A 72,089-nucleotide genomic window follows, 5' to 3' on the forward strand; every position below is an offset into this window, starting at 1 on the left:
GGTTTGGAATAATTTCTGAAACATCATCAACTTTGGGTTTGGCTGGTTGCCCAAAGTCTTCAAAGGTCTGGCCTTCTTGAAACACCACATCTCGGCGTCGAATGACCTTTTTGTGTTTCGGATCCCACAATCTGTATCCAAATTCTTCATCTCCATAGCCAATAAAGATGCATGGAGTGGCTTTGTCATCCAGCTTCTGTCTGTGCTCTTTGGATACATGTGCAAATGCTTTGCACCCAAACACTCTCAAGTGAGAGTAAGAAATCTCCCTTCCAGACCATACTTCTTCTGGAATCTGAAAATTCAGTGGAACTGATGGCGATCTATTGATCAAATAGCAAGCAACACGAACAGCTTCTCCCCAAAATGGCTTTGGTAGCTTTGCCATTTTGAGCATACATCTGACCTTCTCCACAATGGTTCGGTTCATTCTCTCGGCTATACCATTGTGTTGTGGGGTTCCAGGAACAGTCTTCTCATGCCGGATGCCGTGAGTAGCACAGTAGGCTTTAAATTCCTTTGATGTGTACTCGCCTCCATTGTCTGTTCGGAAACATTTCAGCTTCTTTTCAGTCTCCCTTTCCACCATAGCATGGAATGTCTGAAAATGCTGGAACACCTCAGCTTTGGTCTTTAAGACATAAACCCATACCTTCCGTGATGCATCATCAATGAATGTCAGAAAGTATTTTCTACCACCCAAAGATTCCACTTCAATGGGACCGCAAACATCAGAGTATACTCTGCTCAACAACTCTGATTGTCTTCTGGATGATGAATGGAAAGCTACTCTATGATGCTTCCCAAACAAGCAGTTGTCACAAGGATTTAATTTTGCATCTTTGGCAAAGGGAATAAGTGACTTCTTTGCCAAAATCTGTAACCCTTTCTCACTCATGTGGCCCAGCCTTTTGTGCCACAAATTTGGTGACGTCTCATCTTCTGCTGCATTGAGACTATTTGAATTCACCTCCACATGAGTCTTGTATAGTGTGCCAATTGCCTGTCCTTTGGCTACCACGAGAGATCCCTTTTTCAACTTCCATATGCCTTTGCCAAAGTAGTTCTCATAGCCTTGTCGATCTAAGGCTATCCCTGAAATAAGATTCAGGCGTAAATCGGGAACATGCCTAACATCTTTCAACACCATCGTGCACCCAACTTTGGTTTGGATATGAACATCACCAATTCCCACAATTTTTGAAAAACTGGAGTTACCCATTTTCACTGTACCAAAATCTCCAGCTTGGTACGTACTGAAGAACTCCTTCTGGGATGTAGCGTGGTAGGAAGCTGCTGTATCTACCACCCACTCGGTGTCGTTGTCTGACATATGGAGGCATTCTTCTTCTTCAACAGAGAATAATGCAATATCCTCTGAGACAGAAACTGCAGTGGTCCCATCTTTGGTCTTTGGCTGTCTATTGCCTTGTTGTTGTTCTCCCTTCAAGGCATAGCAATACTTCTTTATGTGACCCTCCTGGCCACAATGGTAACATTTGAACCTTGGCCGGCTCGTTCCTTCTTTGAATTTCCCTCTGTCTTGAGATCTTCCTCTGCTGCGTCCTCTACTTTTGCTTCTTCCCCTGCCCCTGCCTCTGCTTTTATTTTCTGTGACGAGGGCATGGGATTGATCTCCACCCATTTCTTTCTTTCTTGCCTCTTCACTAAATAAGGCATCTGTAACCATGCTCATGGTCAGTTTCCCTTCTGGGGCAGAGTTGCTGAGAGACACCACCAATGTCTCCCAACTGTCTGGCAAAGAACTGAGCAGCAATAGGGCCTGCATCTCATCATCTAACTCCATTTTGACAGTTGTTAGTTGGTTCACCAAATTTTGAAACTCACTGGTATGTTCAGCAACAGAGATACCGCCTTTTAACTTCAAATTCACAAGTCTCCTCATCAGGAGGGCTTTGTTCCGAGCAGTCTTCGACTGGTACATGCCTTCTAACTTTATCCAGAGAGCATAGGCATCAGTCTCCTGGGCGACATGGTGGAAGACACTGTGATCAATCCATTGTCTGATCTGGCCAATGGTCTTTCGGTTCTTCCGCTTCCAGTCTTCGTCTTTTTCCGTTGGTGGTTTAACGCCATTAAGCTCAATGGGGTCAAACAAATCTCGGCAATACAAGACATCTTCCATTCTAGGCTTCCAAATGGCATAATTGGAAGCATTTAACTTTATCATAGAACCTGAAGTCGACGTTGATTCCTCCATCATACAATAATGATCGTTGGCTGAAAAACAAGTTTTGCTGTGGAGTCCGGACTGGTCAAATTAGCCGGAAAAGCACTTCGGATTGCCAAAATAAAAACTTCAAATTTTTCAAAACTTATTTGCAAAATCTGACCGTACGGATGTGTCCGGAATACTCCAAATAGTCGGAAACCACTATTGGATCACCCAAATCGGATCTCAAATGGCTTAGATCAAGCCAAAACAGATTGAATGGTTCAGATGGGCAGAATCTGGTGCGCCTGCGAAGCACCAGATTATTCCTCCGGTTCTGCTGACGTCAGCGGCTCAGTCAGCGGCTTGGTCAGCGGCTTGGTCAACTCGGCTTCGGCTCGGCTTGGTGCGCGCGCGTGCTGATGGCGCGTGTAACGCACGCGCTGTTTCCTCAGTCGTCTTCCTCCTTGAACCGCGCGTGGAGCACGTGTCTGCGAGTGGGATCACGCGCCGGTGCCTGAACGGCGCGTGTGAGCGCGTGATGAAAGTGGGATTCACGCGCCAACTTCCAGTGGCGCGTGGGAGCGCGTGCGACCTCCGTTTGGTGTCTGTTTTATATTTCTGGACTCCTCTCGTCGAGTCCTTGCTCCTGGTATGCTCAAAATCGGATTTCGAGCAATACGATTTCTGGGCAGTTTCGAAACAATACTCTGTTTTTCCGAAAAACGTACAATTTGGCTCTGATACCACTTTGTTAGGATCAAACACACACCCAGAAAAATATCACACACACACAGAGAACACAATATTTACGTGGTTCGGCCCAATGCCTACATCCACGGACAGAAATGAGAATTTTCACTAAAATGGAGCAAAAATACAAATACAGAGGAGGAGATGAAACTCACTCAACTCACAGCTCTCACTCTCCAATTTCTGATATATCTCACATCCTCTCCCTCCCGTCTCTATTTATACACAAAACGAGTAGGTGGGAGAGCCTTCATTCTTGACCTGGGTAGCCTCCATTCTTGACCCTTGCTATGGTTGGTGGCTGCCAAGCTTGACTTGGTTGGTTGCCTTCCCATGTTTTTCATGCATGTGGGTTGGAACAACAGTATTAATTTCTCAACTTTTGTTTTATGTGTAATTTATTAAATTTAAATTATTTTGTCAATATGATTGAAAATATATAAAATTATAAAATAATATTTGATTTTGATATATGTTGTGTAGAAGATATATTGACATAATGATACTGATGATAGTTGTTAATGATCTCACTGACCTGAAATCCTAGCTACGCCACTGCAAGCGGCGTATCCAACGACAAGAAGAAAAAGCAAAAATATATTATAGAATTTTACTTCTCAGCCCAAAGTCAAGTGCAAGCAACGTATCTGAGAAACTTTCAAGTCCCGCCCCGTCATGTATACACTCAAAATGTGTATTGTGAACTCGACATGAAAGTACTGAACAAAAAAATTCTAAAACATCAATAACAATTAAATCATGAAATAAGTATCAACAAAAATATATTTTCATTTTAGTTATGTCTCTGACATGGACCTGGCCAAACAGCTTATGCCCTTAAGAGCCCTCTTATATACGAAGGAAGGATATGCAACTATGAGCCAAATTTGGTCCAATGTGTTATCATGTCAATTCCAACTTGTTCTTGTTCTTCATTGGGAACAAGAATTTTGTGTAATCAAATGAATTGATTATACAAAAAAGCTCATGCCATTATAGCCAAACCAAAAAAGAAGAAAAATGTTTGGTGGCCACAAATTCTGTGGCTCAAATGGCCCGAAAATGCCAAAACGACGTCGTTTTGGCATTTTCAGAGTTGTTTTGTACCTAAAACGACGTCGTTTTGGCATTTTCGGACCATTTGAGCCACAGAATTTGTAGCCACCAATCATTGTCGAAAAAAGAATATGAATTGTCCACTACAAATCACTAACAAGAAAAGTAGTAAATCTCTGAAATTATGGATTCTAAGTTGCCGGATATGAATTCACCACCAATCACTAACAAGGAAAGTTGAAGCAATAAAATGAATGGATTAAACAAAAAAGCTCATGACAATATAACCATTGACATAGCTTCTTCAAATCAAATCTAATTGTCATGCTCTGCTCCAATAGCTCAAGTCCACAGCTTCCACCTTCAAGAAAACCCAACACCTCTGTATCTACTTTCTCTTAAAGAACATTGAATGGTTAAAAACAGTTGCAATAAAATTCAGCAAACAGATAAAGACGCAGGTAAAGCTAGTTCCAACACACAACTCTGTTAATCACACCTTAACAACTCCGGCAAAAATCAACCACCACTCACTTTCATCATCACTCTAGCCCTAGCCCATAAGGGTGGAGCAAGGTCTGGATTGGTTCGGTTTGGGGTTAAATCAGAACCTATATTGTCTATGGTTCCATAAGAATTAGAGCCAAACCAATCCGTTTAAATCATAAAACCAATTCGAACCAAACCATTTAAATACAATTTGGATCGGTTTGAAACTATGGTTTTACATAATCTCAACATGTACATAGAAGATTTGTTAAAATTATAACTACTCTAAATTACAGACATTCCTACTAGAAGATTGGAATAGAATGGTGATGCATTGAGCAAATACACATAAAATTGGCCAAAGTACAGGAAAATGAGCAAATATTTTCACTCCACCTTACCAATCAAAAACTAAAGAAACAAGACTTCACAGAGATGTTGAAATCATGAAACTTATATCCCAAAATAATTATTTCAAGTCAAAAAAAATATAGAATACATGACAAACGGTCTGAATCGGTTTTAATCCGCAACCATGAATTGAAAACCGGAACCAATCCGTGAACTACAGTACCTCAATTTTCCAATCCAGAACCGAACCACAAATTCAAAAAATAAAACCAAACCTACCAGATTGAACTGGACAGGTTACGTTTGTAGATTATACGGATTCCTTACTCAGTCCTACTAGCCCAACCTTCCACCACAGCCCCACCACTCCCACTCTCACAGACCCATTACACAACCATTCACTACTACAAAATTGGTTAAAGGTACCTAAAACTTCTAATCTCAGTTTTTTCTAACACAAAAACTGTGATGGATGAGGATGTGACTGTTTGTACATTTTTCCCATCACAGTTTTTAGCCATGATAAAAGGCTTTAAAATTGAGATCAAATGTTCATAAGATCTCAGTTTTGTAAAAAACTGTGACCATGTTTTTCTCAACATACAATCTCACTTATTTGAAAAAACTAAGATATTTTTCTCAACACATTTTCTCACTCTCCAATTCAGCCATTTGATATTCTACTGAAACCATTTTTGTGGGCAAGAAATTTTATTACCAAATTAAAGATAGGTACAATGAACTCAAGGCACGACGGACCTATAATTTTATTACTAAACTAAGATGAATTTATCACAACCCAAGGTACAATTTGAAGCATAAGGCAAAATGTAGATACAAATATAGTAAAGTATTCCAAAGAAAACCTAAAATAGTAGGAGAAAAAGGAAGATGCCTTCATAACAGTAAATCAACAGGTAACCTAGAAAAACAGAATAGTACTTCAAAGCCTAATAAATTTTCTCGGCACACTTGCATCTTGAATCATGCCGAAAACATCCCTTATGGCCAATGGTATTATTATCACTGGAGAATTTTGATCTCCCTGTGAATATTAATAAAATAAATACGTCAAATAATGTACTAAAAAAACTGCATATCAAATTCATGAGATTTATATTGCCGAATAAGAAATCATTATGAATCAATACTTAGGAATATAACATTACTGACTAAAACCATAGGTACATATGATGTCAATTTTTTAAGTGATAAATAACTTGTGTGCATTCCAAACAGGTAACTAGTTGGAAATTTTATAATACCAGACTTTGGATATCAATCAAACAATAGGTACAAATAAAGTCCTAGTTGAGATTCAAGAAATAAAACTAAGCCCAAAACTACTCTAGGTCATCATAAAAAGATCAAATATAGAAAGCTTGAAGAATGTCAATCATAGGTCATCATTCTCTAGCACCATTAAAGCCCATACTCTATTCTTTTTTGTCTGTCGAATTTGGCATAGTTAACACCTCTATAGATTCTCAATCAAATCAAAAGCCCAAGAACAATCCATGGACAAGAAAATAGTGAAGAAATAAAAAATAAAAACTGCTCGTCTTTTGAGGTTCAGGGTGAAACTAAATTACCCTCAAAAGTAGCAACAATAAACCTTTAATTTAGACAGACAATGCACAAATCCAAATTAAAATAAATTTTGCTTTCATCAAAGTAATGCTTCAAATTCCAGCAACAAACCATAAAAAGTGTAGGACTCGTTGAACATGGTATAGACCTAGAAGTTCAATATTAATCAACAAAGAAAACTCTAAGAACACATAATTGAAACAAAGAAACAATCACAAATGTGAGGCGAAGGGGTGCGATCAATTAATTTTTCCCACTGTAACAACAGCAAAATCAATTAAGAATCTTCAATACCCCAAATATTCCCTTGCTCTGTAGTTCAATTTAAAAGCAGTCAAAGAAAGCAATTTAAATATCGCAGCTTCCATTAAGCAAACGAAGCAATCAAAAGACAATTACGTACCCACTAATTTTGAGTGTTAGAACAAGCATTCAAATGACTGTCAGAACAAGCATTCACATGTATTAATTTGCTAGTGTCAAACATTTAATCAATAAAAGCACATAAATAATAATGAAGAAAAGTTTAAATTGATCAAGAAGAAAAGTTTGTTTACCTGTCGACACAACGCTTGCCCATTTATAAATTCAGCTTCATATAAAACAATGACATCATGATTAGCTTAAGCAATCAAGAGCATAGTGATAACAATAAAATATTTTGTAGACATTCTTCTTTCCAACAATAAGATACAGATGAGAGATAATGATTATGCAAGTACGGAACTAAATGGAGTTCCATAAACTCCAGGTGAAAAGATGTGACCATCTTAGCTTAAATCAACCAAAACCAGTGTAGCTCGATATGAAGTTATTGGTTAGTCCTGGGGCACATCTTTCAACTATAATTGTCCATCATTTTGAAATGAATTGAAACTAAAAGTGGTTGATATTTTAAACTATTAGTTATCTGGTCAAATTAATGATAAATTAAGGGTTTGAAAGAGCTAATTTATATGACCTAGAATTTCAGAGTCTTGAATGGAGATTAAAGATTGTATTCCGGTTCATGAAGTCAAGCTTGATCTTAGCTCCAAAACTATGACTAACCAAGGAATTAATCTAGAGTACGTAATTTAATTTTAAACATGTCCTAATCTGAGAGATCGATGAGCTATGCTTCATTCCAATATAGGATTAAGTTTAGGGCTTTTATTTGTTAATATATCCATATATAGAGAATAATATTTCGCCCTTTTCCATTGTCTAAACAATCTAGGAAACTTGGTTATTTAGTACTATCATTTATATTGAATGTTTCACTTGGTATGAAACATATAGTAGAAAATTATGTTCTCCTTCCCTCCATTTAGTTCATACATGTTAATGGGGTGATAATTTTGAAGGAATTTTCCACTTACAATAGGTTCTGAAGAGTTAGTAGTTAGGTATCTTTATCCCCTCATTTTTACGGAAAGGCAGTACATCATTTGTGTATATTACACATTTAATTTTGACAAGGACAATTCAAAACTAAGAGATGCAGTACACTTCATTCTAATTATTGTCTAACAATATAGGCAACTTGGTAAGTTTAGTGACTGTTTCGCTCGGTATTTGTCTAATAAGGTCTTTCTATAAAACATTCAGCACATAGTAAGCAATACTCAAACTTCTATGAGTTAAATATTGCATTTAAACGTATTAGATGATGACACTTCATAGATTAAACTTTTTTTCTTAAGTGGGATTACATACTATCAAATCATCTTAATGTATACACAAAATACATAAAAAAAAAAAAAAAAAAAAGAAGCATGTATCAGCATACCATCTAATCATACAGAAAATTATCTTATGATGAGAAAAGAAAGGCATCTATCTTTACATGAAAAAATTATTCTTACCTTTATTGATATATTTTCATAACTAGCCATGGTAATCAGAGAAAATGCAAGTATACAGACATCGGCCCCTCGATAGCTCAGGGGTCTTAATCTATTGTAATCCTCCTGACTTGTGCCATGAAGCAAACAAGTCAAATACAGCACTTGTGAAGAGTTTATTGAAGAAGAAGATATCACTGGCTAATATGAACTTACCTGCAGTATCCCAAAGCCCTAAATTAATAGTGCTCCCATCCACAACCACGCTTGCACTAAATTGTCAAAAACAATAGGCACATAATCCTGTTCCAAGTTCGGTCAATTCCAACTTTGAATAAGAAAATTTCCATCATAAAAAGATTAAAAATTATCTACACCTTCACAATTTTAAGCTTCCAAAATCAAGTGAAAGAATTCCTCAATATATGAAAGATAACTAAATCTGGAAAGCCTTTCAAGGTCTATGACATTTCCATAGTCAAAGGCAGAAGATTGAGAGCAGAAACTTTGAAAGCAAATTTCTATTTCACCCATAACTTCAACTAAACAAAGTACATGGAATCCTAATTTTCCGTGTGATTCTTGAAACTTTCCTTTCCTTCCCTTTTTACCAAACAAACAGCAATGAAAAAAGACAATTTCTTCCAAGTTCAGTCAATTCAGGCTTCGAATAGAAAATTTTCCATCATAAAAAAATTAAAAATTATCTAAACCTTCACAATTTCAAGCTTCCAAAATCAAGTGAAGAAATTCCTAAATATACGAAACATAAATAAATCTGCATTTCAATGTCTATAACATTTCCATAGTCAAAAACCAGAAGATGGAGAGCAGAACTTTAAAAGCAATTTTCTATTCCACCCTTAAACTTCAACTGATCAAATTGAGTTCAAAAAAGTCTCACTTGGAATGGCATCAAGGGTGGGTAGGCAAGCAAAGCATCCAAGCCTGGATTTTATTTCTTAATTTTCTATTGTGAAACTATATTTTCCTTTTGTGAACAAAAATAATTAACATGCAATGCAAGAAACCACAATTAAAGAAATGTCATATATTTTAATCAGTCACACAATGGCCCCATTTGATAGAGCTGTGGGAAAGTGATTATAACTTATAGCCTAACAACTTATAGCTTATAACTGTGAACATAAGCTGATTTTTGACTTATAAATTAAGCTTCTCCTCTCCCACTCAAAGAATAAGTTGATTTTTGACTTACAAAAAGCTATAAGCTGTATTGTTAAGCTGAACCAAACACATCAAAATAGCTTAAATTAAGCTAAAAGCTGGAATAAGCTGGAAATAAGCCCTTCCAAACAGGGCCAATCTAATTCTTCCAACTTAAAAGAGCTCTGATTGATGTCTGTTGAAGAATAAAAGCACCATGTATATACTAAACAGTATAGAAATAATCACTATCCAATTATTTGACATGAGATCCACTAAGAATTCTGAAAAAAATGTCAGCTTACACACTTGTTGCAAGCAAGATTTTGTTGTTGCTTACTACATTTTCAATGATACTAGTTACAATTTTAGAAAATAAAATATGTAAAAGAAAACTAAAAGAAAAAATAAATTATTGATATAGATATCTGTGGAGAAGTGGTTTGGAAATACTCATCTGATCCTGGGGCACGCTCGTGATCTTCTGCTAGTCACCTGAAAAAGAATAAACACTCCGGTCGGGGGTGCCAGAATTAGCACTCTGACGGGCAAGTCAGTCTCTACACTCAGGATTACTTGTATTATAAGTTAAGCATAATAGTTCTCACATATCTTTCTTAGTCTGTTGTTCCTTTATTTATACTTGTTTCCTGAGCCTCGGGGCCAGGCCCACTTTCACTCATTATCCTCTTATTTACTCGGCTCCATAGTTCGATAGATACACGGCCTATCTATTGCATTCGGCCTCTTAATCGTGCAGGATAGAGCCGAGTAATATCTGTCTTCTAGAGTGTACGTTTCTGATTCTGCCATTTATCCGGCTCCCACAATTGTCCCCCAAACTCCCCATTGACGGTAGTTAATTGGTGTGTTTGGTTTCGAATGTGAAAAGTCAAGAGACATAAGTTAGACGGCTTCACTTATCCCAATGTGAATGTTAGAACGCACACGCCTTTCGGTCATCATTATACTTTCCCGTCTCATTCGTGCATCTCTCGCATTTATTACGATTTGAAACTCCAGGCCCTTCAAATGCATGCTTTTTCGAATATTTGAGCCTCCTGGATTGCCAGTTGGTATTCCTTCTCTGACTCGCATTTTCTGCAATTCCTTTCCGTCTCTCCTTGTCTCGTTTGCCTCTCGTAAGTTTTCTTCTCTTCTCTTTGTAATCCTATTTTCCATGTTTATTTTAGATTTGGCATACCCTTGAGTCCTTGCTAGAATGGCTAAGCACTTAAAAGACCTCCTTTCCGAGGGTCGCATTTCGGGGTTCCGATGACATTTTTCTATCCCTGATGATGTCCACCTATCTCTAGTGACGGACAATACTTTTGATATGGAGAGGGAGGATGAAAATACAATCGTCTTTCCTCTCCTATCCATTGTAGAGGGCGGAGTTCGTTTGCCCCTACACCTATTCTTTAGGGCTGTCCTCCGCCATTGGGGTCTGATTCCTTCCCAACCCAATGTGAATTTTTTTCGAATCGTCATGGGAATCGTAAAGTTGAACTGGCACCTTAGGATCAACCTTGGCATTCCGGCCATTCGGCACTGCTATGCTTTAGCCAAATCCTCCGGTCGGCACGGGCGCTCCTTTTTCAGGGCCAAGGACACTGACCATCACTTGGTAACCATGCTTGCCATCTCTGGCAAACGAGCTGATGATGTGATGGTCAATGTTCGAGGCAATTGGGAATTCGGCGAAGGCGAAGATCGCCTGGACCCTATACCCAGATGGAGGGGTGAACTAGGTTGCCGTGTAACTCTTCGTGTTTATTGATATTTCTTTTACTCGGATTTTTCTCCCAGTCTAAGCCTTTGTTTATGCAGGTAATAAGTTGAAGAAAATTTTGACTTCGGCCGATGAGGCAGTCCTTGTGGAAATTGAGACTGCACTCAAGTATTTTGGCCGTCCAAACGTACAGAAGCAAGGGAGAGCCGCCCATATACTCCTGCAGTACGAGCCTACTTATACTACGTTCTCGGCCGCGGATGACATTCCGATCCCAACAGGCCAACAGCATCTTACAGCTCTTGTCTTCCCCAGCTTCAAGACCCTTAGGCAAATTGGTTTCGAAGCATCTGATTCGGAGCGAGACGTAGAGCCGGTGGTCAAGGTAGTTGCCGAACAAACGAGAGAGTTTGCTGCGAAGGCCGAAGAAGTCGAAAGTTAGCATTTGAAGCAGCCGGTCTTAACCAGCCTAACTCACCGTCCACTTCGAGTCGGGAGGAGTTTTCCTTTGGAGATATTTTTACTGGTTTAGAACATCTGCCCGGCTTCTATTCCGAGGGTATGGCGAAGGAATCTCTTTCTCAACTGGCACGAAAAAAAGAATGCTGAGCGTTTGGCCGCTCGTCAGAAAGCCAAGGTCATTACTTCCAAAACTGCCCACCCTGAATCATCCGAGCCGGTGTCGTTGTTGAAATGGCTCAAATCATTTCTGTTGAGACGGAACGGTCAGTTGTCCAGAGGCTGATAAGGGCAGGGAAAAGCGACCCGCCGATTTTGAGGCCGTCTTTGAAGAAATCCCAGTCGAAAAACGGTCGCGCTTAGAGGAGTCAGATGTGGTTGTTCCTTTTGTGGTTCAGCCGAAGGTAAAAAACGTGCCGATCTCCTCTGACGCGTTAGCTGTGAAAGACCCAGCCGTGGCGTTGAGCCTGGCTTCGTCGGTTTTGTTGCCAGCTGACAAGGCGGCTTTCCGCTCGGAGCCGGACGTGTTAGCAATTGCATTGGCCGCTTAGACAGCTCTTCTGGTATATATCTTGATCTTATCTTTTGCGTTTCTGCGTATATTTGTTTTGGTTTTAACATTCTGTTTTACAGACAGTCGGCAGGATAGCCGAGATAGGGCAACGTCAGCACGAAGCCGTCGAAGAAATAGGCGGTCTAAGATCGGAGGTGGGGGGCAAAAGGAGTAGGGCCAACTTTAAGGCAGCAAGGGCGACGATAGAAAGTGCAAGGGCGGAGGCCGAAATGGAGAGAGCGAAAAATACTGAAGAGCAGAGATTGGTCGCCGAGCAGAGGGCAAGCGCAAGCGATGAAGCGCACAAGTCAGGCCAAGAGGTGATTGCCAGGCTGGAAAACGAATTGGAAGAATTGAAGGCGGCAAAAGAAAAAGCCGACTCCGAGACTTCCAAGGCATACGAGGCCAAGCAAGACGTCGCTCTTGAAAGTTACGCGGAGGAAGCTCCTAAATTTGAAAATCGAGGATTCAAGCACGGCTGGCTCAAAGCCCTTGCTGCTGCAAATGTGACATTGGCAATGCCAATTCCATATGGACATCGAGCCGCTGGGGTCTGACCCCGAGTACCCTGAGGATTAATTTAGGGCGCCACACTGGTTGCTTTTGCCTAGGATTTTCAATGTATTTTCTTTTATTTTATTTTTACTCAAGGTGATCTTCATATATAAAGTGATACACTGCCTGTATTCAATTTATCAATGAAATTTTCCCTTGTTTTGTTTTATTCTCAAGGTTCTGAAAAGCGGTTGCGGTCGCCGTAACGGTGGCGGTGGCGCGGTTGCGGTTGCGGGGTGTAAAGGCCGCAGCGTAACGGTTGCGGTTACCGGAACTGTGAATTTTTTTATTTTTCGCACAATTTACAAAAAACTTACCGATATGCATATTTTTTTTTTAGAATCATATTTATTGGGTTTTAAAATAAATTTAGATAATTTTTTCATAATTTTTAAGTATGATCCAATATATTTCATATTTTTAAATCACTATAAAATAATTTTTTTTACATTTTATTTCAATAATTAATGACTTTATATGTCATAAATCCATGTTACACTTGTGGCAAAAAAAATTTTTATTGGACTTAGATGTATAATATTATTTTTAATTATTATACTTGTGGAAGCATATGTGCATTTTAACTCAAATAGTTTTAAAAAAGTATACATTCTTAATGGAAGAACTTGACAAAGTACAAAACACCATAGCATAAATCACAAATAATAGAGAGTACATTTTACATAATGTTACTACTAAAATTACATAATGTCACCACCAAAATGAGTGACGTGGTGCATCTTGGGATTCAGATTGTTGAGCTTGATTGTTGCTGCTACCTTCACCCCACCAAAATGAGTGACGTGGTGCATCTTGGGAATCAGATTGTTGAGCTTGATTACTACTACCTTCACCCCATCCAGTAGGAAATATATAAGTAAATGTGCTCATCATGTCATCCCTTTCTGTTTCGTGCATTGGGAGAGAAAATGGATACCTTGGCTGAAAAGGATTAACATACTCTTGTTGGGCTTGTTGATAATTTGGCAAACCATATCCTGGAGGACCACGTTGTTGAGGGGGCCAAGGATAATTTTGTTGAGGTGGGTAAGGATAGCTCTGGCTATCACTGCTATAGGATGGGTAAGGATGATATGGATAACTATGACTACTATCAGATGAATCAAGCTGTTGTTCTCTACTTCTTATTCTTCTTTCATCCCTACGTGTATCACTACCACGAAACCTCCTAGGTAGTTGGGGTAAAGGTGCAACAGGTTCTCCAATATCATAATGTTCCCCAACATCACATAATCCAAATCCTCCAATAAAATCTTCACTTCCTGCACCAAAACTAGTACCATCACCGCCATCACCACCATTGTTGCCGCCACCACCACCACCGTCACCGTGAGAAGTGCCTTCACCATCACCATCATCACCTCCTCCATCAGATGGTGTTAAACCACCACTATTATCACTTTGAGTTGGAGTAGGAGTTGAGCTTTGAGAAGTGCGTCGAGCTTGATATCTATGGGTGCCACCACCATCGTTTCCATTGCTGCCATCGCCGCCATCGCCATTGCTGTCGTTGCCACCACCACCATCATCATCTGAGACCAAATCTAGCCATTCAGAATTATCCACACCATCTAGCAAAGGATTTTCCCTTTGTTCTATCCATGGACTTATTGGATCATCTTCTTCAAATATATAATCCAAGTTAATAGGATTAAAACTCCTATCAATCTCCTCTTGGCTGCTTCTTTTAACGTGTCTCAATTTTAATCTCATGTTGTAGGTGATGAAGACTAATCTTTGGATTTTCTTATATTTCAATCTATTCCTCGTCTTCGTATGGATGAGACTAAAAGTACTCCAATTACGTTCACAGTGAGATGATGTGGTGGTTTGACTTAATACTTTCACAGCTATTTTTTGAAGTTCAGGAGCACAACTGCCATGAATAATCCACCACTCAACTGCACAAAATTACATTACATTAGACATAAGTCAAAATATGGTAAAAAATTATTTAAGTATTTATATATTGTAAATTTGTAATTTTGAAAATAAAACCTGGATTTGATTGTTTCCATGCTCTTTGTGCTAAAGGAGTACCAAAAGTTTCCTGTTTATCTCGAAATAGCAACAACTACAATTTGGACAATCATTACAAGTAACATTTGCAAAAGTAGATCATTGCTATTAAAATTTAAATAATTGGTACGTACTTGATTTGTTGCTTTCACTTGAGCATCCATATTAGGCTCCAGTCTGGTAATTACTTTTTTAAGTCCATCCATCACTTCTCTTATCATTTCATTGGATGAGGTAACACCATATTGGAATTGAGGATTTAAAAAATATCCTTCAAAAATAAGAAGACAATTAATAATTGTAAATAAATATACATTTTATAATTGAAATCGTAACACTTACCAGCCGCATGCAAATCTTGATGCAATTGAAAAGACCATCGAGTATCAATAATTTTCCAATACTCGGTGTAGTAGCGACAATCTCTTTTAATTGCCAACTTTGCTCTATCTATAGCTTCATATATGAAACCCATTGTTGGCTTCTCATCTCCATCAACCAACCTCAATACTCTGACTAGGGGCTCATGAACTTTACAAAGCTCTGTTGCTTTCTACCAAAACTCCTTTCCCAAAATAATTTTTTTCACATTGTAAGGCTGCCCAGTCTTTGCCTTTGCCCATCTAGAATTCTTCCACTCATCACTATTAAACATAGCTCTCAATTGTTGTTTATATCTAACAATACTCTCAATGGCAATAAAATTTGTAGCAAATCGAGTGATGGCAGGTCGAATCAATTCTCTACCTCCAGTGAATTTTCTCATTAAATCCAACACCCATCCACTATTATAAATGAAATTGGTGATGGTTTTACCATCGTCAATCACCTTTGCTACACTTTTCTTATTGGCTATGTCTTTTAGCATGAGATCGATACAATGTGCTGAACAAGCTGTCCAATATAAATGTTTCCTTTTTCTCATTAACATTTTGCCGGCTGCTTTCAGTGCAGGTTCATTATCAGTTACCACTTGAACAACGTATTGTTCTCCAATTTCATCAACAACTTTATCTAACAACCCAAAATAATATTCAGCAGTCCTACTAACAATATTAGAGGCATCAATTGATTTGTGAAATATAGTACCTCTATTGCAGTACACTAAGAAGTTGATGATGTGTTGCCGAGTTAGACTGCTCCAACCATCACACATGATGGATACACCTCTCTCTGCCCAAATTCCCTTGAATGATCCTATCCATTCTGTCATTTCATCATGCTCCATGCCCAAATATACTTCAGAAACTTCATAAGCACTAGGACCCTTTACTCCTGGCCCTACTTCAGAATGAATTATAAAGAATTTTTTTTGAGGTATTGATTTTTTTTTTTAAAAAGACATTTTTAAAAAAATAAAATTATGCCTTTAACAGTGTTGTAATAACAAAATAAAAAATATTTATAATTAAATATTAAATGAAATGATTATAAAAAAAATTCAACCACTATTTATACATTTGGATTTTACATGCTAATGTAATTAGGAATAAAGACATTTTTCATGGCATTGATTGAGCTATTGTTTTTATTTATATTTTTTTATTTTAGAGAAAGACATTTTTTTTTAAAAATAAATAAATTTGTGCTATCAAAATTGTTGTCACAACACATTACAATAACAATTTTTTTAAAAAAATATTTCAAATTAAATACTAAATAAAATAGTTATAAAAAATACAACCACTATTTATACATTTCAATTTTACATGCTAATATAATCATATAAAAATTAAAAAATAAATTACAAAGAATTTTTTTTGAGGTATTGATTTTTTTTCCTTTTGAAAAGATATTTTAAAAAAAAAAATAGTGACTTCAATATTGTTGTCACAACACATCACAATAACAAAAAAAAAAATATTTATAATTAAATCTTAAATGAAATGATTATAAAAAAAAATTGCAACAACTATTTATACATTTGGAGTTTACATGCTAATGTAATCATATAAAAATTAAAAAATAAATTATAAAAAAAATATTCTTACATAGTTGTTTTTTGGGCTTCAATCACTTGAGTATTTGTTATCTTTTTGAATAACCTGCAAGAAAAAAAAATTCAATAAAAACTGACATATATAAAATGTATTAATTTAATTATAGGTGTTATGATTTTTAGATATTATAAAAAAAATCAATCACTAATTATTATATATAAAATACTAAAAATAAATACATAGCTCTAGATATATATATATATATATATTTTAAAAAAATCAATCACTAATTATTATATAAAAATACTAAAAATAAATGCATAATTTTAAATATATCACATGGTTAAAAAAAGACAAAAAGTCAAAAAGTCACTATCCTATTTAAGTCACATCATCTTATTTAAGTCACATCACCTCTCTAACACATCACTTCAAATCCAACCCAAACCCAACCCATATTTCATAAAAAGTCAAAAAGTACACTTATTTAATCTTCCCAAACTAGTTCAAAATTTAAAATCTGAAAATCATTGTAAAAATAAAATTAATAAAAAAAAATTGCTAGACACGGTTGTGTCTTGCATGAAGCTGCACACAAAAAGAAAAAAAAAAAAAAAACAAATGTTATATTATATTATATAATTTATACCTTCCAAGGTATATCTTCCCCAGGAAGCTACAAACAAAAATAATATAAAAAAACAAAACAAAGGCAGCACTTTCGGAGGAGGAGATGAATTCGGTCATATAAAAAAACAAAACAAAGGCAGCACTTTCGGAGGAGGAGATGAGTTCGGTCCAGGAGCAAACAAAAAGAAAAAAAAAAAAAAAAAGAAGATCAGAGATGAATTTGGTCCAGGAGCAAAAAAAAAAAAAAAAAAAAAAAAAGAAGATCAGAGATGAAATCGGTCCAGGAGCAAACAAAACAAAATAAAAAAAGAAGATCAGAGGAGATGAACCTGTGGCAGCCGGAGAAGATCAGAGTTTTGTGTTGAAGATCAAAGGGGCAGCTGGAGAGTCACGGAACAGAGGCAGGTTCATCTCCTCCCTCTTCTCTCTTCTCTCTCTCTCTATTTCTCACTCATATCATCCGTATTTCAGATCTGAAAATTTGTGGATTGATACACCTCACCTCGAAGTGGTTCATGTGCTGTAAAGCAAAGCATTTGAACCACTGATTGAGCCTCTGAATAATAGTAAAGCAAAGCATCTTTTGGTTTTTTTTTTTTTTTCTTTTGTTTGAACCAACATTTGCACTATCCGTATTTGTTTTGTCTTTTTTTTGAAAATAATCAGTGAAAAAAAGCCCTGTAACGGGTGTAACGGGCCGTTACGGCCGTTACGCCACCGTTACGACCGCTATGTCGGCCGCAACGGCCGATACACCTGTGAATTTCAATCACACCGCAAAATCGGGGGTAACGCGTGGTGCCTACCACCGAAACCGTTACGTAACCGCATTTTTAAACCTTGTTTATTCTTGTACTTAATTTTCCCTTTTGTGTTATTCTATTAAAAAGATGGATGATTCAAAAGTTGGGAGATATTCATGATTCAGATTTAAGGAATCTACCCTTGCCTTAGATATGAATTGGACCACCAAATGAGTCCGGTTCGTGAAATGGCTGAGGTACAATCTTTTCAGCATAAATCTACCCTTGCCTAGCCAGTGCATAAGCTTCATAAGCCGAATAGGACTCGTTCATGGAATGGCTGGGGCATAAATCGATCGGCATTGGGTTTAAATACTTTGCCGATCGGATTAATAAATCTGCCCATGCCCCAGCCAGTGCATGAGTTTCATAAGCCGAATAGGACTCGTTCATGGAATGGCTGGGGCATAAATCGATCAGCATTGGGTTTAAATACTTGGCCGATCAGATTGATAAATCTGCCCTTGCCGTAGCCAGTGCATGAGCTTCATAAGCCAAACAGGACTCGTTTATGGAATGGCTGGGGCATAAATCGATCGGCATTGGGTTTAAATACTTGCTCGAGCAGATTAATAAATATGCCCTTACCCCAGCCAGTGCATGAGCTTCATAAGCCGAATAGGACTCGTTCATAGAATGGCTACGGCATAAATCGATCGGCATTGGGTTTAAATACTTGGCCGATCGGATTAATAAATCTGCCCTTACCCCAGCCAGTGTATGAGCTGCATAAGCCGAATAGGACTTGTTCATGGAATGGCTGGGGCATAAATCGATCGATCGGCATTGGGTTTAAATACTTGGCCGATCAGATTAATAAATCTACCCTTGCCCTAGCTAGCACATGAGCTTCATAAGCTGAATAGGACTTGTTCTTGGAATGGCTGGGGCATAAATCGATCGGCATTGGGTTTAAATACTTGGCCGATCAAATTAATAAATTTGCCCTTGCCCCAGCCAGTGCGTGAGCTTCATAAGCCGAATAGGACTTGTTCATGGAATGGCTGCGGCATAAATCAATCGGCATTGGGTTTAAATACTTGGCCGATCAGATTAATAAATTTGCCCTTACCCCAGCCAGTGCATGAGCTTCATAAGCCGAATAGGACTCGTTCATGGAATGGCTGGGGCATAAATCGATCGATCGGCATTGGGCTTAAATACTTGGCCGATCAGATTAATAAATCTACCCTTGCCCCAGCCAGCGCATGAGCTTCATAAGCCGAATAGGACTCGTTCATGGAATGGCTGGGGCATAAATCGATTGGCATTGGGTTTAAATACTTAGCCGATCAGATTAATAAATCTGCCCTTACCCCAGCCAGTGCATGAGCTTCGTAAGCCGAATAGGACTCGTTCATGGAATGGCTGGGGCATAAATCCATCGACATGCCTCAGATATGAACTAGACCGCCGTATGAGTCGGGTTCGTGAAATGGCTAAGGCACGATCCTTTCGGCTTAAGGCCAAGGGATTTGGCCGACTCGAGTGGAGAGCCATTGACTGTTTGTATTAAGGAATTTTCCCTGGTCGGGGGTGACGTTGGAAAGCCGAAAGTCGGCGGCTTACGGAATGCGTGCATTAATCAGGTCGCCTCGGGAACGCGATGCGCCCATGCATTTAGAGAGGTGGTTGTGTCCAAACAAAACTCAACCCTGTACGAGGAACTAAACAAAACTCAACCCTGCAGTAAAGAGTGAATGTCTAGCAGATTATTCTTCAATAGCAAAGGGAAAGGCAAGACACTGGCGGAGCTGGACTCGATGAATCGAGGTGGCGAACTTCCTCGAATGGGGGCTAGAGCATCTGCTGAGCATGAGAGGCGTCATTCTCCTCGTCGACAAAGTAGGTCACCCAGAAGGGAGAAACGCCAACGGGGCAGTTCCTCTTGTCCGCGCAGCGAAGCCAGTGAGCCACCATGCCCATTGAGCTTTGCAGTTTTTGTCGATAACAAACCGATGATGGAGGCGGATTCAATCATCCGAGATCCAAATGTGGCAGTAGAATTCGCGCAACAGATTTTTCTGCCAGAAGTTCAGCAGTCAATGGTTGGTCGACGAGACTTTGAAGTGTTCCAAGAGGGCATTTATGGGGCGGTGAAGGGGCTGTACACCTTTTATGAAATCGGTATGCATCTTCGTGCTGCTCGACGGGAGATAAAGCAGAGGGACGAACGCATTTGAAGCCTGGAGGCTCGCGTGGAGTAGGCCGAGCGTGAGCTGAGAAAGGTCAAGGCCGATGGGGAGCAGTCGGCCGGAAAGTCTAACCCGATCATAGAGGAAAGGGTGACACAACAGCTAATAAGTCATGCGATCGCCGATCGGGATATGGCTAGCATGTTTGCGATTAAGTTCGTAAAGACTAGGGCTTACAAAAAAGGCTTCCATGACGGTTGAAAGGTCAGAATAGAAAAAACCAAGGAAAAACTCGCCGAGGAGGTCTGCCGCTGCAAAAATCGGGGATTGAGGCATGGGTGGATTGAGGCACTGAAGGCCGCGGATGCCCTCCGTGCAGCAGGCGTTCAGTCAGCTTCACCATTATATCATCGCCGCAATCTCCCCTTTGACGCGTACGAGATAGAGAAGAGTGACGATGAAGGTGTCGCCGAATAAGCATTTATGTAAAAATAAATACATTTTGTATTTGTTTATTGTTTAATTAAAAATGTACTCTAAAGTAGTTTAATGAGTACATTTTTTAGAATGTTTTTGTTATTGTACCAACTATTTTATGAATGGATTTAATTATGATATTATGATCTTCTTAGTCCAACTATGTTAATATGAAATTATACTTGTTGATAAAATGACCCTGACCATGAAAATATACATGGTTGGCCGAAAGTAAATTGCATAAGGTGTCGCGAATTCGGCCCAAACAGATGAATACGACTCTCAGAATTCGAAACCTCATCCGGCCCAGGCTCGACGGTGTCATGCACTAATGGGGTTCTGAATCCGGAGACTTGTGCTCCGAATCCGGAGTCTTACTCAGCCCAAAGGTGTCATACACCGACGAGGCTCCGAATCTGGAGTCTTATTCGGCCCGAAGGTGTCATGCACCGATGGGACTCCGAATCCGGAGTCTTGGCCAATCGTGACAACCACGAAGGGCGCTCCGAATCCGGAGTTTTAGTCGGCCCAAAGGTGTCATACACTAATGGGGCTCCAAATCTGACGACTTGGCCAATCGTGAATCCGGAGTCTTAGTCGGCCCAAAGGGTTCATGCACCGATGGGGCTCCGAATCCGGAGACTTGGCCAATCGTGACATCCACGAAGGGCGTTACAAATCCGGAGTCTTATTCGGCCCGAAGGTGTCATGCACCGATGGGGCTCCGAATCTGGAGACTTGGCCAATCGTGACATCTACTTAGGGCGCTCCGAATCCGGAGTCTTAAACGGCCCAAAGGTGTCATGCACCAATGGGGCTCCGAATCTAAAGACTTGGCCAATCGTGACATCCATGAAGGGCGCTCCGAATCTGGAGTCTTAATCAGTCCAAAGGTGTCATGCACCGATGGGGCTCTGAATCCGGAGACTTATCTTCGCCAATTGTGACATCCACGAAGGGCGCTTCAAATCCGGAGTCTGAGTCGGCCCAAAGGTGTCATGCACCGATGGGGTTCTGAATCCGGAGACTTGTCTTGGCCAATCGTGACATTCACGAAGGGCACTCCGAATCCGGAGTCTTAATCAGCCCAAAGGTGTCATGCGCCGATAGGACTCCGAATTCGGAGACTTGGCCAATCGTGATATCCACGAAGGGCGTTCCGAATCCGGAGTCTTAATTGGCCCAAAGGTGTCATGCACCAATGGGGCTCCGAATCCGGAGACTTGGCCAATCGTGATATCCACGAAGGGCGTTCTGAATCCGGAGTCTTAATCAGCCTAAAGGTGTCATGCACCAATGGTGCTCCGAATCCGGAGACTTGGCCAATCGTGACATCCACGAAGGGCGTTCCGAACTCGGAGTCTTTGTCGGCCCAAAGGTGTCATGCACCAATGGGGCTCCGAATCCCGAGACTTGGCCAATCGTGACATCCACGACGAGTGCTCCGAATCCAGAGTCTTAATCAGCCCAAAGGTGTCATGCACCAATGGGGCTCTGAATCCGGAGACTTGGCCAATCGTGACATCTACGAAGGTCACTCCGAATCCGGAGTCTTAGTCGGCCCGAAGGTGTCATGCATCGATGGGACTGGGAATCCGGAGATTTATCTTGGCCAATCGTGACATCCACGAAGGGCGTTCTGAATCCGGAGTCTTAATCGGCCCAAAGGTGTCATGCACCAAGAGGTCTCCGAATCCGGAGACTTGGCCAATCATGACATCCACAAAGGGCGCTCCAAATCCGAAATCTTAATTGGCCCAAAGTTGTCATACACCAATGGGGCTCCGAATCCGGAGACTTGGCCAACCGTGACATCTACGAAGGGCACTCTGAATCCGGAGTCTTAGTCGGCCTAAAGGTGTCATGCACCGATGGGGCTCCGAATCCGGAGCCTTATCTTGGCCAATCGTGACATCCACTAAGGGCGCTCCGAATCCGGAGTCTTAATCGGCCCAAAAGTGTCATGCACCAATGGGGCTCCGAATCCAGAGACTTGGCCAATCGTGACATCCACGAAAGGCGCTCCGAATCCGGAGTCTTAGTGGGGCCAAAGGTGTCATGCACTGATGGGGCTCCGAATCCAAAGACTTGGTCAATCGTGACATCTACGAAGGGCGCTCCGAATCCCGAGTCTTAGTCGATCCAAAGGTGTCATACACCCATGGAGCTCCAAATCCGGAGACTTGGCCAATCATGAGATCCACGAAGGGCGCTCTGAATCAGAAGTCTTAATCGGCCCAAAGGTGTCATGCACCAATGGGTCTTCGAATCCGGAGACTTGGCCAATCGTGATATCCACGAATCCGGAGACTTGGTCAATCATGACATCTACAAAGGGTGCTCCAAATCTGGAGTCTTAGTCGGCCCAAAGGTGTCATGCACCAATGAGGCTCCGAATCCGAAGACTTGGCCAATCGTGACATCCATAAAGGGCGCTCTAAATCCGGAATCTTAATCGGCCCAAAGGTGTCATACACCAATAGGGCTCCGAATCCGGAGACTTGGCCAATCGTGACATCTAGGAAGAGCACTCTGAATCCGAAGTCTCAGTCGGCCCAAAGGTATCATGCACCGATGGGGCTCCGAATCCGGAGCCTTATCTTGGCCAATCGTGACATCTACTAAGGGCGCTCCGAATCCAGAGTCCTAATCGGCCCAAAAATGTCATGCACCAATGGGGCTCCGAATCCAGAGACTTGGCCAATCGTGACATCCACGAAAGGCGCTCTGAATCCAGAGACTTAGCCAATCGTGACATCCACGAAAGGCGCTCCGAATCCGGAGTCTTAGTCGGGCCAAAGGTGTCATGCACTGATGGGGCTCCGAATCTAGAGACTTGGTCAATCGTGACATCCACGAAGGGCGCTCCGAATCCAGAGTCTTAGTCGGCCCAAAGGTGTCATGCACCCATGGAGCTCCGAATCCGGAGACTTGGCCAATCGTGATATCCACGAAGGGCACTCTGAATCAGGAGTCTTAATCGGCCCAAAGGTGTCATGCACCAATGGATTTCCAAATCCGGAGACTTAGCCAATCGTGATATCCACGAAGGTCGTTCCGAATCTGGAGTCTTAGTCGGCACAAAGGTGTCATGCACCGATGGGGCTGCGAATCCAGAGACTTATCTTGGCCAATCGTGACAACCACGAAGGGCGCTCCGAATCCGGAGTCATAATCGGCCAAAAGGTGTCATGCACCAATGAGGCTCCGAATCCGGAGACTTGGCCAATCGTGACATTTACGAAGGGCGCTCCAAATCCGGAGTCTTAATCAGCCCAAAGGTGTCATGCACCGATGAGGCTCCGAATCCGGAGACTTGGCCAATCGTGACATCCACGAAGGGCGCTCCGAATCCGGAGTGTTAATCGGCCCAAAGGTGTCATGCATCGATGGGGCTCCGAATCCGAAGACTTGGCCAATCGTGACATCCATGAAGGGCGCTCCGAATCTAGAGTTTTAATCGGCCCAAAGGTGTCATGCTCCGATGGGGCTCCGAATACGGAGACTTTGCCAATCGTGACATCCACAAAAGGCACTCTGAATCCGGAGACTTATCTTAACCAATCGTGACATCGACGAAGGGCACTCCGAATCCGAAGTCTTAATCGGCCCAAAGGTGTCATGCACCGATGGGGCTCCGAATCCAGAGACTTGGCCAATCGTGACATCCACGAAGGGCGCTCCGAATCTGGTGTTTTAATCGGCCCAAAGGTGTTATGATTCGATGGGGCTCCGAATACGGAGACTTTGCCAATCGTGACATCCACAAAAGGCACTCCGAATCTGGAGTCTTAATCGGCCCAAAGGTGTCATGCACCAATGGGGCTCTGAATTCGGAGACTTATCTTCACCAATCGTGACATCCACGAAGGGCGCTCCGAATTCAGAGTCTTAATCGGCCCAAAGGTGTCATGCACCGATGGGGCTCCAAATCCGGAGACTTAGCCAATCGTGACATCCACGAAGGGCACTCCGAATCCGGAGTCTTAATCGGCCCAAAGGTGTCATGCACCAATAGGGCTCCGAATCCGGAGACTTATCTTGGCCAATCGTGACATCCACAAAGGGCGCTCCCAATCCGGAGTCTTTTATTGAAGCACTTTTAAACTGGACTGCGCCATGAATAAACAAGAATTTTTTTATTACAAAAGTGGAATGTGTACACGGTAAACCGTTCTAAATTAGTATCATTCCCCACAAGTCGAGTCAATGATAAAATTTGCGTAAATGCGTGGAATTCCAAGGCTGTGGTAGACTCCTTCTTGACATGTCTTTGAGTCAATATGCCCCTACCCCTGCGATCGAATCAATCTGATAGGGGCCGTCCCAGTTTGGACCCAATTTTCCGTCAGCTGGTTTCTTGGCAGCTGGAAATACCTTCTTCAGGACCAACTCTCCTGGTGTGTAGCGGCGCAACTGAACACGTTGATTATATGACTTAGCAAGCTGCTGCTGGTACCGTGCCATGGACGCAAGGGCACGGTCTCTTCGTTCTTCGATCAAAATCAAATCCAAGGCCAGCATCATATCGTTTCAGCCCAAATCAAAAACTTGCGATTTCAGGGTTGAGTGGCCGATCTCCAAGGGTATAATCGCCTAGGTTCCAAAGCATAAAGCAAACGGCGTTTCTCCAGTGGATCGTCTCGGCGTAGTTCGATGAGCCCACAATACACTCGGCAATTCTTCGACCCATTTTCCTTTAGCTTTCTCCAGCCTCTTCTTGATGCCGTCCAAGATGGATTTGTTAGAGGCTTCGGCTTGACCATTGCTTTGTGGGTAAGCCGGCGTAGAAAAGTAAGGCCGGATACCATACTTGCTGCACAGCTCTCGGTAGACGCCACAATCAAACTGGATACCGTTGTTTGAGATAAGAGCTCTTGGAATGTCGAATTGTGTTATGATATTTCTCTATACAAAGCGCTTAACATCGGCATCTTGAATGTGCGTTAATGCTTCCGCTTCGACCCCTTTTGTGAAGTAATCCGTTGCGACGATTAAGTATCGGTTGTTCCCTGAGGCCCTCGGCAATGGTCATACGATATCAAGACCCCACTTGGCGAACGGCCAAAGACTGGTGATGGAGCTCAACTCTTCAGCAGGCAGGTGGGTTAACGAGGAGAACTTCTAGCACTGTTCACATTTCTTCACATAGCATTCGGCATCAGCTCTCATTGTCGGCCAATAATACCCCTGTGTTATAGCTCGATGGGCCAAAGAGCGCCCGCCAGAATGGACACCTCAACTGCCTTTACGTATTTCAATTAGAAGCTCTCCGACTTTTTCCGGGTGTACACATGCCAGGTATGGACCAAAAAGGGATTTTTTATAAAGCTTTCCTTGCGGATCCAAGTAGTATCGCAGGGCTTTGTTTCGCAGTTTGTGCGCTTTTTTCTTGTCCGCTGGGAGCTGTTCGAAAGATAGGAATGCGGCGATGGGATCCATCCAACTCGGTCCAGATTCTATGACATTAAACTGGACTTCCTCCGAAGGGCCGATGCTCGGCTCTGGGATGAATCCTACTTCGATGGTCCATTTAATCTCTGAGTTAATGGCGGAGGCAAGGCAAGCCAGGACATCTGCATGTGTGTTCTGATCACGTGTTATCTGATTTAATTCATAATGGTCAAATTTTTCCAGCAAGGAGTTAGCCGTTTTCATGTATGTCACCATACGGTCGTTCCTTGCCGCGTACTCCCCCTTTAGCTGGTTGATCACCAGTTTTGAATCGCAAAATACAAGCAAGCGTCGAGCACCCAGAAGATGTGCTTTCTGCAAACCGATTAGAAGGGCTTCGTATTCGGCTTCGTTATTTGATGCTTCGCAATCGAGCTTGACGGCCCGCTCGATTATTGCGCCGTCGGGAGCCATGATTATTACTCTTGCCCCACTGCCCCGTTGTTTGGATGATCCATCACAGTACAATTGCCAAATGTCCCCAACATAAATTCTCCAGTTCGACTTAGGTTGAACTTCGTCAGACTTGAAGTCGGCAGGACCCCCAGTGAATTCGACAACAAAGTCGGCAAGCACCTGTCCCTTGATTGGGGTTCTAGGTAGAAACTGAATGTTGTACTGGCCGAGTTCAAGAGCCCACTTTGAAACACGTCCTGATGCTTTTGCACTTCGTAGTACTGATCGGAGGGGATAATCTGTTAGCACCCCAATGCTATGTCCTTGGAAGTAATGCATCAATTTTCTTGCCGCCATGACTAGGGCTAGGATGAATTTTTCCAGCCGGAGGTAGCGTGTTTTGGCGTCAACCATTGCCTTGCTCACATAATATACTGGCCGTTGCTCCCCCAGCTCTTCCTTTATCAGTATGGCGCTGACGGCCCTATCGGAAACTTCCAGATACAAAATGAGCAAGTCACCAGCAGCAGGTGTTGTCAAGGGTGGTACTGAGTAGAGGTAGGTTTTGAGGCCATTGAAAGCCGCTTCGCATTCGGCGAACCATTCAAAAGCCTTGCCCTGCCGTAGTGTATGAAAGAATTGTCGACAGCGATCTGTGGACCGACTGATGAGCCTGCGAGTGCGACGGCCATCCCCATTAACTTCTAAACTTCCTTGACTGATCGAGGGGAGCCGAGTTCTAGGATTGCTATGATTTGCCTTGGGTTGGCTTCGATTCCTCGGTAATTGACAATGTATCCAAAGAATTTGCCAGAGCCGATCCCAAACGCACATTTTGAAGCGTTCAGCTTCATTCTATATTTGCGTAGAATGCCGAATGTCTCTTCCAGATCGGCTATATGATTCTGCTCTTCCTTGGACTTGACCACCATATCGTCAATGTACACTTCATTAGTGTGGCCGAGTTGCTCATTGAACATGGCAGTGACCAGTCTTTGGTAAGTTACCCTTGTATTCTTCAGCCCAAAAGACGTAACCTTGTAGCAGTAGGTTCCTCTTAGGGTGAGAAATGCAGTTTTACCCTGGTCCTCTGGATGCATGGCGATTTGATGGTAGCCTCTGTAAGCATCGAGGAAGCTCATACGTTGATGGCGTGCCGTCACATCTCCAAGTTGGTCAATTCTGGGTAGGGGAAAACAATCCTTGGGGCAGGCTTTGTTTAGGTCCGTGAAATCGACGCACGCTTGCCAAGTCCCATTTTTTTTCTTCACCACCACTGTATTAGAGAGCCATGTAGGGTAAGTCACTTCCCTGATTGCCCCGGCGTCAAGCAACCTGTCAACCTCCTCAACAACGGCGGTAGTGTGCTCTGCGGTTGACCGCTTGCTTTTCTGAATGATCGGCTTGCACTTAGGATTAACATTCAAACGGTGCTGTGAAATGGACGGATCTATACCCGACATCTCATATGGAGTCCACGCAAAGACATTAAGGTTGCTGAGCAGGAAAGAGATTAGCTGCTGTCTGTCAGCCGGAAAGAATTTGTCTGGGCTTCCATCAACTTCAACTCGGTCTAAGCTTTCTGTGGCCTATTCATTTGGGAGCCGCCTAACATCGTCGAGGCTCTCTCGATCCGGCACTTCAATGGAATTCACCTGCAGCTCCTTTGGCGTTTTTTCGACAAGGAGATAACATGCTTTTGCCGATTTCTGGGAGCCACGGATTTGCTCAATACCTCGTTCTGTCGAGAAGCATAGCAGTTGATGGTAGGTGCTTGGCACGGCCTGAATAGTATGCAACCAAGATCGCCCTATGATGAGATTATATGGCGACGGCAGCTTAACGACTAAGAATTCCACATCCACTGTTCGGGAGCCTGCTCGAACGGGTAATGTAAGTTTTCCCAACAGGTACTCTGGATTGGCGTTGAAGCTGAATAGTGGAAAAGGGACCAGAGAGAGATCCGATTCAGAGAAACCGAGTGTGGTAAATGTCTTATAGTACATAACCTCCGATATGCTCCCCGGATCAATGAGTACGCGCTCAACTGTGAATCGATTTACACGTAACTCAATTACCAAGGGATCAATGTGGGGTAGTGTTACTCCGGCCAAATCTGAATCATCAAAAGTAATGCCCGCGACTTCATGGAGCCGTTTAGCCGGAGTGAGTTGACTTTGTGGGTCGGAGTTCGATTAAATCGTATGCACCGCCGATGACATTAGTAGGTTGTATATCATGTGAATCACGCCGAGCGGAGGTGAATCATGTCTTAAGGCTATTGCCTTGGTTGGGTTGCCTTTTTGGACGTACTGTTGTAGCCGGCCATCTTGTACCAATTCCTCCAGGTGATCCTTTAGCGCATAACAACTCTCAGTATCATGGCCATGGTCCTTGTGATACTCACACCGTCTATCCCGTCTTCTCGTGTCGGGAGGTCCCATCATTTTCGACGACCACTTGAAGAACGGAAGATGTTGGATTTTAGACATGATCGGGCTGATCGGTTCTGACAACTCAGTATATTTCTTGTCGACGCGCCTTGTGCGCCTACTGTCGACTTGCAGCTGTTCATTCGATCGGTGGGAGCATTGGTCACTTGATCGGCGAGAATCCCGTCTCTTATCTCATTTTGCCCGATGCCGTGGTTCAGAGCTCTGAGGTGCTACAGAATTTAACAACTGAGCAATTTCAGCAGGAGCCGTCTTGCTGGTCACATTTCCCTCTTTATCCCGCAAGGCATCATCTTCCACTTTACAGTATTCTTCAACTTTCTTCATCAACGACCAAACTGTTTTGGGGGGCCGTCTAGTCAGAGAGCTATGAAGGGCACTGTCGGGATGCAGCCCCATCTTGAAGGCGGTGATGGCCATGGAGTCATTGCAAGCATTGTTTACCAGATTGAAACATTCCCAATACTGCGACGAATATGCACGAAGGGTTTCCCCCGGTTGAATCCGCGCCGAATGTTCTTTTATGTCTTCTCATTTTTTCCCCTCTCCCTTAGTTTTGTGTCTTCTCATCAGTGACTACCGGAGGGTCTTCTGTTACGCCTGCCATGGATATATTTGAGTATTCCCACAGACAGTGCCAATTGTGGAGAAGTGGTTTGGAAATACTCTTCTGATCCTAGGGGACGCTCGTGATCCTCTGCTAGTCACCTGAAAATGAATAAACACTCCGGTCGGGGGTGCCGGAATTAGCACTCTGATGGGCAAGTCAGTCTCTACACTCAGGATTACTTGTATTATAAGTTAAGCATAATAGTTCTCACATACCTTTCTTAGTCTGTTGTTCCTTTATTTATACTTGTTTCCTGGGCCCCAGGGCCAGGCCCACTTTTCACTCATTATCCTCTTATTTACTCGGCTCCATAGTTCGATAGATACTCGACCTATCTATTGCATTCGGCCTCCTGATCGTGCAGGATAGAGCCGAGTAATATCTGTCTTCTAGAGTGTACGTTTCTGATTCTACCATTTATCCGGCTCCCACAATATCCTATATACCATGTAATAGAATCCATTGATATCATACTCTTTTGTTTTTAATAGTCATATGTTTCATGTTGGAGTTTCAGTGTCTCTTATATGCAATTTTTCAGGAAGCTCGAAAGGTATTCAAGGTTATGAATGAATCAATAGGATATATTTAACATTATTGAGTTATAAATCCTAATTCAAAGTTTTTGTCCAATTGACCCCTCTAGTTTATTTTCCTACATTTTACTTCCTCTGGTTTATTTTCTTCCCAAACAAACATCACGAAAACTACACTAAATCAACACCAAAAATAAAAGTTTACAATGATTCATCAAAACTAACAAAAGGAGACCAGAAAAAGCAGTTATTTTCTCTTTTAGAACACCAAAATTTTAGTTTTCACATATAACAATCATGCAACCTTCCACTGAATTTAAACATAAGAAACAAATGTTGAAACCAATAAAATAAACAAATGTACAAGTTATATCATAAAGATTTTGCTTTTCGATTTGCCCATCAAGCATACCATATAATTTAGATATACTGAAACTTAGAGGACCTTGTGGGACAAAATATGTACATGCCCAAGAAGTAGTTCAGCAAGAACACAACCAGCAGACCAGATGTCAATAGTTGTAGTGTACTCCATTGCTCCAAATATAAGCTCAGATGTAAGAGCTATTAGGCTCTCCTTTTCCTGCCAAAAATAAGGAATCAAGCATTTCAACCAAAACACAAAACTAAGGGAGAGGGGAAAAAATGAGAAGCCATAAAAGAACATACCAAAACTTTAGAACTTCCAAAATCAAGTTCTTATTTGCAAAAGAGTCAATGAGGTGGTGGGAAAAAAAACCATATAAGAAAGGGCACCATGTTACAAACTGATGGAAAAATGTGAAATAATTACAATTACACAGGAGGGGCTATAGAACTCTAATAATTATATAGCATATTAATTAGGATACAAGTTAGAGTGTCCTTGGAAATTAAGCCAAATTTCTGCACTAATAAATCAATATATATGGGAGTTCTGCAGCCTCAACTCTACGTTAGTGTCCTAGAAAAGATGCCTCTTAGTTTTTGATTACTTATTAAATTATATTTATATATACATTGCAGCTTTATTTTCTTTTTTTATTTTTTAACAAAACCCCTATCACATGGTCCTCTCATCAGTTTCATGAATCTCTGTTCATAGTATATCATAACTGGATTGGACAGTGAACAGTTTTGGATTTATCTTTCAAAAACAAATCTTTTCAATTTTGTTTGAACTAGTGAATTTTCGAATTTAGGAGGTACTCAAATTGATTGTTTCTAAAGAACATTACCCAGTGTTGATCCTAGTAATTGAGGATGTTGGGATGTGTAAAGATTGGAAGAAGACTCGAACCTTCATGCTCACACTTGAGCAATGCCCCTATTCTTTCATATGATTCTTCAAAACTAATACTGAGATGTGAATATGTGTCTAGAAAATATGATGTAAGAAAAGCTAGTAATATGAGATATATATTCTGATCCAATAGATTGATGGGCCTTCATATAATGGAACATCTAGATTCATGTAGTTCACTAAACTTGCTAATAATGTTTAGGAAGACATTTTATTTGCGCTTTTCTCTTTTTTTCTTTCTTTCTTTTTTCTTTTTGTTTTTTTTTTGCATATGCTAATGTGCATTATACGATGCAGGTTCCATCTAACGTTGGTTCTTACTGCAACAGTATGCTGCTGGATGGTGTAAGTTTGATTTTTTGTTGAACTTTCTTCTTTTAGCAGCAAAATCAAAACATGAATTATTAACTATCAATATATATATATATCCAAACATGAATGTCATGTTTAAAACAATAAATTCAAGTTTCATGTAGCTAATTATGGAGAACTGCAGTACATATGCATTTAGGCTCTGATTGCTTGAGACATCTCAATCTTGTGACTAGAATATTGATTAAGGAGGAAAATCAGGTCACAACATGCTGTTAAACAGAAAATTAAAAGCTAGAATAAAAATTACTTATTCCTAATCAATCCATTTATGTAATTCTTCTCCATTCATCAGAAAATTATGGTTCTTATATCAAACCAAACCCGTTAATCAAAACCAAATCTGCTCAAGGATTCAACTTCTGTGGATTTCTCTTTGAATTTCCCTACTGTATCACTCTTAGAATGGATTCAAATTCAAATCTCTCACAACAAATTTACAATTAAATATGAACTTCATGATCAGCGGGAGAATTTACCGCTTGAAATCGCAAGGAGCAACGTCAGGCAAAAGGAGAGGTGATCCAAACACTAGGAGGAGATTCAAGATCGTAAACCCTAGGAGAAGAATCGACGGGAAGGAAAAGCTCGAGAGAGAGAGAGAGAGAGAGAGAGCATAGAAAATCGAAATCGAAATCGACAGATAGAGGATATGGTTCTCACCTTAGTAGACGGTGGTGCAGATAGTGGTGGTGATGGTGCTTTCCTCGCCGGTGCAGATGATGGTTGCGGTGGAGCTTCGAAATCGATTTTCTCACAATAGTTCTCAGAGCCCGAGTGTGGGGAGGAAGAAATGAGAGCCCGACTTTCTCGGTCTCACAATCGATTTTTAATCCAAAAAAACCAACCAACTTTTTAGTCACAGTTTTTGAAACAGCAACGATTGAGGACTACAATTTTTGTGGTTTAAATGGCTTAAAATTATCAAAACGATGTTGTTTTGAGTATAAAACAATTTTAAAATTGTCAAAACGACGTCGTTTTGACAATTTTGAGCCATTTAAGTCACAAAAATTGTGACCCTCAAACATTTTTCTTTTAAAAAACTGAGATTATTTCATCAGACTTTCATAAAAACTGAGATGTTTTTATTTCTTATTTTTAGGGTGACCCTTGCCTAATATTGTGAGTGTTTGAAAAGTTGTTATTTTTATAGGTTATTTTAATTTTTAATTATTTTAAGAGGTTAAAATTTTTGTATTTAAGAATAAAATTAGATTTTTTTTGTAATTAAATGTGATATTCATGAGAAAAAAATAAAATAATTATAAATTTAATGTATCATTTTATCTTATTAATTATTTTAACCTATTTTATTTCGTAGTACTATTTTACAAAAAAAATAAAAAAGTCAAAACACCTTCTTTCCAAACACTTCATTGTAGTAGTGATTGTAAACCAATCATATCATTCTCACTTAAAAACTGAGATTATTTCACAGACTTTCATAAAAACTGAGATGTTTTTATTTCTTATTTTTAGGGTGACCCTTGCCTAATATTGTGAGGGTTTGAAAAGTTGTTATTTTAATAGGTTATTTTAATTTTTAATTATTTTAAGAGGTTAAAATTTTTGTATTTAAGAATAAAATTAGATTTTTTTTTGTAATTGAATGTGATATTCATGAGAAAAAAATAAAATAATTATAAATTTAATGTGTCATTTTATCTTATTAATTATTTTAACCTATTTTATTTCGTAGTACTATTTTACAAAAAAATAAAAAAGTCAAAACACCTTCTTTCCAAACACTTCATTGTAGTAGTGATTGTAAACCAATCATATCATTCTCACTTAAAAACTGAGATTATTTCATCAGACTTTCATAAAAACTGAGATGTTTTTATTTCTTATTTTTAGGGTGACCCTTGCCTAATATTGTGAGTGTTTGAAAAGTTGTTATTTTAATAGGTTATTTTAATTTTTAATTATTTTAAGAGGTTAAAATTTTTGTATTTAAGAATAAAATTAGATTTTTTTTGTAATTAAATGTGATATTCATGAGAAAAAAATAAAATAATTATAAATTTAATGTGTCATTTTATCTTATTAATTATTTTAACCTATTTTATTTCGTAGTACTATTTTACAAAAAAATAAAAAAGTCAAAACACTTTCTTTCCAAACACTTCATTGTAGTAGTGATTGTAAACCAATCATATCATTCTGATCCATCAACAGCCACGGTGAGTGGCGTTCCCACAAACACCTGAAAATAAAAAATAAAAATAAAAATAAAAAAACGAGAGAATTAAGAAGCTATTTGATACGGAAAATGTAGATGAGAAACCACTAACGGCGGTTATTCATATGACTTCAAGAAAGAAAATTCTTTTCTTTGCGAAATTCTTATCTCAAAAACATAACAATCTCTTGTACAACAAGAGTTCTGAAAACAAGGGAAATTGATTGAATAGAAGGAGAAAAAACAGTCGCATAGCGAGTTTTGAGACAGAACTTTTCCTGAAGGGTATTATCAAACTTATCTCAAAGAAAATAGCTTTAAAATTAGGATAAATTATACTGACATCTTTTGAGATTTTTATTTAATATAAGTTTTCTCTTCATATTTAAAAAATTACACTTATTCTCCTGTCAGATTAAAATGATATATTTATCCCTTAACTCTTATATACATAAAATAATAAACTAATGCAGATAGTTTGTTCATGTCATTTCAAAGGAAACAATAATCATTTTCTTTGATTTAATTCACACAAAAATTAAGTTTTTTTATTTTTCGTATTTTTTATTTTTACTAAATTTTTTAAATATTTTGAGCAAATTTTTTATTTTTTTTATTTTTTAGATACACTTAATCTAGATATACTTAAGAAATATAATATTTTGTGTTTTTTTTTAAATTCACCAAATATAAAAAAAAATACCGAATACAAAAATTTAGTACATTATCTTATTTTGTTGTATTCAATGGTGTTTTTTAATTTTTTTTTGTATAAATTTTATACTTTTTAAATATATCTAGATCAAATTGATCTAAAAAGTAAAAACAAATTGATGAAATTATTTTTAAAATTATTAAAAATACAAAAATATAGATTAACAACTGAGAAAATTAAAAACTCCATGAGGGTGTGGAGTACATTTTTGTTGATGTTATTTTTGTATAAACGTATACACGCATTGTATTTTTGTGCTTTCAAGTTTGATTGGAGGGTTGGTTAGATTTTACGTGAATGGCGGTATTTGATAATACTATAACAAATGTGTGTGAATAGACGAGAAAGAAAAATGATGGTAGAAATAAAAATGAAAAATTCTATTCATATATAAAAATTTATAGAAAAAAAAGTCATAAAAATGTTGTGATAGTAATATTGTTGTAAATATAAATCATGTTTGCGGGTATTTTGTTTTAAAGTGAAAGGTTACCATTAAACTATATCATTGTGTTTGAAAATTCTATATAATATTTATATTTGTATATCATCCCTCAATAAGAATATGTTTAGATAGCATTTAATAATAGAACGTTGTAGAATGTAGTCATGATGATAAGGAGAAGAAATGCTAGGAAAAAAGAAAATATGGTCATTTATAAAATTTTAAGGTATGACATTAGCAATACATTAGGTAATTTGTAATGAGATTACAAATCTTAAGGAGATGAATATAATTTTCAAATATGAGGGAGATCTGTATTAAAAATAAACATCGTGAGGTGTCAGTGTAATTTACCCTTAAAATCATCATGCTCTTTATGGGATTAATTTTGGTGCAAACTTCACTTTACCCCCCATAGTTTAGGCCATGTGCGGATTACCCCATGACTTTCGAATATCACCACATAACTCCCATGTGGTTGATGGACTAAAATGCACATTAACTTCTATTAACAAAAGTTGTAAATTAACAATTATACCCTCATCTTCATTTTGTTTTTCTCTCTCTCCAAACCCAGTTCTCTCTATCTCCATCTTCATCGCCATCTTCATCTCCATCTTCTTCTTTTCTCTCTCTCCATTTCAAACTTTATATAATCTCATCTTCATCTTAAACCCACTTCCAAACGCAATCTGCCAAACTCTATACCCTTTCTTCATCCTCCATTTGGCTTCAATATAGTTCAGTTCATACCACAGCGAAGACGACGACGTGTTTCCAAATCGATGCAAAGTCATCCTCGACACCTCCACATGCTGCGCAAATAGCTGCAGATTATACAAATATATATATATATATATATATGTGTGTGTGTGAGGGAGAGGAATTTTAGTTCTCTTCAATCAATAAATAAATAAATTAAAATCGATTTGGAGTTCTTTATTGACCATGATGGTTCCTGGCCAGAATTCTGTACCTCTGAATATGAAGCAAATGATGCAGCGCTGATGCCGATAGAAAACCTGGACCAAAAATAAATACATCAAATGAGAATAGTCTCACTTAAGGCTTCATTCAGTAAGCACTATTGGAATTTCGAGCTGAGTTCAATTCATTCTCCAAGTAAACGATAATTTTGATTTACAGTTACACATGGGTCATTCAAATTGGTCTGTTAAATAGGGATCCCAATCAATAATAATTTCTCCTACCACTGCACATATCAAACGTATCCTTGATAATGAATCTTTCATGTAATCCTATTACTTATTTATTTCATTAACATAGAATCAGCAGGGAAAGCAAGAAAAGACTAGCTCTGATTTCCTTTTTTTTCTTCATTGTCACCATTTTCTCCCCAAACACTCTGATTTTCCCAATCAGATTTCCATAGCAGACAAAAGAATGGTATTGTGATGTTATTGTGATGTTTTCCAGCAAGTATTGGAGGTGTTGATGGATATGTAGAAATAGAGTAGATAGAGAAAAAAGAATGGCATTTTTTATATATTTGAAGTTGTGCAAGGGGTATTTTCGTCTTCAAAATGAACCTACTCTCCACATAGGCGAGTGGTTCTCACGTTCCGTCATGTTAGACAGAAAAGCTAATGGTGCACTTTAGTCCATCATCCACATGGGGGTTATGTGGTGATATTCGAATGTCAAGGGGGTAAACCGCACCTAGCTCAAACCACAGGGGTTAAAGTTAAGTTTGCCCTTAATTTTATCGTTCAATGATAATGGCTTTCTTACCCTATTCTGAACAACAATTTGTGCACATAGGACAGTGAAAAAAAATTTCCAGGGACTTCCACAAAATAAAAGCAAATACCAGCGTAAGGAAGTTTTTAACTTGATATCAACTTTAACAGACCTATAAATTTTAAGAGAAGTGTCACGTGTCACTGTTTTGTATCATGTTTACATTGACTTGTAATTAGATTCTTTGTTTGGAAATAATTATTAAGGAAATAATGATGGCCAAAAATATCTTGCCATGTATCCCAATATATATGGTGAAAAAAAAATTAGTATACAGTAGTCCTCAAATCTAAAATGAAAAAAATAATAATAAAAATAAAGAAATTGTAGATATGCCAATTGTCACGATATCTATTTTGAAACAAAAGCAAACTTACAGTAAGTTCTCAACCTACTTACCAGTTGAACAATGATGAAGGCAACAACAAGAAGAGGACTAGGTCTTTCAATGAAGGACCATCACCCAGAACGTGTCACAAATATTACGGCCTGACTGATGGTGCTAACTTTAAGGTACATGGCAGATGCTAGCTTTCCATTAAGTTATTTGGTAATTTCCTTATCTGTGAAATTATATTTAGAATCTCTTAAATCCGATACATGGAAATGCTTCTAAAGAAAGAGAAAAAAAAAAAGAAAAAAAAGAAAAGAAAAGAAAAGAAATTGCTCAAGGAATCCTAGAGGACTTTAAGGCCTTCTCAAGATGAATCCTTGAGATGGCAAAGTGTTCATGTAACAGAAATAGGGTCTTGCCTAGGTTTAAAAGAAACATTGCAAGTCTATGATAAGGGCCTCTAAATCTAAGGAAGATGACTTGATAGTTGATGCATCATAATTTGTATCGTATAATATTAGCAATGTTTTAGATACAAGTAGTGACATCGCAAACAATTCAAATAGAACACTTTTGTTTGACAAGTAGTGACATCATAATCTCATTTGACAAAACTTATTTCAGTTTTAATTTTATTCGCTCTTTTGTTTCAGTGAGGCTGTGAGTGTTTAGAAGCGAATCCAACCCAAGTAGTGCCTGGGTAGTGGAGTTTGTGCTAACATTTCGTATCTTAAGCATTCTCTATTTGCCATTTCACTGACTATGTATGGTGATTGAGCTGCCCAGTAAACTTACGGGGGTCCAGGGAGCAGTTCCCTATAGCGGGTCCAGAGCAGCGTCCAGGCAGCGTAGAGTGGCAGTGCCTCCAAAGCCAAAGTTGTTTGATCGCTCGAGCGGTGAATAGGAGCATCCAGTATCTCTGTCTACAAATTGAACTTCTGGGAAATAAGTTTTACCGCTCGAGCGATGAATGTTGCCCTCCAGCAGTCGGCCTATATGTTTTGTACTGCTATTACTCACACCGCTTGAGCGTTGAAGTGTGTGTTCAAGCGGTTTTCGCGATCCTGTCAACTATAAAGTGCGCAATTTGCTGTTTTTAGGGTTTAACCCGTCCAGATTTTTAGAGACGAAGAAAAACCAAAGTGTGTAATATTAAAAGGTGTTTCGTAAGTGTTTCCTTGATGATTTGAGAATGATCGATGAATCTACGAGCATCATATTGACTTTATCAACGGGTCGTTTTTACTATTATGTTCACAAAAGAGTGAGGTATTCTTCGATGGATTTTAGAGAACTTAGGCCTAAAGCTTTGGTGAATTTTGGAGTGACTCATCGTTATGGATTCAACATCAACATTGTGGATTTAATGCTGGGCAAGATAATTCCAAGGCGAAGGCGGTGATGGAAAAGGCACATCAGGGTCGATTCAATTTGGGCATGGATTCGCTAGGTAATTGATGGTATACATGTGTAATTCCTTTTTGTCTTCTTAGTGGATTATTTTGTGGCTTTGGCCCGTGATTTTTTATCACAATTGGAGGTACTCCAATTGTGATTTTTTTCTACGTTAAATCATTGTGTCGATTTGTTATTGATAGTTTAATTGTGATTGGTATTCACTATTTAAAATTGAAACATAATCACGAATCAATATCTCGAGGATTTTAGATTTTTCAATTGGTATAAGAGCAAGTCGCTCAATCTTTGTTTTTAAAAAACTATTAGAGTGAGATCTTGTTTGATTTGTGATAATGGATTCAATTCGTGAGGGGAATTTTACAGTGTGACCACCCCTACTTGACGGATCTAATTACTCTTTTTGGAAAGCTCGAAGATGAGCATTTTTGAAATTTATTGATGAAAATTTTAGCACTCTGTCATTTGTGGGTGGACCGAACCAACAATTACCATTGATGGAGCAACATTCTCTAAACCAATTGATAAATATGAGACAACTGATTACCAAAATAATAGCTGGAATTGTAAAGCTATCAATTCTCTCTTTTACGCCGTCACACTAGAAGAGTTTAGTCATATTTGTAATTGTGAAGTGGAAAAAGAGGCTTGGGATATCTTATAAAATATTCATGGAAGCACTCATTCGCTTAAAAGCCCAAAACTTCAAAGGCTCACTTCTAGTTTTGAAAACTTTCAATGAAAAATAGTGAGACCTTTGATGAATTTTATGCGAAGTTGACTAACATTGTAAATTCCTATTTCAATTTAGGTGAAAAAATATTGGAATCCAAGATTGTGGGAAAATTTTTGAGGTCCTTTCCTCGATCGATTTCAACCAAAAGTTACGGCTATTGGGGACGTTTAAGATGTTGACAACCTCAAGCTTGATCATTTGGTTAGAAATCTTCAAACCTATGAGGCACACATGAATATTAAAAGGAAAGAAAAAGATGATATTGCTTTTAATAGTGCTCATAGTGTTGGAAAGGATTCCAATGAGAATTGTGAGTTTGATTCCAAGATTACAGATGCTTTTATAAAACAATTTAAGAAGTCTTCGAAAAATGAAACCTTATCTTGTGGAATCAACTCACAAATCCAAGGGAAAAGAGAAACTCAAAATTGATCCTAAAATGGAGAAGAAAAAAGAAAAAAATACAAGGGATGCCTTAAAGAGTCCAATGCTATGAATGTCAAGGTTTTGGTCACTTTGCTCAAGAATGCCCTAATCGTTTGAGGAAGAAGAAAGTTTTTGCTATCACTTGGGATAATAAATCAGAGTCTGATAAGGAAGAAAGTGACAACGAGGCTCAAGGCGAAGAAGGACATGAACAATTTCTTGATTTCATGGCAGTTTCTAGAGCTGAAGGACGAATGGAGTATCCTAAGAGGCCGGTTGAGAATGTCACTGATGATGAATCCTTGGGGAGTGATGATAAAGTATATGGTGAAGAGCTTCAATAAGCTTATTAAAAGTTGTACAAGGAATCTCTTAACATATCCAAATTGAATGACAAACTCACTATCAAACTCAAAGCTTGTGAAAGTGAGAATGTCAAACTAAAGAAGGAGATTTTCGAGGCTAGGAAGGATGCCATCAAGATCTCTAATAATTGAAAAGCTCTTTGTGAAAAACTCTTGACTTGTAAGACATAGAGGAATGAGCTACAACAAATCTATGCAACATATGAAGAAAACATTGCAACTCTCGAGATGTCTCAAGTAGCTTTGGAAGAGTTAGTCGTCATGAAAAAGGAAGAGCTCAAGTGTGCTATAGCTACTATTGGTCTTTGGAACAAAGGATCAAAGACTTTGGACGATATCATTGGGTCTCAACAAATGTGTTATGACAAGAGTGTCATTGGCTTTTGTGGTGACAAAGTGCAAAAAGGAGTCCATCTGCATCTCATGATACAAGAACTTAAGGAAAGGAAGAGCAAACGATTCAACATGAAGATGGACTTCTCAATCTTAGTAGAGTTGATAAGGTTAGGGAAAAGAAGGTATACCTTGTTTTTATTTGTCATCATTGTAGTATGTATAGTCATATTCGCCCTTATTATTATGAGTTGTATGGGAGAGAGTCTCATAGAGGTAGAAGAAATTCTAATACCTCTTGGGGTAGGAGACATTTCATTGGTTATAATGAGGTTAAGGGTCAAATTAGACCTCATTGTTTTGATTTGCTTGAGACCGAACATGAAGCGAGTTTGTATTTGTCTAGACCTTGGAGTAGGAGGTTGGAAACCAAGTCGAGACAGGTTCCCATTGAAGGGGAAGGGAATCACAAGACATCACCTAAAAGCCGCAATACTCACAACATTGTTCATACTAAAGTGGTTTAGGTGAGAAAGCTTGACTTAGGTTAATTTGTTTATTCAATTTTTTTTTTTTTTTGCTTTTTTTTTGGCACTTCTTTTTGGGTCATTTATGTGTTCTTGTTCGTTTTCTTTCTTGCTTTGTTTATAAAAAAATCCAAAAAGTTTTTCTTAATATGGTTTTGCAAGGTTGAAATTTTTGAGAAGTTCTTGGTGCATATTGGAACTTATGAGAATATCCATTAATTATTAATGTATGCTATCTATAGTCATTGCTTATTTTGGATTGGTATTACTTTGATCAGTATGTCTCATTCTATACACACTCTTAGATTAGCAAATACCAGACTCTTCCGCATAAGTGATCAAAGTTCTTTATGGATTACTCTAAGTGTTTCATGTGTTTTTCTCGAGATATTGACCAATGCTAGCATATCTTAGGTGATGTTAAGTGTCTTAACCCCCCACCATCTATTTGCATCTCCATTGCTTACCCCTTTGTATTTGTCTCTGATAGTATGAAGAAAAGGCTACCTCAGAGTCACCAACCAGGCTTCACTATTTTTCCATTCGTCTCTGGTTTAGTTTCCATACTCTTGAGCGTGGCAGCATTTGCATTTGCATTGTTTGAGTGGGAGCATTTGTATTTACTCAACAAATGCCCTTGATTACTGGAGGTTTGACTTTTCTCAATCATTTGCTTATTCTCTTACTGGTGGTCCAGCCATCAAATCGCTACTAGGATTTGAATCTAGTTTTGTCGAACTTTAAGAGCCACACACACACACACATTTATCATGGGATCTATGCTTTTCACATGTTGCATCACATTCTTTCATGAGAAATCTTCTGGACGTTGTGCACATTGTGTTTTCATGTAATTGTATTTCCTCGATATTCTTGTGTGTTTTAAGGTACAAATTTGAAATTTCTTACTTGTTCCGCCATATTGTTTTTGTCTTTTCCTTTTTTTTTTTTGTTCATTGTTTTTGGTGTTTATGGTTACTTTTAGTGAGGGGGAGTTTGGTTAATCATTGCAGGGGAGTTTTTTTTAGCATGGCTTACATTGATTGGTTTTATAAGGGAGATTGGTGTTAGTTGGTCTGCATGTTGCTATGTACTGCTTATTTATTGCTTATTTCTCACATGCTATTGATTATTACATCATGTCCTTTGCATGTGGGGTTTATGCTTAGTTGACTGAGTTTCTTTTGACAATTCATGACAACAAGGGTGAGAATTTTGAGAGGCAATTTTTGAGTGTGTCTGCATGTTCTTAAAATTACTATCTATTCATGCTTTAAGATAACCTTGTCATATGTTTATTGCTCTCATATACTGTGTGTTTTCATGTTCTTAAAATTTTCATCTATTCATGCTTCAAGATAATCTTGTCATATGTCTATTGCTTTCATATACTCTATGTCTACATGTTCTCAAAATTTCTGTATATTCATGCTTCAAGATAATCTTATCATATGTCTATTACTTTTATATACTTTTGTGTTACTAATAACTGTTTTGCAGATCATGGCACTAATAGCTGTTTTTACATATCTTGACCTTGAGAAAGCCATCTTAGTTGGTTGTAATGGGTTGGGGTGATTAGGAATTTGTTTGTTAGGTGTATTTTGTCACGGTACCAAAGGAGGAGATTTTTAGCTTTTTATAATTGGCAATCCCATTTAACAAAACTCTTTCATTTGCAATTTATTCACTGTTTTGTTTCAGTGAGGCTATGAGTATTTAAAAGCGAATCCAACCCAAGTATTGCTTGAATAGTGGAGCTTATGCTGACATTCTATATCTTGAGCATTCTCTGTTTGCTACTTCACTGACTATATATGGGGATTGAGTTGCTTGGTCAGCTCACAGGGGTTCAAGGGGCAGCGCCCAGGTGGCATCGAGGGACAGTGGCCCCGAAGCCAAAGTTGTTCGACAGCTCGAGCAGTGAATAGGAGCATCCAGTATCTTTGTCTGCAAACTAAACTTCTACGAAGCAAGTTTTACAGCGGTCATCCTATATGTTTTGCACTGCCTGTACTCGTGCCGCTCGAGTGGTAAACTGTGCACTCGAGTTGTCTTCGCAATCCTGTTAACTATAAAGTGCGCCGTTTGTTGTTTTTAGGGTTTAACCCATCCAGTTTTTTAGAGAGGAAGAAAAACCAAAGTGTGTAATATTGGAGGGTGTTTTATAAGTGTTTCTTTGATGATTTGAGAGTGATTGATGAAACTACGAGCTTCATATTGACTTCATCAAGGGGTCATTTTTACTATTATGTTCACAAAAGAGAGGTGTATTCTTCAGTGGATTCTAGAGAACTTGGGCCTAAAGCTTTGGTGGATTTTGGAGTGGCTCATCGTCGCGGATTCAACATCAGTATTGTGGATTCAATGTTGGGCAAGACAATTCCAAGGTGAAGACGATGGTGGAAGAGGCACATCGGGGTCAGTTCAATTTGGGCATGGATCCGCTAAGTAATTGAGAGTACACATATGTAATTCATTTTTGTCTTCTTAGTGGATTGTTTTGTGGCTTTGGCTTGTGATTTTTTATCACAATTGGAGGCACTTCAATTTTGATTTTTCCACGTTAAATCATTGTGTCGATTTGTTATAAATTATTTGATTAGGATTGGTATTCACTATTTAAAATTGAAACATAATCATGAATCAATATCTCGAGGATTTTAAATTTTTCAGAGATGATGAAAAGAGCAATTGAACTTTGAAAATTACAGAGCTAGTGTTGTGACAAACTATTTATTTCTTGTAAACAGCCCAGATTTCAAAATATTGGTCCGTAGACAAGGGATATACACTAATTTGCTCTGGAAATAAGTGCTGAGAATAGATACTAAAGCAACTTTCCATATTATCTAATGAGCAAATAAATAGGGAAAAGGACAAGAAGAAGAAGAATAGTGGACTTAGCACTACCTAAAGGCAACTAGCGAGGAGAGGAAAATGAAGGAGAATGAGTAGCCAATACTTCAAGTATGGAAAATGATACTTTTTCAAATGTCAAGAAAAAGTACTTGATTTATTCATGAGTCTGACAGAGACAAACTCAATAACATAAACGTTCATTACTACAAGATTCAAAGAAGTTATTACATCTAGCACTACCTAAATCAGCATAAGTTCAAGACGATGTGATTGAACCAAAATAGGAAACTTTGAATAAACTTGGTGAGACAATGGATGTCCTTGAATCTTATATGTTTAACTTTCTCCAATCATAGAAAATGAATGGCCATGAAACAACTACAATGAAACCATATATTTGCCTACTGATATATGTTTGTACTGTTCAACAAAATCTCACATATACAAGCATGAGCCAATTGTGAATATGGCAATAACCATTACAAAAATTGAGCCAATTGTGCATATAGCAACCCAATTGACTTAATTAATCAATCAGGCTCATAAACAATGGATTATTTCCAATCCTAGAAAAGATCATTAGACTGTAGTGAAATGGATTCTCATGTATCTTAGAGGCACTTGCAAGATGTGTTTATGTTTTGGAGATAGAAAATCTATATTAGAAGGCTCCACAAATGTAGATATGGCTGGATACATTGATTCTAGGAAGTCCACATCAAGGTACTTGATGACGTTTTCAAGGGGAGTTATTTCTTGGCAATCTAAGTTGCAAAAATGTGTTTCTCTATGTACCACATAGACCGAATACATTGCAATGGCAGAGGGATGCAAGGAAATGTTATGGATTAAAAGATTTCTACATGAATTGGGGTTAAAGCAAGAGAAGTGTGTTCTCTTATGTGACAACCAAAGTTCTACACACTTGAGCAAGAATCCGATATTCCACTCAAGGTCAAAACACGTTAATGTGAGGTATTATTGGACACGTGATGTGCCGGAATAAAAATTGCTTCAACTTGAGAAGGTTTGCATTGAGGAGAATGGGTCAGATATGATGACTAAATTGTTGTCTAAGGAGAGACATGATTTTTGTAGAAACAAGATCGGTTAATTGTGCCCCCCAACTAAGTCGGGAGGGGGAGATTTGTTGGGTGGTTCTCTCCTTATTAGGGATCCCACATCAAAGACTTTTAAATGAGTCAAATGTTTATTTATTTATTTATTTACTTTGTGAGGCTTCCCATGGAAGCTAAGTTTGTGCCTGTCAAACAAAAAGAAAAAAATAGAGAACTTTTGTCCCTGATTAAAAAACACAACAGCAACAACAACATAGCGTCGAGAGAGAGAGAGAGAGAGAGAGAGAGAGAGAGAGAGAGAGAAGAAAAGTTAGGTTTTCTCTGACATTTCAAGCCAAGATCGGGTGGTTGATTTAAGTTCGATCCGATAAAATTTCAACATGTTGTTCTTGAGGACAAGCTCTACATTTTGATCAGAGTGGATCTTGTCAATGCTTTCTTAGATTGGTAGTTTGGGATATCTACTTTGGTGAGACCTAAACTTTATCTCTTGTTGATTTTGTTGAAACCCACCTTAGTGGTGATGATATAATTGTTGATTAGTGACCCAAGAATATTATGTTGATGATTGTATGCCTGTAGTTGTGACTAGAGATGATATCTTGTAACCTTATTATTTTATAGTGGAAGTTGATTCGAAATTAGACCCGTGAACGTAGGCATTTTTGCCAAACCACGTAAATTTCGTGTTTTTGTGATTGTTTTTGTGTCTTTAATTTTTCAACCATATTATTGCTTGTTGTTTGTGGTTTGTTGCCTATTTTCTAATTACACAAGCAGGTAAAAATACAGGGGTTTTTCCAACAATGTTTCCGTTAAACTTGGGTCTTCTAAGGCCTTTATTGTTGTGTTATTTAGGGATTGCTGTGGTCTTTTGCTAGATGGAGTTGTGCAAAGGGTTGAGGTTCAATCAGTCATTGAAGAGGAAGACTATGCGATCCGAAAGGTTTGTCTTATGGCCCAAGCTCTTAATCTTTCCTAGAATGAAATTGTAAGGGATAACAAGTTGGGCATTTTGTTGTGTGTATCTGAGATTGATCCTCATGGGACTGTGCTCCCATTATTGAGGATATTAGAGTTTTAGCTAGATGTAATAGGTTTTCTTTTCATTAGTTTCCTAGGAAGGCTAATGGGACTATGAAAGCATCTCTTTTGGGCATGTTGCTAGTTCAATGGGTATCTAGTCAACTTGTGGCTTTAAAGGTTGCCTTGGGCTGTAACTTGGGGTTCTCTTTTTTGCGTTCAAAAGAGTTATATATCAGTTTTATTGATTAAATTTATTTATTTTTAAGTTCTAGTTATTTTTTTATCTATCAATATCTTCAAAAAGTATTGAGACAAAATAAACATTTTAAGACTTATACTTGCATTAAAAAAAATATATGTTAGGTTTTTGTAATTGACAATCCTGTTTGACAAAACTTCTTTCAGTTGTAATTTTATTCGCTTTTTTATTTCAGTGAGGCTATGAATGTTTACATGCGAATCCAACCCAAATTGTGCCTATGCATAGGAGTTTGTGATCTTGAGGCTATCATGTTTGCCACTTCACTGACTATATATGGGGATCGAGCTGAAAGCAAAAATGTGGTTGAAGTTGTTTGACCACTCGAGTGATCATTTGTGCGCAGGAGCGAAGAAAAAGATCATCCAATATTTTTGCAGAGCACCTAAACTTTTGGAAAGAAAGTTTTACCGCTCGAGCAGTGAAAGTTGCGCTCGAGCGGTCATCCTATATGTTTCATACCATCTTTAGTCACACCGCTTGAGCAGTGAAATGTGCTCTCGAGCGGTCTTCGCGATCTAGTTTACTATAAAGTGTGTTGTTCGCTTGTTTTAGAGTTTAAGCTGTCTGGAATCTTGTAGAGAAAGAAAAGAAAAAAAGTGTTTTCTATTAGAGGCTGTTTTATATGAGTTTCCTTGGTGTAGAAGGTGATCGATTGATCAACAAACTTCAGATTGTCAAACATCAACGGTTGTTATTATTGTTTCGTTCACAAAAGATAGAGTTGTTCTTCGGTGGATTTCAAGGAACTTGGGCCTAAAGCTTTGGTGGATTCCAGAGTGGCTTTTCATTGTGGATTCAACATCAGTGTTGTAGATTCAACGTTGGACAAGACAATTCCGAGGTGAAGACGGTGGTGGAAAAGACATATCAAGGTTGGTTCAATTCGGGTCTAGATTCACTAGGTAATTGAGGTTACACTTGTGTAATTTCTTTTTGTCTTCTTAGTGGATTATTTTGTGGCTTTGGCCTGTGGTTCTTTTATCACAATTGGAGGTGCTCCAATTGTGATTGTTCCAGATTAAATCATCGTGTCGATTTGTCTTTGATTGTTTGATTGAGATTGTTATTTATTGTTTAAAAAATTGAAACATAATCACAAATCAATATCTCAAGGATTTTTAGATTTTTCAATATACAAAACTTAAAAATATTTAAGTCCATTATATAAGTACTAGCACATAATTTTTAGTCCAATTAATTCACATTAGTCTTTACTGGACTATTCGTATACATCAACTAACTGCTCTTTTATAATGGGCCACGAATGTACACTCATAGAGGTCCAAGTGCCTAGGCTCACTCAGCATAAGCCTATGGCATATATCATTTGAGGGTGATGTAGGCCGAAAGGTACCACATTGAGACCGTTTAAGTTACATTTATAGTCTTTGAATTTCGTTTACTTGTCAAATATGATGTGTTTTGTGTACTTGTACAGATTTGGCAAGCAACACGCAATTCAGGCAAAAAGTGGCACAAAAGCAGTTTCTTCGAACACGTATTGAAACTTCTCGGCCTGCCACCTCATCGCATGTACGGCCGAACTGCACCTCATGTGCGGCCCACCACCGCTCCAGTGAAAGTTGTGTGCGCTCGAACGACCCACCTAGGGACACATGCCCGGAATTTTGAGCTCGTTCTGCTAAGAGTAAAAAGATAAAAAAGAGGTTGTTCTAGGGTTCTAAAATTTTCCAAAGGATAGGAGGGGCTAGGGTTTGAAGAAAAGGGTTTGAAGCTTCAAGAATATCTCTCATGGTGGTTTTCTCTTCCTCTACCTCTTCCCACTCCTCCATGAGTTGCTAGTTCTCCTGTTTCTAGGGTTTTGATGAAACCCTATCCAAGCAAATATGGTTTTATTTTTGATTTTTGATTATGTAATGGTTTGAACAAGTTGTATGGTATTCAAGAAGTTTTTAAATATATTTTCCATTATTTCTTTAAGTATTCTTCTTTCTGTGATTGTTGGATGTTTTCCATGCAATGGTTTTCTTTGCTTTCATATTCAAGGTATGAGATGAGCCATACTACAAGGGACGAGTCGTATTGCCACCCTAGTTTAGAGCAAACGACTCATGCTACTTGAGTTGGTTCGTACCTATACGTTGAACGTGATAATTCGCTTAATCAATGCTTTTGAACTTGTAGTTGTGAAGTATTAGTTGGTTCGAACCATACATAATTGATTTTCAAGTTGAGACTTTATTTATGTAACTAGTGGTGAGTTTATTACCCTAGGTTTTTACCAAAATCAATAATTTCAATTTCACCTTTAATTGATAGTTTAATCTCTGAGTATTTTAATTATTATTAGTTTATGAATCATTATCTTTTTAGTCAAGATTAAATTAGGAATTTAACAATTAAATTAGTTTAATTGTTAACAACTCCGCCGGTCCCAAGCCCGGGTTAAGGAGGAGGGTTGTGTGTTAGGTAACCGACAGCCAACACGTAAAAAAGCCGCTCGGATCCCTTATGAAAATGAATCCTACTTTGAATCATTTAAATGCTAGGTCATTCCCCTCAAGTGATGCATTGTGTCTGCCTCCGGGTGTTTCGAAAAGTGTGCAAGGGGTGCCGCATCGACGCCTGGGTGTGGTGAAAAATGGGCAAAGGTTTCCGTGCTTTTCTGGACGAGCGCGGGTAAAGAAGCTAGTCCAAGACTATAGGTTTAGGGTAGCCACTTAGAACATAGGAACCTTAACTGGTAAGACGATGGAATTGGTAGATGTTATGATTAGGAGGAGAGTTAGTATAGCTTGCATACAAGAAACTAAGTGGACGGGAGAGAAAGCTAGGGAAATTGAGGATTCCAGTTTTAAACTATATTATAGTGGTAAGGATAGACGCAGGAATGGGGTAGGAATCATAATTGCCAAGGGTCTTGTGGAAAGTGTAGTGGCGGTCACTAGGAAAGGAGATAGGATTATGCTAGTTAAACTAGTTATTGGAGGGAATATAATGAACATTATTAGCACATACGCCCCTCAAGTAGGGTTAGATGATTAAACTAAGAGGGATTTTTGGGAGCAAATGGATGAGATCTTACAGGAGATACCCGTAGGAGAGAACCTGGCTATAGGTGGAGATTTTAATGGCCATGTGGGCATAGATAAACTAGGTTATGAAATGGTGCATGGTGGATACGGTTTTGGTGACAGAAATGAGGCTGGAGAGAGTATCTTAGATTTTGCGTTGGCTTCTGACCTGGTGGTAGCCAATACTATGTATAAGAAGAGGGAGTAACATTTGATAACCTTTAAGAGTGGATTAGTTAAGAGTCAAATAGATTACTTCTTAGTGAGAAAAGTGGACCGCCTAAAATGCAATGATTGTAAGGTGATTCCTAGAGAGAGTCTGGTCTCTCAACATAGGATTTTGGGACTAGATTTATGTTTTAGAGGGCAATACTAAGCTAAGAAGGATGGTGGGCGTCGTAGGACGAGATGGTGGGACCTAAAAGGGGATAAACTAGAAATATTTAAGAATCGAATGGATAAGGAAGGTACTTGGGACTTAGAAGATGATGCTAACACTATGTGGAACTCGATGACCAATTGTATGAGGAGAATCTCAAGGGAAGTACTTGAAGAGTCGAAAGGAACAGGACCCAGCTCTAGGGAAACTTGGTGGCAGAGGGAAGAGGTTCAAGCGGTAGTTAAGGCAAAAAAAGAGTGCTTTAAAAAGTGGCAGAAGGATAGAACTGAGGAAAACCTTAAGAGCTATAGATTGGCTAATAAGGAGGTCAAAAAAGTAGTGACAGAGACCAAGTTGAAAGTATATAATGACCTATACACTAGACTAGATAGTAAGGAGGGAGAGAAGAGGGTTTACAAACTTGCTAAGATACGAGAGAGGAAAACAAGAGATTTTAATCAAGTAAAGTGCATCAAGAGTGAGGATTCTAAAGTATTGGTGAAGGATGATGAGATTAAGGAAAGATGGAAGAATTATTTTGAGAAACTATTAAATGAGGAACATGGAGGTATGACAATAAGGGAAGAAATAGCCAGTAATACGATAAACCAAGACTATAGGTTCTATCACAGGATTAGGAACTTTGAAGTGGAAATTTCACTTAAGAAGATGAAATCAAATAAGGCTTTAGGACCCGATGATATCCCTATTGAAGCTTGGAAGTGTTTGGGTAAAAAGGGAGTTGGTTGGTTGACTAGGTTGTTTAGCAAAATATTGTTGACTAGGAATATGCCAGATGAGTGGAGGAAGAGTATTTTAGTGCCAATCTATAAGAATAAAGGTGATGTCCAGAATTGTAACAACTATAGAGGAATCAAGCTAATCTGTCATTTAATGAAAGTGTGGGAGAGGGTGATCGAACGCCGATTGCGAGATGTAACAGAGGTGTCAGAGAATCAATTTGGGTTTATGTCTGGTAGGTCAACAATGGAAGCGATCTATCTTTTGAGGAGAGTAATAGAAAAGTATAAAGAAATGAAAAGAGACATTCATATGGTGTTTATTGACCTTGAGAAAGCATATGACAGAGTGCCCCAGGATATAATATGGTGGGTGTTAGAGAAGAAAGGGGTGACAAAAGGTTACATTGACGTGATTAGGGACATGTATGAAGGGGTGGTGACCACTATTAGATCGCCAGCTGGAGAGACAAATGAATTTCCTATCACTGTAGGGTTATACCAAGGATCTACCTTAAGTCCTTATCTTTTTGTTTTAGTTATGGACGAGTTGACGATAAATATTCAGGATGACGTGCTATGGTGCATGTTTTTTGCAGACGATATTGTGTTAGTGGATGAGACTAGAGAAGGAGTTAACACATAGTTAGAGATTTGGAGAAAAGCTCTTGAATCTAAAGGATTCTGGATAAGCAGAACTAAGACAGAATACATGGAGTGTAAATTTAGTAACAGTAACAATGAAAGTAGAGGAGAAGTGAAGATTGAGAACCAAGAATTGCCTAAGAGTGAACATTTTCATTATTTAGGGTCAATTATCACAACAGCGGGAGAGATTGATGCAGATGTGGCCAATAGGATTAAGGCGGGATGGTGTAAGTGGAGAAGTGCATCTGGGGTATTGTGCGATAAACGAATACCCACTAGACTAAAAGGTAAGTTTTATAGAACGACAATTAGACCAGTTACGTTGTATGGGATGGAGTGTTGGGCAACCAAGAAATAACATGTAGATAAGATGAGTGTGGTTGAGATGAGGATGCTAAGGTGGATGTGTGGTAAGACTAACAAGACAGGATTAGGAATGAGTGTATTTGGGAATGGGTAGGAGTAGCACCGATAAAAGATAAGTTGAGAGAGAATCGTTTGAGATGGTTTGGTCATATTCAACGGAGACCAATAGAGGCAGTATTGAAGAGATACGATGCTGTAACGGTAGATGGAACTGTTAGGGGACGAGGTAGGCCTAGATTAACGTTGACTAGCGTTTTAAATAGAGATATGAATCTACTTAATTTGACTAATGAAATGGCCTTTGATAGGGTCGCGTGGAGAAGAAGGATTCTTGTAGCCGATCCCCTTTGATGGACTTAAGGCTTGGTTTGGTTTGGTAATTTCACATTTGTCCTTATGGATCGATACCTGGATTTACCATTATTCTAAGGAATTTGGTGTAGTTTAGTGTTTTATTTTTTGTGTGTAAAATGACACATCAAATTTTGGCGTTGTTGCTGGGGCTTCTGGCAAAATTAATTAATTTAAAGTTATATTCTTATTTTAATTTTTAGTTTAAGATTTTATGCTTTCGTGTTGCTAAGTGTGCAGAGTTTTTGCAAGTGGAGCTATCACCGAAGTGTGAGCAGAGAGCAACCGAGCTTTAAAAACAAACCGCAGCACCAAAATAAAAAAAAAAAGAAAGAAAAAAATAGAGCAAATACTCTCAAGAAAAGCACCAAAGTGCTAAACATAGAGAGCTCAAGTGGAGATTGGAAACAACGGTCTACACGTCAAGCACCCACAAGACGAGTAAAGCGTTTTCATAAAACTACTGTGAGTATTTTCTCCTTTGGTATTTTACTTTCATAACTTAGTGCACAAGAGTCGGAACTTAGTGTGTATGTGTGAGTGGTGTATGCATGAGCATTGTTCTTGCCGCCTTGAATTGTGGAGTTTGGACCTTGAACTAGAAAGGACTCCTAGGAACCTTAGAGCCTCTTCTCATGTTCCTAGGCTTGAATATCCATATCCATACTTCAAACCATTAGAGATGGGCCCAACCGGACCCTTAAGGATTACTTCATACCCACTGCATATACATCACCATCATGCATTCAGTTACCCGACACCATCGCTACTCATTATGAGATTAAGTACAACACCATCCAAATGCTCCCATCATTCCATGGACTAACTCATGATGACCTTTACAAACATCTGCATAAATTTCTAGAAATTTGCTCTATAGTAAAGATCCAGAATTTCACTAATGAGGCCTTAATGTTGCGACTGTTCCCATTTTCACAGAAGAACAAAGCCAAACACTAGCTGAACTCCTTACCTACTAATTCTTTCATAACATAGGACTAATTACAGCAAAAGTTTTTGGAGAAATACCTTCCCATTGGTAAGAACAACCAACTTAGGCAAGCAATCACCAATTTTGCTCAAATTGATGGCGAGCAATTTCATAAAACATGGGAAAGGCTTCGTGACCTTCTACAACAGTGCCCTCACCACCAAGTGCCTGATTGGCAACTTGTTCAGACTTTTTACTCTGGCTTAACTGAGCTCACTGCCAAATGGTGGATTCTTCTTGTGGTGGGACATTCATGTCAAAAAATGACGCCGAGGCATGCCAACTATTTAAGAACTAAGTGATAATTCTTTTCACCATGCCTCCGTAGCCCGGCAAGTGCGGCAACCTGTAGTTGGAGCCTTAAAAAGAGGGGGCGTTTATAAGGTAGGGCACAATGTAGAGTTAGCCCAACAAATAGAGGCATTGTCCCATAAAATGGACCAATTGTTAGGTTTAGGACATGCCACTACACTGCAAGTTGTTCCTTAATTTCACAAGGCATGTGTTATCTGTGCGAGCCCTGCTTATGAATTGAGTGAGTGCCCTTCGGTATCATAATTTCTGGAGTAGGTCCAAGAGCATGTGAATGTGGTTCAAGGATTCTCCAAACCCGGTAATGACCCATATTCTAACACATATAACCTGGGATGGAGAAATCACCCTAATTTTTCATGAAGATCTCATTCACAAGGCACTTCTTACAACCCTCAACCACCAAGGCAGAATTTTAATAATTTTCCAACCAATCTTCCTACCGCCCACCATAACCTTACCGATAACCACAACCCCCACCTGTTTCTCAAGGCAACTCAACCTTTGAGACTCAAGTGTTAGAAGTTCTTTCAGAGCTTAAGGGGTTAGCACCAGTAGTTCACTCCAACACTCACTCCATTGCCAAGCTAGAGGCCCAATTAGGTCAAATGGCTAATAACATGAATAAGAGAGAGGAGAGAAAATTACTGAGTCAGACTGTGGCTAACCTTAAGGGTCAATATGGGGCAGAGGGGTCAAGTGGGAATAGAAAGCACCATAAACAGGTACAAGCGGTGATTACTTTGAGAAGTGGAAGGGAGTTAGAGCCTCGACCAGTTGCGTCTGATGCAACTGGGGCTAAGAAGGTTGACCACGGTGGTAAACCCAATGAAAGCAAGGGTGAGGAAGAAACACATAAGGGGGATGGCTTAGTCCCTAGTTCTTTACATGCTTCTAAGGCACCCTTTCCCCAATGTCTTGATACACCGTCCCCTTTCAATAAGAAGGCAGCATCCATGGAAGCGATGATGAAGGTCTTTAAACTGGTTAAAATCAACGTCCCCATGTTGGAGGCGATTAAAAAAGTACCTTTCTATGAAAAATTTCTGAAGGACCTATGTACGTAAAAGCATAAATCTTGGATACACGTGTCCCAAAAGGTCCTACTCACGAAGCAAGTAAGCTCCATTTTATTGAGTGACACCCCCCCAAGCTTAAAGACCCAGGTGCCCCAATCATTCCATGCATTATAGGGGATCATTTCATTGATAGGGCCTTGTTAGATTTAGGGGCTAGTTGTAGACACCCTATTTTGACCGCCACTAAGACTTGGGCGTTTCATTCCGAGCACCTGATGATGAAAGTTACACTGTGTAATCTTTTGAAACTCTTAGCAAAGAAGTTCGAATTCAAGCTCTAAACCCTAACCTCGCACCTTGCTTTGACCAAAATGATTTTGACCTTAAACCCCTCCTTTTTTTTTAAAGCATTTCTCCAAACTTGCATTGCCCATGCAGCAGGATTCCAGGAGGGACTTTAGACCTAGCCACGGGTTTTTTGGCCAGGCCGTGTGATTTGGAACTCAACCGGGTCTCATTAGCGGTAAACAAAATATCTGGCAGGAATCTGCTAGCTGGCTTTTTTTGAAGATATTTACAACCAAAATGTCTCAAATTCTATAAGTAGAGCCTTTCCCTTCAGAATTGAGGGTTAGAAAATTTTCCTGAAGGCTTTGAAGGATATTGAGAGCTAAAACCATCCTTCTTTCTTCCTTAATTTTCAAACCTTCTTGAACTATACATACACAATACATACATCATTAAAGCTTGTTCTTAAAGCTTTTTGTTGAAATTTCAAACCATATTTCACAAACTTGAGGGTGTTTATCGAGTTTGTTAACTAAGAACTTACCTCTCTTTTCAAGAGGTATAATTTTGCATCTTCTTCCTTCTCCTTCAATTTCTTTCTCTTTTTCTTGTTTTATATATTGTTTTGAACTATTTTGGGAGGCTAAAATATGATTAAAAGCTACAAAAAGTGGAGGGGTTAACCACCCCTCCTTAGGCATAATCACAATAACTTGTTATTTACTTTCTTCCTTGCTTTCTATTAGTTTTACCACTATTTTTTTGGTATTTGTGGGCTCTTTAATGCTTTAGTTTATGTTTTGAATATTATAACTGTGTTGTTGTAAGTCCTCAAGGATCGGGTGTGTTTAGGACGTAGCAGCCTATCCATTTGAGTTGATGGTATTTCTTTTATTTTTATAGCTTTCCTTAAAGTATATTGGAACCTTGTGACTGTGGGGGGTTTAGAGCTTAGCCGCTCCACCACAAGTTTGATACTAGTTGTAAACCTTTCACTTTAATATTATTGTTGTTTACCTCGAAGCTAGGTGATAGCTTATGTGTCAAAGTGTTGAAAAACTCTCTTCTTGATCATTTTCAAAACATGGAAATAGGTGTATCATCCTTATTCCATGAGCAAAAGAGGAGTTGTTAACAACTTCGACGAGTTGTGTGTTTAAGCTTTGATAGATAGCTTGCTTTTTGATTTTCTCTCTTATTCCTATTGTTGCTCATATAGAGCTCTTTTTCGAAAAGTGTTGAAAACTCTCTTCTAATTCCACTTTGAAGCATGGAAATTGATGTTTCATCCTTATTTCATGAGTAGGAAGAAGAGTTTACAACAATTTTTGAGTTGTTGTAGTTTTCTTAGTCTTAGTTGCTTCTATAATCATCACATACTATCTTGTGACGTTTGATGGTTTATAAAGCACGTCCATCTCTTCCTTGAAGTAATTTCATGATAGGAAGGAGGTGAGTGTAAGAGTCTTGTTTTTTATTGTGCTTAGTAAAGCCCTTTTCCTATCGCCTCTAAGATCATCATGCAACAACCTTATGATGGTTGATCATTTGAGAAGTGAATCTACTCCTTCCTTGAGTATCTTCATGATAGGGAAGGGCAGAAAGGATAAACATCTCCTGAAAATACTCTGTCTATACTGTTTTTACCTTAGTGCACAAAATAGGTTCTTTTACCAAAAAATAGGACACGACCATTTTTGAGTAGACCCGGTTAGGCTTCACTGTAGGGCGGCCGGGCTTCAAAGTAAGGTAAACAAAGTGCATTTGCTGAAACACAGAGCAGTGGCTGAGATTAAGGTTGGGCGGTTTTCCCGAAGGCAGACAGAGCAATTTTTGAGGGATGTTCTCATTAGCACACATGTGATTCATGTTCATTTTTAATATTTATTGTTGTAATATTTGTAAATGTAATAAATTAGATGATTATTCATTCGGTGATGTAATAATTATTTAATTAGGACCTTCGGATCCTCTTGTAAGAGGGCAAATTTGTAACATTTGATGTATGTCTTCCAACCCCCATTTTTTTCTCCCTTTTATTTACATGCTTACCGTGGTTGTACAAAGCATCATGTTTTCCTTTATCATTCCCATGCTTCGCATCCATTTTTGCACACATTAAAATCCGGCTCATCATACATAATGCTCTTATCAATTCCTAAATGATTATGTGCGCTACCTTATGCTTTGAGTTGCTTCATATGTCACGTTAGTAGCCGAATTTATTAGTTGTATTTTGTATGTGTTGCATTAGCCATTGTGCAAGTTAGGATCATGCATTTTTTTCTAACTATCTTCTTTTCTATGACTTGCCACGGTTAAGTACTGGGTGAGCATTGTTTTGTTTTTGCATATTATATGTGTGTTTGTGTTACCATGTTGAGCATGCTACCATGAGGCTACTTGTTTACTTGAAATAATTCTATGAATGCCTGTAGATGGAGGCTATTTTGCTTAAATTGGAACGACTTTGATTGTTGTACATGTGAGCTCATTTTTTCATTTGAGTTGCACATATTCCTTTAAACTTTTTCAAAATCAAGTGAAATCAAAGCCTTCCAAAGTAAGTGACGTAGTCTATACTTGTTTGCTTCACATAGTAATGTTAGTATATCAAATAATCAGAACATAAGCATATAATGTCCATAAATTTCACATCATGATTTAGTAGAGGCCAATACTTTCCCCTCTCATATCTAAGTTCTAGAGCCAAGACAACTTTGGTTATGAAATCTGGTAATGCAGTCCATTTTTGACATCTCTGGTAATTAATGGATTTTTCTAAGATTTGCCAGATCTAGACTCTCATTTGTTTTCTGTTTCACATTGCACTTGTGAAGCTAGATTCAGAATCACGGGAGTCGAACTGTAGGGAATCGCATCTGAGGAGACTAAACCCCTCTGAGGAGCGTAGAAAACCAGCTACACTAGTGTCAATTTGTTGCCGTACTCTATGTACGAGGAATTCAGGCTTGGTGAGTTGAAGGCCACTACTGTCATACTCTAGTTGGCTGACCGATCCCTCAAAGTGCTACATGGCATGATTGAGGATGTGCTAGTAAAGGTTGATAGGTTTTATTTTCCTGTTGATTTTGTGGTTTTAGATATGGAACCGGTGGCTAGCTCTAGGAAACAAATCCCAATGATCTTAGGTCAACCTTTCTTGGCTACGGCTAATGCATGCATTAATTGTCATATCGGGGTTATGGATGTTTTATTTGGGAATATGCAAGTAAAACTCAATGTTTTCCAAGCATCCCAACAACCCTATGAAAGAGAAGAGTGCTTATTTGTGGATGTTGTGGGCAAGATAGTAGAGGAGGCTTTACTCTCCATTCTTGTAGCGAACCCTTTATAGGCTTGTTTAGCTCATTTTGGGTTTGACAATTTTGATATTGACAAGTCAGTTGAGGAAGTGAATAATTTACTTGATTCTTCTTCTACACTGGATTTTCCTCCATGGAAAGCCTGGTTTGAGTCCCTTCCTCCTCTGTCTAGAGAGCTTGCCATGCCATCCTTAGCCACACCACTTACATTTGAGTTGAAGCCACTCCCGGCCACACTCAAATATGCCTTTTTAGGGCCTCGGGATACTTTATCAATCATCATTGCATCTGACTTAATTGCAGAGCAGGAGAGTCAATTAATGAGTGCTCTCATGGCACATTGAAGTGCTATAGGGTGGTTAGTAGCCAATTTGAATGGGGTAGATCCCTTCGTATGAATGCATCATATACATTTAGAGGAGGATACCAAACCTTCTCATGAAATGCAACGCAGGGTCAATTCTAACATGAAAGATGCAGTAAAAAAAGAGGTTTTGAAGTTATTGGATGCAGGTATTATATACTCCATCTCCGATAACAAATGGGTAAGCCTTACACAAGTGGTGCCGAAGAAAGCGGGCATCACTATTGTGGAGAATGAGCAAGGAGAGTTAGTCTCCACACGAACTGAGTGGCGAGTGTGCATCATAGGCTCAATTCCATGACTAGGAAGGATCATTTTCCATTACCTTTTATTGATCAGATCCTAAAGCGGTTAGCAGGGTAGAGCTACTATTGTTTCCTTGATGGCTATTCTGGCTAGAATCAAGTTCCTGTGTATCCTGATGACCAGAAAAAGACTACCTTCACATGTCCTTTTGACACTTTTCCCTATCGTTAAATGCCCTTTGGGGTTTGCAATGCACCAACGACCTTTTAATGGTGCATGATGGCTATCTTCTTTGACATGATGGAGAAATTCTTAGAGATCTTTATGGATGACTTCTCTGTGTTTGGGCCGTCTTCTGAGGATGTCCCCAGAACTTAAGTAAAGTCCTTACTCGTTGTGTTGAGGCAAACCTTGTTTTGGGTGGGGGGAAGAGCGATTTTATGGTTCGGAAGGCTATTATACTGGGACATATTATGTCTCCCCATGGTATAGAGGTCGATAAGGCCAAGGTTAACTTGATACTTGGCTTGTCCCCACCTACTTCTATGGGTCAAGTGTGCTCATTCTTAGGGCACGCGGTTTTTTACCACCGATTTGTCAAAGAGTTTAGTAAGATCTCACACCCCTTGTGCACTCTATTGCCTAAGGATGCCCTGTTTGTCTTTGACCAAGCATGTTTGGTGCCATTCAAAACCCTCCGAGCTGCACTTTCTACTGCACCCATCATGCAATCCCCTGATTGCTCATTTCCTTTTGAGATTATGTGGGGCCAAAGGGTGAATAAAGTGCCCTATGTTCTATACTATGCTTGTCGTACTCTTTCTGATGCTCAATTAAACTACACAACCACTGAGAAAGAGTTACTAGTTGTTGTCTTTGTACTCGATAAGTTTCGGTCCTACCTCCTAGGGTCTAAGGTCATTGTGCTCACTGACCACGCCGCTTTGCAGTACTTATTGTCCAAAAAAGAGACCAACCCTAGGTTGATTATGTGGATTCTACTCATTTAGGAGTTTGACCTAGAAATTTGGGACAAGAAGGGATTCGAGAATGTCATTGCAAATCATCTATCCCGAATCCTTATTGAGCACATGAGTGATCCCTTAGCCTTGCACGACTTTGTAGACACCCCATTTTGACCGCCCATAAGACTTGGGTGCCTCACGGTGAACACTCGATGATGAATTGATATGCTGTACAATTGTTCAAATCTTCAGCAAAAGAATTCAGTTTTGAGCTTCAAACCCAAGCCTTCCACCCAATTTGAACCCAAACCCATTTTTTTAGCTTGACCACTCAGTGAGTAGTGGGGCCAAAAATAATTGGCTGGCCGGCCAATTAATGGCTGGCCAGCCAATTAAATTAGCAGACCGACCAATTAGTGAGCAGACCATTTTTGATTGGCCTGTGGTCCCTCTTCATGGCCGGCCGACCATGTTTCCCTACAGGCAGATATTTTACAGCCAACTGTCCGCCCATATGCATTCCTTGTACCAGCTGGCTCAATACATATATTTCCGACAGGAGAAGGCTTTCTTCTATAAATACTTGACCACTTCTCTTGATTTTAGGCTAGAAAAATTTGTCAAGAGCCAAAAACTTGTCAAACACTATCCCTCTTTATCTTGCAATATACATACACTATACATACACTTTCTAAATCAAAATTTTGAGGCTCCTTGCTGAGATTATTGAGCCAAAATTTCAACTCTTGAGGGTGATCACATTATGGTTTGTGAACCAAAGAACATCCTCTCTTCAAGAGGTATAGCTTTGTCCATATTCTCTCTTATTTACACTACTTTTTTCTCCTCCTTTTCACATTGTTTTGGATTGGTTTTAAGGGTTGAAACTTGGGATTTAAAGGCTACCAAGGGTGGAGGGGTTAACCACCCTTTATTGAACCTTATTCCATAGCTTATATCCTTGTTTTTCCCCACTTGTTTCTTTGCTTTTACCTACTGATTTTTAGAGTTTTCATAGGCTAAGACATGTGATTTTAAGGTCCAAAAAATAGAGAGGTTAGCCACCCTTCCTTCGGCTTGCTTACTAGCTTTACTCTCTTCCTTTTTTGATTTACTTTTCCTAGCTTTTCAACATGATTCCAACACTATTTTTGCTATTCTAGGGGCTGTTTAGTATGTTTACTTAGTTATGATTTGAATGCCATGCTTGTATTGTTGTAAGTCCTCGTAGATTTGATGGTTTAGGCTATAGACACCAATCTATTTGAGTTGATAGCTTTCTTTACATAATTTCCATGTAAATATTCATATTTGTTGTGATCACATTTGCATAATCATCTCTGCAACCACCCTCCTTTCTTTTTTCCTTTGATTAAGAGGTGTATCCAACACTAAATTGTTGCTCAAGGCTTGAGAAAGAGACTTTCCATAGTTAACGGTTTAATCTCTTTGTAGATTCATTACCAAGGCATTACATCTCTCTTTTGCTAAGCACAACTTCTTGTTGGACACTTCTCTTTATCATTCTTTGCATTTAGTGGACGTAGTCATCACTTTTAGACAAAAATGAATAAAGAATGGCAAGGTAATGTAAAAGAGGTTAAAATTGGAATAAAAGTGGTAAAAAAGGGTAATAAAATTGGGTTGGGTGCAATCGGACGTTATATTGAGCCTATTGCGTCCCGAATCATTACATACTCTTTACTAATGTTAACGATTCAAGAAGCAATGTTTATCACTTCCTTTGAGGTAACTCCATGATAGGGGAGAGGTTTTGTTGGTCTTTGTGAGACCATGAAATATCCTCTCACATGGATTGTAGAGATCCAACGAAGAGATGAACTTGGTCCTGGTAGACCTGTAAAGATGAGCATAATCGGCGCCACCCAATCGGGGTTGCCGGCTGGAGGCACTCCGATGGTGAAGTCAGTCACCTGATAAGCAGAATGAAAGTCTAGAAAGTGTAGAGTGCTTGATGTGTAGTGTAGGGAAAGAGAACATACCTTTCTTCTGGGATGCCCTCCCTTTATATAGATGGGGGGGTGTGATATTTGTCTGGGCTGGACCCATTGTAGGCCTTGTTTGGGTTAACCCCAATAAGTGGATATATATATTTTTTTCTGGCTCCCACAATTGCCCCAAAACTTTTATTGTTTGCGATAGAAGGAATGTGAGTTTTCCTTGCCGAGTTACGCTATTCAAATAGCTGATAGGTTTTTGATAAAGAACACTCTAGATAAATGAATAAAATGTATGAATGAATGACTGCATGTATGCTTGAATGTACGCAGGTGTAGGCCTGCTGTATTATTACCCCTGGGCGAGGGTGTATGCCTGCGGTATTATTATCCCCAGGCGAGGGTGTATGCCTGCGGTATTATTACCCCCAGGCGAGCGTGTAGGCCTGCGGTATTATTACCCCCGGACGAGGGTGTAGGCCTTTGTTGATGGCACTCCATGCCGAGTGCGAAGATTACGCTGTACTCGGAGACTTATGTTAATTTTAAGTGGCGATCAAGTGCTAATATTGCAAGGATTTTGAATAATGCATCTTATGTCAGTGATGGCCTATACCGAATGAGGTAGACGTGTTAATCACAAATAATATTGCTCCGCTTGTAAGGAATTGCCAAGTAGATATTGGGCCAACTATTTAATAGTCGAGTTGCTCGGTTTGCGTTTTGCTCGGTTTGCGTTTAGTCCAAGGTAGACTTGCCCCATTATTTTCGAATGACAAGTGTTAGTCAGAAGGAATGCAGACTCCCATTGCCCTATGGTGCAGGGAAGATTCGGCTTTGGTAAAATGACGATGCACAACAATATGCGAACTGCTGACTGCCAAATGCGAATTGCCGCCTGCCAAGTGTGTAATGTATTGCCCCAAAACTGGTGCTTCTTTGGAGTGGTGTGAAAAGGAACGAGAGTGTGTAACTTAAGTAAATGTTGTAATGTTTGTACCAAGTTGGTTGAGTATGCATGCCTATCAAAGGTGCCGAGATGATGATCGGCTGATGTGCCCCAATTAGAAAGCGAAAAAATGACTAAGATGTCCCAGTGGGAAATTATTTTGCCAAATAGTGTTGTTAGGCGAATAAAGTTACCGAATACTGTGGTCAATGTTGCTGCATAAAGTTTGACAATGCATAAAGTTGACCAATAATGTTGTTTAGCCGAATAAAGTTGACAATGCATAAAGTTGAACAATAAAGTTGATGCACGGCCGAATAATGATCATACATAATGTTGAATTAATAATGGGGCTGAATAATCTTGCCGAGCAAAGTTGATGCACTGCCGAGTAATTGGTGTCAAAACATCGGTGTCCATTTCATATATAATGTGATTTTGCTGAAAAGTTGGTCAGCTACACTTGGTTCGGTGATGGTGCCGATCTTTTAGTCGGCGATTTTTCTTAGCTTTGCGGTGTGTCAGCATCCTTTCGGAGTTAGATTTGCTAAGAACTTGGTTGGCAATGGTTGCCAATTTATTGAAATTGAGTTTCTTGTCCAACGTATATTTTCCCCATTGCTTTTGAACAAGATTTGTTATTTGGAAGGAATGCTTTTGAATAAGATTTGTTATTCAGAAGGAATAAAATTGACTTGGGCCAAAATTGCTGAGTAGGCCGATAACAATTTGAAACGGATTTCGTGCCCCTGTTCGGTGCCATGGTGATAACGGAATGAAGCCGAGACAAAGTAGGGTGCTTGGTGGTATGCGAAGTGAGCCATTGCCCTCAATTTTTTGAATAAAATCTGCAAATGATGTTTTTTTTTTGTGAGCCAAATTTGGAAATTCTGACCGTACGAATGGACCCGGAACGCGTCAGATAGCTAGAAAGGACTATTGGATCGCTGTGATCAGACTCTTGATGGCGTAATTGTAGCCAAAATGGATATGAGGGTTCAAATCAACAGGGTGTAAGGCAACTGCGAAGCACATGATTATTTCTTCATTGCTTGCTGGGTTATCTTCTCCAGCGAAAGAATTCATTTTCTTGGCAAATGTTGATCGGCTCGTACGATTTCGTTTTAGGAGCAATTTTGACGTGGTTTGATGCGTTGGATTCGTGTCGATGAGTACTTCACATTGGGATGATCAAAACTTGAGTTCGACAACTTTCAAAATTTTAATTTTTTGAAAATTTGGACCGTTTCGCAACTACTGGCAACCTTTGGTTAGTTCTTGGCTCCTTGGGTCGGTGGGTTTGGACTGTTTGAATTGACATGAATCCATTGGTATTTTCAGATGTGGATTTCGATCAACCGAGATGCGAGTATTCGTAGACAACCCATTTTTGACCATCCTCAAGACTTGGACGTCACCGTTTGAACACTCGGTGATCATCTATGTTTGTGTTTGTCTTGAGTTCTCGGAGGTCTCGGCCACGCGCCCTGCCTCAGGATCTCTCGACTCGACTGTTTTGTGTTTGGTTCTGCACCAAACACTTGTGTTTTGCCTTTGAGGGGCAGAGAATGGCTTGTTGGCTATTCCCACACATCACCGGCCATAGCTTGAGGCCACCGGCTGGGTTTTGTTTCCATCGGCCAAATATTTGGTCGGTCGGCACTCTAGATGGTCGGCCGGCCATCTATTTTGGTCAAATTACATTTTTGGCTGGCCGACCACTATGCATCTGCTTTTGGCAGATATTTTGTGCCAGCTGTGATAGCTGGCACCCACTTTGCTCCCCTCCATACACGTGTATGGAGGGATCTCCCTCTTGATTAGCTTACTCGAGAAGCTTTGCAAGAGTGAACTCTATAAGAGGGAGCCTCTTCTCCCTCCATTAGGGTTACAATATTTTTCCAGAGGGCTCTGATATTAGGGTTAGGGTTTGCATATCCCCCATCTCTATATCTCTCACTCTTTTGTGTATAAGTGTGTGTTTGGTCTTATTATTGCACACAAACACCCACCATTACACCTTACCTTGGTTTCTGAGGGGCCAGAGAGCTGTTCTTGGTGTTCTTGAGTGGATTCAAGCTTGAAGAACCAATTGGAACATTGTTTGTGAAGAGGGTCATCAAGGGTAAGAACTTCACCCTTTATTCCAAATTTTTGCATAGCTTTTTAACCAATCTTGCAACTGTTTTTAGACTTTGTATATAACTAATAAAAGTCTTGATTTTGAGTGCTTAACATAGTTGTTTAAGGTTGATTTGTCGTTTGGGGGTGTTTGGCCCCTCTTAGGCCATGTTTGGCCCTATTTTTGTGTTATTTTGGTGAGCTACGGGACCACTTTGTTTGGGCCTCCTCACCACTGAAATCTTGAGGGATTTCAGTGGTGAAGATGGTGTTTTAAGGTCCTAAGAAGGAGAGGGCCACCCCCCCTTGTTGTCCTTGAAAAGGGCCATTTTTGCCTCATGTGTGAGCATCTTGTTTAAGTGTATGATGGCCATGCCTTAGCTGTTTTTGTGCTTATATTGCCATTTATTAACTCTATTTTTGCTTGGTTTAGACACACCATGCTTGTCTTGCATACATGTCTTGTAATGCCATATTTTTGCCTTAACATGCTTTAGGTTTTAACCCTTTGTTCTAGCATGATTTCGGCCTAGCTTTGTGTGGATTTTATGCTTGTTTTTGTATGCTAAGGGACTGTTTTTGGTCATTTGATTCATCCATGCTTTGCTTTGTATAGCTACCATGCAAACTCTCTTGTATGCCTTGAGCAGTGACCCCTCTAGCCTGCCATCCTTGCATCATTTCAGTGGTTTGGCACTACTTATAGCATCATTTTAGTCCTCATGGTATGCTTGTATGCTTGCATTTGATGTCCCTTTAATGATTTACAAGGTTGTCATCTTATGCTCCATGTGTGGCCTCTTTTGTATGGTTGCATGTTTAGACCACTTAGATGCCATCCAGGTGTGTCCTTAGCTTTGTTTAGGTCTTCCTTGGACCTGTTTTAAGTCCTTTTAGCCTTGTGAGGCTTGTTTGACTTAGCCATGGTTTAAGCCCTCTTAGGCTTTCCTTGAATCTTGGACTGTTGTTGTATGTTTAGCTTGTCTCGTTTACTTAGTTTGGCACCTTTATAACATGATTTTTAGAGCTTTCTATGCATGCTATGTATCCATGTTTATCTTCTTTTAAGTGTGCTTAAAAGTTGTCTCTTTGATGCCTAAGTGTTGGTCCATTTGCATGCATGCTTGTATGTGGATTTGGCCCCATCCTCATAGCTTTTGGCCACTGTTTTGGGCCTATTATAGAGCTACCTAAATTGGTCTAAGTCCACTCTTTACATGTTGTTACATGTCTTACACTCTGCATGCTTTGATTGCATCGTATCTTGCATGTCCATTAGCCTTGCATGTTGTGGCATACCTAGCCTATCACATGCTTGTTTGCATGCTTGAACATCCACATTACACCTTGCATACTTGTCATTAGCTTGATTGTCACATGCCTTGTATGCTTGTTTGCATCTCATGTTGCATACTTAGCTCACATGTCTAGGTTGCATATCATTGCATGCATCTTTCACCTCTTGATCAAGCCATGATAGAGGTTGAAAGCCCTTTGGTATGTTTCTATGCATTGCATTTCATTTGAAATCAAAATGCACGACTTGGTTTCTTGGGCCATCACGCATTGAAATGCGCGATTGGTGGTCCAAGAATCAAGGAACATACCCCTTTGAGTCACAAACATGATAAGGGATGTGTTGGTGCACACATTTGCTTGAAATACATTGCCATGCCTTGTTTTGCCCTCTGCTGCTTTCAAAACAGGTTCTGTAGGAAGACTTGGCTGGTCGACTACATGGAGTGCCGACCGACCAATTATTGATGGCCGAGAGCTCAACAAATGGTCGATGACCATCCGGACATGGTCGGTGGGGTTTCCACTTGGTCGGTGGTGATCCACAGTGTCCATGGAGCATACCTTGGGAGTTGTGCAATTTTCAGAGGAGCAGAGCAGGGGAAACAGAGGTAAACTTGTGCATGGTGGTGGGTTTCCGAGCGGAACCGAGCGCGCATGCATTGGGCCCTCTTCCCGAGGCTGCTTTTACTACTTAATTAGCTTGATAGTTAGTTAAATTGTATTATTCTTTCGATCCCTCCGAGCGAGGGAAAATTTGTAATAAGTGTGGGTGCGTATGTGCATGTCTTCCAATTCCCACTTCTTTCTCCCTTTTACTTACCTGCTTTTGATGGTTAGTATTAAGGCATATTTACTTTAGCATACCTTATGCTATGCATGCGTGCATCATTCATCAGTATTGCATACACCGAGCTCGGCGTGTCATGCTAATTGCATAAGTATTTCAAATCTAACTTGAATACATGTCATCTGTCGCATTTCACATGCCATCCATAGATTAGCCGAGCCTATTCTAGTGACATTCCGTATGCGATGCATTAGCTATTTTAACATGAACTAGGATCATGCATGATTACTAACTAGTTCATTGTGTTGGCACGGAGTACGATGTAAGTATTTATGCTTTAGCATCTCGCATGAGTGTGAATGTTAACATGACAGCATGCTTACCATGCGGCTATATGCTTATGTGATATTACTGCCTGAATGCCTGCGGGTGAAGGTTGGATTGCATGAGTTGGAACAACTCATTGAAATCCGTGTTTTAGCCTACTCGTGAGTAGCAAATTTCAAACCATTTTCCAAACAAACGGATATGCAATGCTCTGTTCCAAATTAGGCGATCTAGTCTATACTTGTTTTGCTGCGCGCATCACATAGTAATTCTAGGCTAATTAACCAGAATAAGAACGCATAATGTTTTCAAAACAAGATATCATGGTTAGTAGAGGCCGATCTTCAGATTGGGCGAGAGGGGGTGCTCATAGCTGACCTTCCCCAATCGTACCCAAGTTCCCGAGCCGAGGCAACTTTGGTGATGATGGACACGTGGCCTTAGGCAAACGGGTCAGGGTTTTCTAAATTCCCCCATAAAAAATATTTAGGTGGCGACTCTGTATCTGGCAAAGTAGTCAATGTTTGGCACTTCTTTACAAAAATTTGTTTTCCAAAACGATTTGCCAGATTTGGACTCTTTGGTGATTTATCAATCTCATATTGCACATTGTGAGATCAGATTAAGAACCGACACAAATCGAGTCCGAACTGTAGCATGAGGCCCAAGGGCGCGTCTACAGTTTCCGGCGACTCTGCTAGGGAGTTAGAGAACTTGACTTGAACTCATGATATCTTATTTTGACTACACTTATGTGTTTCTTTGCATTGCATGTGCATTGGTGCGCCTAGGACACCGTGTTTGCCATATGCTATTCCTGAATAGTTTGTCGGAGGCTCACTTCGAAAAGCGCGCCATAAGGCTGACCGGTTACGGGCTCTGCCACGGTGGAAACACAAACCCCAATTTTACCGGGGTACCATTTTAACCATTCGACCTAGTGCATATTCGGAATCCGTAGTGACTATTCCAAACTAGGACAGGTTGCTTACCCGATTATAGGTTGTTTGAAACCGCTGTGTGCGTAGTGAAACCCTAGTTCCTGACAAAATAGGACAGGGAAACCCTACCCCAACATAGGGGTGTTTTGATTCTCATTTACTTGCTTTGTGCTTTTAGAGCGTATCTCTACAGGAACGCACATGTCAGTTTACAAGTTTAGTACCAGGCCTGAGGGGCATCAGTATCAGTGTTTTGGAAATCGGTTATATCTGCGGGTATCAGGTTCAATTTTTTGGGGCAGTGATTTTGGGGAACAGTGATCAGTAGTAGAGAATAGTTATTCAGCTACGCCTGTGTCTATTCCGTCTGGGCTGAAATGCTGCTTGTTTTCCCTTTCAGTTCAGAGATTTGGGTTCAGAGATTTGGTGTTCTCCTTCGCTGAGGCAAGGCAGATGTCTGATCTGTCAATCGCCGGTTGCATCATCACCGTTCAGTTCAACGGACTTATGATGACCCAAAGTTCAGAGGAAATTATGGTTATGGCAGCCGCGTTAAACCAAGGGATCATCTTGCAGGATGAGACCAATGTTGATGTACCGCATCCGCCCAGGTCGCCTGCTGCACACCCGATCTGGACCCCTTAGTTGTATCAGGCTCATGAGCCCACCACGTTCGAGTTAATGGGAATGATTGGTGACCTCCAGAGGTCTATGGCTGATCTCGCCTACGAAATGTCGGCTTCGCCACCAGCCACATCAGATGCTAGGAATTTTGTACCATAGGAGCCCTAGCTACTGGGACGGATTGTGATCGAGCTCAGCCAACCAGAGGTTGCCTCCAGCTACAGCAATGACGTGTCAACAACAACCGGGTTTCGCTCTGATGTAGTAACCCAAACCCTCGATCAGGCTGAGGCTAGAGGTAGGAACAAAGTGGGAACAGATGCTGATCCCGTTGGACAACTACTGTGGGCAGTCGAGGCTTTGAAAGCCAGGGGAATGAATAAGCAGCAAGTATTTGCAGTCATGACTAAAGTTGTGGATGATGCTTTCCCCACTCCAACCGAAGGCAGTTCAAGCTAGGCGGAAAATCGGGATAGGCCCGTCATGCCAAGACAGTTCCTTCAATTCCCAAACCTGCACCAGGAAAAGATCAGAAAGCCAAGGCAGTGCCTGCCGACCCTTTCGCTAGTACGTCTAACAAGAACCCTCAGACTTCGAAGTACCTGCCTCGAGGGCGCAGAGTCTTTCATGCCCTCTACATGCCTTTGTCTAGGGCATTTCAAATTTTGGCTAAAAAGGGACATCTTAAACCCCTCGAACCTCAACCTCTCCCGAAGAATCTCCTTCTTACACATGATGCTGCCTTGTACTACGCATACCACCAGCAAACCTGTCACAACACCGACAGTTATTTCCGCCTTCGCTACGAAGTGCAAGATTTGATCGACAATGAGGTCATCCTTCCACCTACCTCAGCAAAGTCTGTTACCACTGAGCTGTTGGACTTCGAGGAAACTGTGAGTATGCGATCAAGGGTTGGACCACCTGCGGGCGGCACTCGGTGTATTTCAGATGTGGCGTTTGGCACGCACTGTTGGGGGCATTTACGAATACAGTTTTGTAACTTCTGGCTCAGGTGTCGAGTCAGTTCTTTGTTTTATTTTGAGTCTGTCTCATTGTCTTGAGTCAGTCTTTTTGCTTACGGGTCTGTCTTGTTGTATCGAGTCAGTCCCACTGTGTAGAAATCAGGTGATTCCAGGGTTGTTGCCTCGGATATCATTATTTTGTTTTGTCATTATCCTTTTGCTTTCTTTTGAGTCTGTCTCTGCTGTGGAGCCAGTTGCAACCAGGAAATCTGAATGAAACGGCTGCGGCTATCATGTTTCCGTGCTTATTGCTACTTTGAGCTAGTTGTGCCAGAGCATTTGAATGAAACGGCGGAGCATCTCACTTTCTCTTCTGCACCTCGAATTCATTACATTGACCTAAGTTTTTTAAAACTTTTTTAACACTGTGGTGATAAAAACGAAGAGGAAGGAATTCCTCGGGTTTTTCAAAATTTGATCAATTGAGAGAAAGAAAGGCATGCTAAGCCCTTAATGATCGAGATCATGCTTGTTAATGTGAGTACTGAGAAGGATCCTGACTTGATCCGGATTGGTTCCGCACTGTCTTCAGCGCGAGCGATTTGTCGCTTTCTTAAAAGATTTCAAAAAAATGTTTTGCGCAATCCTGCGAAGACCTGTGTGGAATCGCTCTTGAGATTGTGCAGCTTAGGATCTCTCTTAGCCTCGAGACTCGACCCCTCATTGTCAAACCTTGGACTTAAATTCAGAATGTTCAATGGTCAACTACAACGTGAGGCCTGTGTGGCCAGATTCAAAGCAGCCCTCGAACAAGAGGCAAGAAAGTCAGATCAAGAAGACCAGATGTCATCAAAAGAAGCTTGCAAAGCTAGATCAGAAGCATCCCTAGAACTAGGGGCAAAGAATTTCAAATGTGCTCGAAGAGCCGAAGATGGATCATTCCACAAATCAAAGAAGGTCGGCAAGAATGCCAATCCCAGAGGGAGGAAAGAAGAAAGTATTGCTGAAGAAAAACTGAGTTCCGATCCACAACACTAGGGGCAAATTCAGCCCCCCATTGGATGGACTCCTGCATCGTCAGTGAACAACAGCCATTCTCCTGGATTCAGATGACTTCAGGATCTTAAAACCATTCGACATGGACAAAGCTATACTTTTACCCTTGAGAGGCTCGCTGGGCCAAAAACCTGAAAGGGCGACCCAGGCAAAAGTTAGAGCAAGGAAAAAAGAAGAAAAAGAACAAAAAAAAGAGAAAAGAAATAAAATGCAAAGAATGAAAAAGAAAAGATGAAAAAAAAATGAAAAAAAAATGAAAAAATGAAAAGAATTGAAAAAAAGAAAAAGAAAAAGAAAGCTCGCAAGGTTGAAAACCCGGAAGGGTGGCCTTGGCAAAAGTTAGAGCGCAAAAGGAGAGGTTAAATACCCGAGTGTACCTTACCGGAACTACGTAAGGCTTGATTCCCATGTTTAGGATACGTAGGCAACTTCATCCTGAAGTCCAGCCCCCAACGCTTTCATAGTGACCAAGTCCATATAATGGTTTTAATCATCCTTGATTCCCATGTTTGGGATACGTAGGTAACTTCATCCTGAAGTCCAGCCCCCAACGCTTTCAAAGCGACTGTGTCCATATATTGGTTTTGACCATCTTCGTCTTCTCTGTATCTGAGAGTTCGGTTATGATCATCACTAAGGAGGACTGTTTACAATATGCTGCGGCGTCATCCAGACGAGGGGCAACTTTCCGTTGCCATGAGTCGCCATTTAAACCAGGGGCAACTTTCCATTGCCATTCAAAGCGCTGCGGTGCCATTCAGACAAAGGGCAACTTTTCGTTGCCATTCAAAGCGCTGCGGTGCCATTCAAACAAGGGGCAACTTTCTATTGCCATGCAGTGTCCTTCAGAAAAGGGGCAGTTTTCCTTCCGATCTGAGGTTGTACATCTCGAGAATAAGTTCTGCGCTCGTTGAGCAGTGACCGTTTGCAAAAATAGTTTTCGAGAATTTTTACTGAGGTTGACCATTTTCTCAAAAATTGTTTCATTTTCCAAAACTGGACCATTTTCTTGGACCCAAAAAAGGAAAATTTTCAGTGCTCATAGCCTAACTTGCATGATTTTCAAATAAAAAATCGCACAAATATGTTAATCTAACTCTCATATTGGTCAAAAATTGTTTTCGTAGAAAGCAAAACAAAAAAATGGTCAAAATTATGAACTATGGGCATGGTTGAGTCAGGCTTCCTGTCTTTCCCCCATTGCTAGCATACTTGCCAAGAAGGGCACAACTGAAGCTGTCATTAAAGGGCTGAAAGCTCTCTCAATCTCCGAGCAACGAGGTAACCATATCGGGTGTGAACCCACAACTTCTTATTCATCCATCAAACACCCCGGAGAGGGATAAAAAAAATGAGAGAATAAAGAATAGAGAGGTGTAAGTTGAGAGAAAAAGCGAGCCAAAGGGTTTTGAGAGAAAAACCGAGCTTGAGAGCCGAATGATGTGAGAATCACACAAATGAGAAAGGGTGGGAAACAATACCCAGAGAAACTGGCTCCTCATGATCTGAGGTCCCCTGCCTTCGTTAACACATCTATATGTCATGTCTTTTGTTCTGTTTATCTCAACCTTTGTTTTGAGTCTTTTCCGAGTGTGTCTCATTGTGTTTAGGTTGTTTACCTTCTTTTGTTTCCACTGTTGAGTCGTTCTCGCTGTGTCCAGTTGTAGGCTCACTACCCCGGTTTGAAAAACCCTTCTTTAATTTCAAAAATTAATCGTTTTGTGCTCA

General features: G+C 39.7%; 1 protein-coding gene and 2 long non-coding RNA genes across 6 annotated transcripts; all 3 read right to left on the bottom strand.

Moving 5' to 3' along the window:
• Positions 1-5,560: 5,560 nt before the first annotated feature.
• On the bottom strand, positions 5,561-8,372 carry LOC145801983 (uncharacterized). Its single transcript, XR_014343961.1, has 3 exons — positions 8,260-8,372; positions 6,970-7,004; positions 5,561-5,867 (listed from the first exon to the last, which is right to left on the bottom strand). It is a non-coding gene; the product is annotated as an uncharacterized LOC145801983 (long non-coding RNA).
• Positions 8,373-8,448: 76 nt separating this feature from the next.
• LOC114316555 (uncharacterized) lies at positions 8,449-32,706 on the bottom strand. 2 transcript variants are annotated; one of them, XR_014343959.1, is made up of 4 exons: positions 32,496-32,706; positions 32,312-32,390; positions 30,624-30,761; positions 8,449-8,541 (listed from the first exon to the last, which is right to left on the bottom strand). It is a non-coding gene; the product is annotated as an uncharacterized LOC114316555 (long non-coding RNA). The 2 variants fall into 2 exon arrangements; XR_014343960.1 differs by having other exon boundaries at positions 8,450-8,541; positions 30,591-30,761.
• Positions 13,331-17,836, bottom strand: LOC145801982 (uncharacterized). Of its 3 annotated transcripts, XM_082894030.1 has the most exons (6): positions 17,644-17,836; positions 16,736-16,789; positions 15,087-15,388; positions 14,879-15,015; positions 14,724-14,799; positions 13,331-14,626 (listed from the first exon to the last, which is right to left on the bottom strand). In XM_082894030.1, exons 3-6 carry the CDS (start codon positions 15,217-15,219, stop codon positions 13,416-13,418), a joined length of 1,557 nt encoding a protein of 518 aa, XP_082750156.1. In that variant the 5' UTR covers positions 15,220-15,388; positions 16,736-16,789; positions 17,644-17,836; the 3' UTR covers positions 13,331-13,415. The 3 variants fall into 3 exon arrangements, with proteins under 3 accessions (XP_082750156.1, XP_082750158.1, XP_082750157.1); XM_082894032.1 differs by lacking the exon at positions 15,087-15,388; XM_082894031.1 differs by lacking the exons at positions 16,736-16,789; positions 17,644-17,836 and having other exon boundaries at positions 14,724-14,775; positions 15,087-15,329.
• Positions 32,707-72,089: the final 39,383 nt, after the last annotated feature.

This window comes from Camellia sinensis, chromosome 11, assembly GCF_055761805.1.
Source record: "Camellia sinensis isolate YWXY chromosome 11, ASM5576180v1, whole genome shotgun sequence".
In the NCBI taxonomy this organism is placed as follows: Eukaryota; Viridiplantae; Streptophyta; class Magnoliopsida; order Ericales; family Theaceae; genus Camellia; species Camellia sinensis.

Coding starts and splice junctions, on each gene's coding strand:
- LOC145801982 (XM_082894030.1), bottom strand. CDS start 15,219: ATGGGTTTCATATATGAAGCTATAGATAGAGCAAAGTTGGCAATTAAA. Junction 15,016..15,086: donor TCAAGATTTGCATGCGGCTG/GTAAGTGTTACG, acceptor TTATTTTTGAAG/GATATTTTTTAAATCCTCAA. Junction 14,627..14,723: donor ATGGAAACAATCAAATCCAG/GTTTTATTTTCA, acceptor AATTTTGTGCAG/TTGAGTGGTGGATTATTCAT.